At 38.5% G+C, this 72,089-nt stretch overlaps 1 protein-coding gene and 1 long non-coding RNA gene across 12 annotated transcripts; one reads left to right on the top strand and one right to left on the bottom strand.

Moving 5' to 3' along the window:
* Positions 1 to 37,168: 37,168 nt before the first annotated feature.
* Positions 37,169 to 43,630, bottom strand: LOC110865402 (mediator of RNA polymerase II transcription subunit 15a). 2 transcript variants are annotated; one of them, XM_022114646.2, is made up of 10 exons: positions 43,464 to 43,630; positions 41,320 to 41,416; positions 40,868 to 40,952; positions 39,966 to 40,036; positions 39,789 to 39,863; positions 38,879 to 39,706; positions 38,512 to 38,775; positions 38,165 to 38,347; positions 37,797 to 37,885; positions 37,169 to 37,527 (listed from the first exon to the last, which is right to left on the bottom strand). In XM_022114646.2, the coding sequence occupies exons 1-10, from the start codon at positions 43,574 to 43,576 to the stop codon at positions 37,311 to 37,313; spliced, it is 2,022 nt and encodes a 673-aa protein (XP_021970338.1). In that variant the 5' UTR covers positions 43,577 to 43,630; the 3' UTR covers positions 37,169 to 37,310. The 2 variants fall into 2 exon arrangements, with proteins under 2 accessions (XP_021970338.1, XP_021970339.1); XM_022114647.2 differs by having other exon boundaries at positions 40,868 to 40,943.
* Positions 43,631 to 44,768: 1,138 nt separating this feature from the next.
* On the top strand, positions 44,769 to 48,350 carry LOC110865401. 10 transcript variants are annotated; one of them, XR_004860814.1, is made up of 6 exons: positions 44,781 to 45,135; positions 45,221 to 45,439; positions 45,522 to 45,905; positions 46,059 to 46,151; positions 47,630 to 47,717; positions 47,960 to 48,350. It is a non-coding gene; the product is annotated as an uncharacterized LOC110865401 (long non-coding RNA). The 10 variants fall into 10 exon arrangements; XR_002550642.2 differs by lacking the exons at positions 47,630 to 47,717; positions 47,960 to 48,350 and having other exon boundaries at positions 44,798 to 45,135; positions 45,522 to 45,579; positions 45,655 to 45,744; positions 45,816 to 45,905; positions 46,059 to 47,325; XR_004860811.1 differs by lacking the exon at positions 47,630 to 47,717 and having other exon boundaries at positions 44,769 to 45,135; positions 46,059 to 47,169.
* The last annotated feature ends 23,739 nt before the right edge of the window (positions 48,351 to 72,089 follow it).

Genomic DNA, 72,089 nt, shown 5'->3' with positions numbered 1-72,089 from the left:
TTTTGATAAACTTGTTTGTTTATTTCTTTGGCTTCATCATCATTTTTTAGAGTCATAATAAAAACCGAGCTTGTTACAAAAACAAAGGGTTTAAAATGAAAAAGGGTTTTGGTGGGTAAATGGGTTTTTGTTTTGGGTTAAGAAATGAAAAGGTTTAGGCTCAAAGGGGTTAACTAGGGGGATTTTGGGTAGGTGGTAAAAGAAAAAGAAAAATAATGTTGTAGAGATAAAAAGGGTTAGTCCTAATGCCTCCATCATTTACTTACCCGGGTTTAAGTTGGTAAGGAACGGGAATGTATCGTCGTGGCAAGTTCTAGAGTCGTACGAACCAAGCGGCTATTCACACAAGAAACGAAAAATGAGCATTTAGTTTAAAGATATGTATTTGTATGCTCAATAAGGGCTCAAAATTCACTTTTGTGGGAATGGGTTTTTATGTGATCAGGTATATATAATCAAATTTTAACTAAGCTTGTCATGCCGTTTCATAATTTTCTTATGTTGGTTCTTTTTATCACGACGCTATCGGTTGTAAATTTGTAAAAATATAACCTTTTTAGAACTTGAATTTCCCAACTTAAACTTAGACAAGTAAAAAAATGAAAATTTTTGAAAAAAAATTTGGGGTGATTAGCGGTTCCAATAGAGTTTTGTGTAAGGCTTCTATTTAGGACTTGCAAGATTCAAGGTTTTAGCATCCCCCCCACACTTATATTACACATTGTCCTCAATGTGTCCCAAAAATAAGTTTTCAGGTTGATTGAATGTGTAAAAAGGTATGTAAAAGCAAAATTTATGTTACTAGGCGTTCGGACACGGCCCCGTGGTGTCCGGGCACGGCCCCGTGTTTAGATCGCTAGTAACAAAAGTTTGTAAAAAGAAACAGAAGCCTGGGCACGGGGGCGTGTTCAGTGAGCACGCCCCGTGTCCAGTTACCTAACTGGGCATTTTCTGCAGATTGTGCAGCACGGGGCCGTGTTGGGCGGGCACGGCCCGTGCTGAACTTGCTGTAATGAAGAAAATTTTGTCGGATGGCCCTGTTTTGGTGCAGGGGGTGTTGGTGCAAGTTTCCCTTGTTATCCTTCACCATCCCGAATGTGTTTTATTCCTGAAAATTAAAACTAAACTAGAAAACATAAAAAAATTAATCTAAACTAAACTAAGGATAGTTCCGCGGAATGCCTCCATGGTGCGCCACGTTTATAAGGTGTAGGATCGTGAAACGACCTGACGAGTCGATCAGAAGAGTGCTCAGACAGAATCAGAGGCGGATTACATTGATTCTGTCTTTGTTTAGCTTGTATAACACTAGAAATCACTAATTTATCTCAGTTTATTGATCTGATAACATTTTACAAGATGGAGACACTTTAACAGGGCTTCGCCGTCAAATACAACAACTCAACTGTTATATTGATTCCACTCAGACTGACCCTATATATAGACCTTCTGATTCCGCTTGAACATGTTTCAAGCGGAATCTCAACATACATTTCGAGCGGAATCTGTCCTATTACCTCAAGCGGAATCAGAAAGATATGTGGTTTCGCTTGAAATTGACAAGATGTCATTTCAAGCGAATCACAACTAATTCACACTTTCTCGATTTCCGTGCACTATACAATCAGTTCTAATCTAAGACTCGAACGAAGATGAAGTCGACAGACAACTGCACCAACATAAGGGTCTTTGGCTAGACCCAAAGCCTGGTCATATGTTACCCAAGTGGGATGTTTTGCATCCCATGCTACACCGTCAGAGAGCATCATCCAAGCTTGAGACGATGACCTTCATGTAGTTGATCGGGTCTTCGTCTTCTACTCTTTTTCCAACCCCAAACTTCACTTCCTCGTCCCCAAACTTCAGTGTTAGTGTTCTGTCATTCATGTCTGCCACTGCTTGTGCTGTGGCTAGAAATGGCCTCCCTAGGATGAGAGGGACTTCGGCGTCTTCTTCCATGTCTAGTATGACAAAGTCGTCCGGGAAGACGAAATTGTCGACTTTGACAAATTGATGTTCAACGACACCTTGTGGATATTGTGGTAGGCCCCTCTTTTGAAGGTGACGTTACCCTCGGCTAAGTAGTCTGAGTCAGCAGGGATACAGTCCTAAGTAGCCGGGTTAAAGTTTTAATAGTAATTTAACTTATGAGGGGATCAAAGAGTTCGGACCCCCGCCATCCAATACCGGTGGGTATTGAAGGAGGTCCTACTAAATTTGACCCAGGTTCTTTGCAGGATCTATACACTGAACAATGGCAAGACTCTTACCAAACCGTTCCCTTAACCCCCGACCAGGTAGCCAACATATCTCCAGACAGACCGTGGAGATATGAATGGTGAAAATCTTTTATTTTATATAGACCGTAAAATAATACCAAGACACCACAGACAAACGATAAGGAAGAATTACCTTCAACATAAGAAACTAGTTATTAAAGTCATTAATACATAACCAAATAAAAAGTGCGAAAAGATTAAAAATAAAAAGTATTACACTAAACACTTGTCTTCACCAAGTGATGTAAGAGACTTAGGCAAACATGGCCATTGATTGTCAAGAACTCTTACGATCAATCTTAGATCCCGAGACGACTCACACACTCTATGATGGACAATGGATGATGGTGGTGGATGATGGTGTTGTGATGGTGGTGGGTGGTGGGTGAAGTGTGAGAGAGGTGGTTTGCCAAGGGATGGTTTGCAAATGAGCCAAGCACCCCTATTTATAGCCTGAACAGCAGCTCGGGCTCGGCCCCGTGTCCATCCTCGTTCTCTTTATTCATTAATTGCAGTTTGTCTGCATTAGTTGACCACGCCCCCGTGTCCGCTGAGCACGACCCCGTGTGCAGAAGCGTATCTATACTATCAAGATTTCCCTAGATCCTGCGAATCTTAGAGTTGACCACGGCCCCGTGTCCGCTGAGCACGACCCCGTGGTAGGCGATAGAAGCTTCTACAACTTTATCTTTTCTGCTGACACTTGGGCACGCCCCCGTGCTCATTGAGCACGGGGCATGTTCAGCCTTCTGTTTTCTTGTTTTACTTGGGAAGATGCTGTCGGGAGCCGGGCATGCCACGTTTGTCCCTTTTCTTGTATTTATGTTAGATTTGGCTGCCTTTTTGCCTCTTTTGTTTATTTGAGCTCATTTAATCCTGAAAATACAAAAGGAAGACAAAAACACACTTTTTCCAACATTAGTACTAAAAAAGGGTTAGTTTTATGCCACAATTGATGTAATTTATATGTTGCATTTTGTGCACATCAAACTCACCTAAGCTAGTCCATGCCTACTATGACATCGAAACTACCCATTTGCATAGGTTTGAGGTCAATTGAAAACGTATGATCGTTAAGATTTAAAGAACACTTAAGAAGAATAGAATCAACAGAGACGAACTTATCGTTAGCGACTTCGACAGCGAATGGTTTAGGCAACTTAGAACGTCTACACTTAAGTAAAGATTCGAATTCAATGGATACGAAACTTTTATCCTAGCAAGTATCAAATAAACACGAAACATAGACATTTTTAACGAGAAACGTGCCCTTGATAACATCGTTGGCATTCTACGCTTAAGCAGTTGTGATGACGAAAGCTCTGTCACGTGCTTGCTGAGGCTGCTGTTGTTGTTGGTGTTGCGCTGAGGACAAACGTTTGCAAGATGATTCGGATCACCAAACTTGTAACACACCCGACCGGTGTTGGCTTGGGGTTGAGCTTGGTTAGGTACGTGGTTTTGGGCTACCGCAACTGCTTGGTTTTCGTTGACGAGTGGCTTTGGGCCACTGAGACATGGGTTGGCAAAATGCCCGAACCTATTGCAGTTTGTGCATAATCGGCATGGTAAGTGAGCTAGATGATGGTATAGGCATGTGCTACACTTAGGATGCATCCCAGTGCATGCCTTCTTGGTAGGCTCGGGGTGAGTGGGAGCGACTATTTGAAGTGGTTGAGGGTTTTGCGGAGTGACTACCGCACAATTCTGGCTTGAAGCCTTCCGCTTCTTGCCTTTGTTCTTGGATGGCTTGGATGGTGACGGTTCAACGGTGGTAGTATTAGTTGTGGCTTGAGGAGCATTCTTCGATGAAACCTTGTCGGAGGTTCCATGAGAACATAATTGTTGTTGAGTTTGGCTACCAAACGATAGGTGTCTTCAAGGGTTTTGGGGGAAGCGGATTCGAAGAGGTTCATGATTGGAGGTGGGAGACATCGAATATACTTTGCGATAGTCATGTCGACGGTGTCGACTTGGCCAGGACACAAAGCACTAAGTTGCTTAAAGTGGGCTGTGAGGCAAACATTGTCGTTCCCTACTTTTCTCAGATTCCAGAATTCATTTTCTAGTTTCTGAAGTTCACGGGGAGGACAAAACTCGCCCTTCATCAACATTTTCAAATCAGCCTAGGGTAAGGCATGGGCGACTTCATTCCCACAAGCGTTATGCTCAGAGGTCCACCAATCAAGGGATCTTGATTGGAACACACCCGTCGTGTTGAGGGTTCGAAGGTTATCGGGGCAACCGCTTTGAAGAAACGTTAACTCGATGGCATTGAACCATTGGAGTAACGCGGTAGCACCCTCTTCGCCAGTGAAGGTTAGGGGTTTGTAAGCCATGAATTGTTTAAAGGTGAACGTCGACTTAGGTGTTTCCAACTTGGTCAACGGATGTGTTGGGTGATTCGGTGTTGGGTGGTGGTTGGATCTTCCTAACGATATCAGGGATGATCTTAGCCATTTGCTTGTCCATGAACTTCATACAATCCTTTTCGACATAGAGTCACCGGCGTTGCTGTTGGAACCCTTCTTTGAACCAGACTTGGACTTCTTGAGGTTTTTAGAGAGACTGTTGGAAGACATCTAAACATCGAAAGAGGAATAGAGGATGAGACTTGATCATAATATGAAAATAATGTTTTGCATGTATGAGCATTTAAGTATCACGTAACACGTATGATTCACATAGATTTCATAAGTATAACAAGTATCAAGAAAGTATAGTATGAATGCGTAAAGGAGTATAAATTTAGTTTGCTCACGAGAATTATTAATGTTTTTTACTGTGAGAGACGTGCAAATTGTGCATTGGTTTGAAATGAACGAGGTAACAAGTATTAAAACACATAGAAATTGAGATAACATAAAAGAGAGGTAACGTAAAATATGGAATGTCATGGAACGTAACTAAGACTTTTCCAAAGTAAATCGAAGATCCTTTCTAGTTAGGGAAACGTGCTTTGGTCTATTGGTAAAATACTCTCATCGAGAAGCGATTAACGGTATTTTACCCTTCTAGTTACTACACGTCCCTAATCGATTGAAAAAATTGAAACTTTGGCGGGATTGAAAATCGAGGAATGGTACTAGTTGACAAGATGCGGGTTTCACCCCTAACTTGATAACATCGTACCCTAAGTGTGGTTGGTACTCGTCGGATCAAGAAATTTAATTGAGAAACTTTGAAGAGGGTCCACTAGAGTTTGAATTGGAAATTTACCCTCAAGATACGGACTTCACTCCTAACTTGATGGCGTAATTTCGGGCAAAAATCGGACAAGCGGATTGAGAGTCGTTCACCAAATTATGGGTTTCACGCCTATTTTGGTGAAGTCATCTTGTTCGTATGATACGAGTGTCTTCAATGTGTATATTGTGTAAATGTCTTAGGAAAGACATATGTATATGTATTAAGATAAAAGAAGAGATAGAAGCAAATAGGGAGAATTAACATTTTAACAAGAATCAAGAATGGTAAAAGTTTTGGTACTTACTATATACTAGGTCGAACATGGCAATTCTACCTAATTCCCTATAGTTATGGCTCTGATACCAATCTGTCACACCCCAACCGATGGCGGAAACATCGGAGTGAGACAAACAAGATTGATCGAGACATCATAACACTATTTGCGACAATAATTATAACAAAATCTAATTTCATTTCATTTCATAGAACATTGTCAAGTACAACATGGAAATTCAAATTACAACATTTGTTTCAAAGACAATAACTGTAATAACTCTCATTAAAATCAATAATTAGAATGATAATTAGTCAATAAGAAAACCCTAATTGAGACACCCAAGTAATTCTGCACTAACCCTAAAATTTCCAGAACAATCAGAATTAGGATCAGGGCCCCTAAAACTCAGAGGGGGTTAAACCCTATTGATAATTATCTTCAAAATGCGTTGTACAATTTGAAATTCGATTTTTAAATGAGTCAGCCAAGCTAGTCCCGTACCCAGCTAGCCTATATAATTAGATTGCACCCCTTACGGACCGTAAGGGGAAATGCCATATGGTCCGTAAGCATGTCTCAAAAATCACTATAAATAGCAGACCTTGGCAGTAGCTTTCTGAAGTTGAAACGACGCATAAACTCTCTGGGGACGTCGAGATATCATAGTATTATTACAAATAAACACACACTGATCACGAATTGCTGCCGCAAAACAGGGTAATCATTCGATCACTATTACGATTCATTTTCCGACTGATCAATATATCCAATGGATGTTTAAGTGCCGCCCACATTAGGGTGATACTTTGTCGTTCGTCGTTAATTCGATGGATGTTTAAGTATCGCACTTTGTCGTTCGTTGTGAGAATTTGATCTCGTGAGTTATCGTAACTGCTGTATTGATCACTAACCCGGTTTTGTGTGCATTATTATTTAAATTAGGTTAACAAGGCTAAATCATATTCTGCCCGTGTTAAATCTGCAATGTGAGTCATTCTCTTTTTATCAAATGTTTTACAATACTCCAAATTATTTTCAGAATTATAATTACAGTGATTAAGTTTATGTAATCACCAAATTACAGCCAGTATGTGGGGTATTGTGCACATTACTACTGTTTTAATCACATTAGGTGGGCGAACCTAAAATTAAGTGATATACGTCATTCATTGGGGCAGCCAATGGTGATATGACCACAGTCACAGATCCGGTCGAGTGACAAATACTGTGGGTAGTTGGTAGATATCAGAAACATATGTAAAAACTCTTAATACTGTAAATTATAATAAACGAGTCATTTCAGTAAACTGAATGATTCACTCAGTATTTCCCGCTGACAAAACCTTTTTCAAACATGTTTCAGGTGATCTATTGTAATTCAGGAAATGTGCTGGGGAGCATTTCAAGCTTAAGAAAGTGGTTCATTATAAAATAGAGAAATATGTTTTCTAAAAATAAAGATTTATCAGCAAAATTATGTTATTGTAAATTACCGGGATTTTATCCCGAATTGTGAAATAAAATAATCGGGAAAAGTTTTTAGCTTTACAACGATCCTGATGATAAACTTCCGCTGTTAAACTCAATTAAATAAATATCACGGGATTTCTGTCCCGCGGCTCCTGAAACGGGTCAAACCGGGTCGGGGGCCGTGACAGAAATGAGGTGGTATCAGAGCCACTGAGTTAAGCTAATTAAGTATTTAGAGATACTTAATTTTTCCTGATTACTATTATGTGATTATGTGTTTATAAACTGATTATTTGTTAGTTACAGTATGGGTAAGCAAAAGCTGCAAGATATCTATCTTAAATTAGATAGGTCAGTCTATGAAGAGGGAAGTTCATCTTCAAAACTTCCTACAATTCCTGAAGAAGGAATATTTGTGCGAAAAGCACAATATGAGAAACCGCTTTCTCCTAGAAAAAGGAGTATGATTATTAAGAAAAGTAAAGAGCAAATCCGAGAAAAGAGGATTAAAAGAGAAACCCAGGAATTAATCAATAAATCACCTTGGGAAGACAAGCTAGATGAAAAATGGGCAAATTTGTATATGCTAGCTACAGTAGCAGAACATGCAGATCTTTAAAAACCCTAAGTATAGTAATAGCACTTCCCAGTAAATAAATAAATAAATCTGAGTGTGTTCTTTCCTGTTATTTTGTACAAATAGTGTGCAATAAAACTTCAATGTTTATTTGTTAAACTTTGTTCCAAAGTTTTAACTTAGTAATTTTTGTGCATTTTTGCATATATGCTACACAGCATGAATGATATATCTGAAGCCTTTCAGAACCTCGATCTTTACCCGGTGAATGTAGAAGTTTCCAAAGATTTCACTGGATACTTTGCTGATGTGGAACAACCTGTAGAATTCAATGCTCCACCTTTGACAAAGCCAAAACGAAAGAAAAGAAAGAACTATGTATGGGGTAGTCGTATCCGTAGGAAAAAGCCAGCTCCGAAACTTCCTAAAATAAACAACCCTTTAGAAAAAGGAAAAGAAATTGTAATCAAAGAAAGTATTAAACAGCAAGAGATGGAAACTGAAGTTAGGAAAGATTCTAGGCAAATGGAAATACAGTTTGAGGAATATTCTAAAGATATAGAAATGGAAGTAGGACAAGGTTCTAGACCAACTCAGATAGAAATTGGAGAGAGCTCCAACCAAAACCAGGGAATAACTTTTCAGGAGGAAATAGATTTCCTATTGGCAAGCTGTGAGACTATTCAGCCTGTCAATACGAATGTTTTTACGTATCCTAGTGAAAATCCACTCCCTATGAATTTTGAACCAGCAATCCCGGAACCAATAGTCCACTCTCAACCTGTAGAAATGGACGAATGGTGGACGAATGATTGGCAATTTCAAAATATTGTCAACGACCCTTATTCCTTTCTTCCACAATTCGATCCAGAACCCCTACCTAATCCACCAATGAGTAACGAAAATATGGCGGAACTTCGTCATTATGGTGAAGAATTGATGGATGCAGGAAATAGAATCAGGGAGATAGGGGGACAAATTGCTTGGAAGTATGATGAAAGGGAACTTCGTTTTTAGGACAACAAGTGGCGAGAGATAGGAAGGGTGGTAAAACTATAGTTGTGTAATAGTAAAAGTAAATAGTGAAATCAGTCTGTAACATAACTACGAATAAAACTTTGTAAAATATTGGTGTGTATTGATGCATACTATAACCAATATAAAATGAAATCGAGAAATCGATAGTTTTGACTATACGTGTATTGTAAATTGTCTGATTGTTTGTATATAATTGCTATTTATCAGATACTAATAAAAATTATATATATTATCAGATGGCAAATATTGATAATGAACCGGTAAATGAGGTTAATCAGTCAGAGCAACATCCAGGGGATCAATATATGACTAGACAAGATATTGAAATATTGTTGCTCAAGGGATAGCCAATGCTATTCCAGCATTCGTTGCTGCTGTAAAAAGTCCAATCGAACCGCAACATATCATTCCTAGTAAACGTACTTCTGAAGATAACTTCAGTAATAGTATAAACGGGGGCAATAATCATGTTAATCATGATAATGAATCTCAGCACACGCCGCTCCCTAAGAAACTGAAAGCTGCAACACCTGGTTGCACTTTCAAAGAATTCCTTGCTTGTAAACCCACTGAATTTGCAGGCAATGAAGGGGCAACTGCATCACTGCATTGGTTAGAGAAAACCGAAGCAGTAATTGCAATAAGTAAGTGTGCCAAAGATGATCAGGTCATGTACGCATCAAATATATTTAAAGAAGGAGCACTCGAATGGTGGAACACTGTGTTACAAGCTAAAGGAAGAAATAGGGCTTATGCTATGACTTGGGAAGAATTTAAGAATCTTGTAGAAAGAAAATTCTGTCCTGAGTATGAAAAGGAACAAATGGCAAATAAGTTCCTAACTCATCGGATGATAGGTGTGGATTGTCGTGGTTATACTTCGACATTCTTTGAATATGCTAGAGTGGTACCAACACTGGCTTCGCCAGAACCGGTACTCATTTCTCGCTATATTTGGGGATTAATTGGCGAAATTCGCAATATCGTTAAGGCTGCGAGACCTCACACTATTGACGATGCCGTAGAATTAGCTAACACCTTAACTGATGAACTGATACGCACAAGAGATGAAGACTGGAAGAAGGAACTAGCTCAGAAAATTACCCAAGGATTTAGGGTGGGTAATAGTAGTTTCAAGAAAAGAGGAGCAGGGTCTTCAACTTTGCCATTCTGCAAAATTTGCAAAAAGAAACATTTTGGAAAATGTAATAAAATTTGCAATTTTTGCAAAACGATAGGACATCGTGAAGAAAACTGCAGAAAGAAATCCATAATTTGTTACAATTGTGGAGAAGCCGGACATTTCAAAACAGAATGTCCTAAGTTAGTCAAACCAGTAGACAACAAACCCAAGGCGACCGAAGGAGCTACTAAGAAGAATGCCAGAGCATTCCAGCTAACCACTCAAGAAGCAGAGCTCATCCCGGATGTGATAGCCGGTACGTTTTTAGTTCACAACGTTTATGCAAAAGTATTGTTTGACTCTGGTGCAAACCAAAGTTTTATAAATACTTCATTCTGCCAAGCTCTTAAGTTACCCTTAATTACCGTTAGGCAAATTTTTACAGTCGAAACCGCAGATGGGAATTCAGTAAAAATCAATCAGGTTTTGCAAAAAGTAGAAATAGAACTTTCAGGTCATAAATTTGCTGCAAACCTATTACCTATGAAATTAGCTGAATTTGATGTTGTGTTAGGAATGGATTGGTTAATAGCCAACCATGCTCAAATCATTTGTGATAAAAACTCTATAGAAATTCAATCACCTACTGGAGAAGTAATCATGATTACAGGAGATAAACCTCGAAAGCCACTGAAGTTCATATCAGTAATGAAAGTTGCTAATTATGAACGAAAACAAGGAATAGTATATATGATTTCAGTAATCATTAGTACTAAAAGTAAAGAACTTAAGGAAATTCCTGTAGTCTCAGAATACCCAGATATATTCCCGGAAGATTTACCTGGGTTACCACCAGATAGGGAGGTAGAATTTAGGATTCATCTAATTCCAGGAACTACACCGATAACCAAGGCACCCTATCGATTAGCTCCTACCGAAATGCTAGAATTGAAAAAGCAATTAGATGAATTACTAAGCAAAGGATTTATACAACCTAGTTCATCCCCTTGGGGTGCACCAGTGTTGTTTGTGAAAAAGAAAGATGGATCAATGAGAATGTGTATCGATTATAGAGAGCTAAATAAGGTTACAATTAAGAATCGATACCCATTACCTAGGATTGATGATCTTTCGATCAATTACAAGGCGCTAGGTACTTTTCTAAGATAGACTTGCGCTACGGATATCATCAATTAAAGGTTCAAGAAGAAGACATACCTGAAACTGCTTTTAGAACTAGGTATGGACACTATGAGTTTACAGTTATGCCCTTTGGGTTAACTAATGCACCTGCAGCATTCATGGACATGATGAACAGAATCTGTAAACCATAGTTGGATAAATTTGTAATTGTTTTCATAGACGATATATTTATTTATTCAAAAAGTCAGGACGAACATTGTCAGCACTTGCATGCACTCTTAACTTTGTTAAGAAAAGAAAAATTGTATGCCAAATTCTCGAAGTGTGAATTTTGGCTACAAGAAGTGCAATTCTTAGGACACATGGTGAATCATGAAGGTATTCACGTAGATCCTGCTAAGATAGAAGCAATTACAAATTGGAAGGTTCCACAAACCGCAATGGAAATTAGAAGTTTTATAGGTTTAGCCGGATATTATAGACGGTTTATTAAGGATTTTTCCAAGATAGCTGTACCATTAACTAAGCTAACCTGTAAAGCCATTAAGTTTGAATGGGGACCTAAACAAGAAGAAGCCTTTAGAATCTTGAAGCAGAAATTAACCAATGCTCCAATCTTAGCCTTACCAGAAGGAACAGAAGATTTTGAAGTATATTGTGATGCTTCAAAATTAGGATTTGGATGTGTGTTAATGCAACGCAAGAAGGTAATTGCGTATGCTTCCAGACAATTGAAGAAGCACGAGGAAAACTATACGACTCATGATTTAGAATTAGGAGCTATAGTTTTTGCCCTTAAGATATGGAGACATTATATGTATGGAAGTAAGTTTACCGTTTATACAGATCATAAAAGTTTAAGGTATATATTTGGGCAAAAAGAGTTAAATATGAGGCAAAGAAGATGGATGGAAATCCTGAGTGATTACGACTGTGACATTCAATATCACGAAGGAAAGGGAAACGTAGTCGCAGATGCCTTAAGTCGTAAGGATCATGAGAAGCAAAGGCGAGTCCGTGCTCTTAGGATAAATCTACAAGTAGATTTAATGGGACAATTAAAGGAAATTCAGGAAACAGCAATCAAGGATGATGGTGAAGGAATGAAAGGTTACCTAAAAGAATTGGAACAAGGAAATGATGGAATTTGGAAATTCCACAAAAACAGAAGTTCGATACCTAAACAGGGAAATTTAAGATCAAAGATTTTAGAGGAAGCTCATAAATCTAGGTATACTGTACATCCAGGAAACAATAAGATGTACCAAGATTTAAGAAAGAATTTCTGGTGGATAGGAATGAAAAAGGATATAGCCGAATACGTATCTAAGTGTCTAACCTGTCACAAGTTAAAGCCGAACACCAGAAACCTTCAGGACTACTACAACAGTTAGAAATGCCTGTATGGAAATGGGAACTCATAACAATGGACTTTGTTACTAAGTTACCCAAAACCAGAAAAGGTAATGATGCTATTTGGGTAATTGTGGATCGATTAACCAAATCTGCTCATTTTCTACCTATGAAAGAAACCTTTAGCATGTAAAGGTTAGCCAAGTTGTATGTGGATAAAGTAGTATCCTTACATGGAGTCCCACTCTCCATTGTATCGGATAGAGATAGTCGTTTCACTTCCCGTTTCTGGACAAGCTTCCAAGAAGCAATGGGAACCCGACTCAATCTAAGCACTGCATATCATCCACAAACAGACGGGCAAAGTGAAAGGACGATCCAAACTCTAGAAGACATGCTCCGAGCATGTGTAATTGACTTTGGTGGTAATTGGGATAACCATTTACCATTAATCGAATTCTCCTATAACAATAGTTATCACTCAAGCATCGAGGCCGCTCCATTCGAAGCACTGTATGGACGCAAGTGCAGAACTCCCGTATGTTGGGCAGAAATAGGAGAAAGTCAATTATCAGGTCCAGAAATCGTGCAAGAAACCACAGACAAGATAACTCAAATCAAGGAAAGATTGAAAACAGCCAGAGAACGTCAGAAAAGCAATGCAGACAATCGCCGCAAGCCACTAGAATTCCAGATAGGAGACAAAGTACTTTTGAAAGTATCTCCTTGGAAAGGAGTAGTACGATTCGGTAAGAAAGGAAAACTGAGTCCAAGATATGTTGGACCATTCCCAGTGATCCAACGAATAGGACCAGTAGCTTATCGCTTACAACTACCAGAAGAACTAGCTGGAGTACATGATGTATTTCATGTATCCAATCTCAAGAAATGTCTATCAGACGAATCCCTGGTAGTACCTCTTCAAGATGTGGAGGTAAATGAAAAGCTAAAATTCATAGAGAAACCTTTACAAATAGAAGACCGGAAGGTCAAGTTTCTCAAACACAAGCGACTAGTACTGGTAAAAGTCAAATGGAATTCAAAGAGGGGACCAGAATATACTTGGGAACTGGAGTCAGAAATGAAGCGGAAATACCCTCATCTATTTCAGTGAACCTCGAGGACGAGATTTTCTTAAGGTAGGGAGGATGTAATAACTCTCATTAAAATCAATAATTAGAATGATAATTAGTCAATAAGAAAACCCTAATTGAGACACCCAAGTAATTCTGCACTAACCCTAAAATTTCCAGAACAATCGGAATTAGGATCAGGGCCCCTAAAACTCAGAGGGGTTTAAACCCTATTGATAATTATCTTCAAAATGCGTTGTACAATTTGAAATTCGATTTTTAAATGAGTCAGCCAAGCTAGTCCCGTACCCAGCTAGCCTATATAATTAGATTGCACCCCTTACGGACCGTAAGGGGAAATGCCATACGGTCCGTAAGCATGTCTCAAAAATCACTATAAATAGCAGACCTTGGCAGTAGCTTTCTGAAGTTGAAACGACGCATAAACTCTCTGGGGACGTCGAGATATCATAGTATTATTACAAATAAACACACACTGATCACGAATTGCTGCCGCAAAACAGGGTAATCATTCGATCGCTATTACGATTCATTTTCCGACTGATCAATATATCCAATGGATGTTTAAGTGCCGCCCACATTAGGGTGATACTTTATCGTTCGTCGTTAATTCGATGGATGTTTAAGTATCGCACTTTGTCGTTCGTTGTGAGAATTTGATCTCGTGAGTTATCGTAACTGCTGTATTGATCACTAACCCGGTTTTGTGTGCATTATTATTTAAATTAGGTTAACAAGGCTAAATCATATTCTGCCCGTGTTAAATCTGCAATGTGAGTCATTCTCTTTTTATCAAATGTTTTACAATACTCCAAATTATTTTCAGAATTATAATTACAGTGATTAAGTTTGTGTAATCACCAAATTACAGCCAGTATGTGGGGTATTGTGCACATTACTACTGTTTTAATCACATTAGGTGGGCGAACCTAAAATTAAGTGATATACGTCATTCATTGGGGCAGCCAATGGTGATATGACCACAGTCACAGATCCGGTCGAGTGACAAATACTGTGGGTAGTTGGTAGATATCAGAAACATATGTAAAAACTCTTAATACTGTAAATTATAATAAACGAGTCATTTCAGTAAACTGAATGATTCACTCAGTATTTCCCGCTGACAAAACCTTTTTCAAACATGTTTCAGGTGATCTATTGTAATTCAGGAAAAGTGCTGGGGAGCATTTCAAGCTTAAGAAAGTGGCTCATTATAAAATAGAGAAATATGTTTTCTAAAAATAAAGATTTATCAATAAAATTATGTTATTGTAAATTACCGGGATTTTATCCCGAATTGTGAAATAAAATAATCGGGAAAAGTTTTTAGCTTTACAACGATCCTGATGATAAACTTCCGCTGTTAAACTCAATTAAATAAATATCACGGGATTTCTGTCCCGCGGCTCCTGAAACGGGTCAAACCGGGTCGGGGGCCGTGAAAATAACAATACAAGGAACAAACACAACATAACGAGAAACTGATACAACAACATAATCTAATGATTTCTAAGCATGTATCTAGGAAATCCCTACTAAGTTTCATCATCTCAACGTCTTCAACCTGCAATATTTTTAAAATACATGGTTCAATACAAAAGTATTGGTGAGTATACAAGTTTAATACATAGCATAAGTATAAAAGTGTTAAACGAATCCACATGGCAAACTATGTTAACATGATTGACATAAAACTTGCATGCGAATATTCAAGTCAATCCTCTGATTACCGCAAGTATTAAATTTAACATGACCACAAGATTACGAGCGGTGCGTTACTCCTATAGCGCTATACATGTTAAATGGAGGCTCGTACGAAGTTAATGACAAGTTTATCACACAAAAGAACCATCCAAAAACACGAATCAAGTATAACGTATGCATGCATCTATTGGATTGTTTGTGCATTTGATTAAAAGTCTAAGTGTAACTGTGTAAATTTAATAGTGAACATATTGCACCCAAAGTGTAAAACAGAAAAGGGAGTTTGAGTATACACACAGTTTTGCAAATCTTCTTAGTAAAGTCCGCGAGAGTTGAATGGAGTTGTTGACGAGCACAGGAACGCCAAGGTTACCTTACAGGGGGTAAACGAAGGCGTGAGTCGTCGGAGTTTGAATAGAGGATTTGGATTCGGAATTAAAGTACGCAATATAATATAAAAGTATAAATAAACCGAAAATATATTTTGTCCAGGCACTTGCCACGACACTGAGTTTCTGTGATTATACGGGTCCTGAATTGCCCGACACAGTAACAAGGAACGCGAAAACAGAATAATCGGAAACCGAAACACAAACTGTTCGGGCGAAAGAATAGTTCGTACGACAGGAGCCTTTCGCGCGAAAGGGATCGCCCTTTCGTGTGACAGGGACTGTTTGAACCGAACTTCATCTCCGAACGTTTTAACGATTAATTAGTTATGTTTCTGAGTCCAGTTATGTTATAGATATATTATAATAATAGTATAGAGTATCATAGAAGTCATGCATGGAGGTGTAAATATCTTTATAGTTCACCAAAGCACAACTAACAGGTTGGTCATGAATAATAGAAACAGAAATAACAGAGTTTAAATAGCCAAACAACCGAACAAGAATAACCCAGGTGTGCCAACTCAACATAGAAAGAATGTACTAAATGTTGGAGGCTAGACGGGGTTAACTTGTTCTAGGTCTAGGAGATTGTTTGGGTGTTCATTTTACAAGATCAAGTGAGGCGGTGGAACTAGATTGGAAGCCAAGGCTTCCACGGTTCACACACTGTTCATATCAGAATCGTTCATATCAAAAAATGAGGATCTGACGATCATTCAACACTTGAAAATGTCAGACGGGATGAACCAGAACCTTTCATGCGAGAGGGTTGCCTTTCGAGCAACATGCACTGTTTTGAGATGAAATCAGTTCGGTTTTGGTTGAACTGTTTATCTTCTTGGATGGAATCGACTCTAACACTAACCCACAGCTATGAACTTAGCTTGTGAGCTCGGTGAGTCTCTGATTTGGCCAAGTTTAGTAACAAAAAGTTTGTTTTGTAAAAAGGTTTGAAAGAACATCTCCAATCCTTAGCTTGGTCCTCAACGAGCTGAGAGTTAATATCAGATTACCAATGCAAATACGAGAAACCAAATTCAAATGATTGAAGAATATGTAAAAGCTCAGAAAAAGTAGAAGAAGATAGAATAAATAAGAGTGTTAGTGAGTTGCAAACTCACTTAGGAAGTTGCTGGAACAAGCTCAGTTGAAATGCCCGAGTTCAAGTTTTTATAGAGAATTTCAGGGTTGTAGACGTAGTGAAATGAAAAAGTGGGTTGGTATTTATAGGCTGATGAGGAGTTTGGGACAATAGGTTTTCGGACGAGAGGGGCCTCTCGTGCGAGAAGGCCTTTCGCCCAAGAGGGGCTTTCCCATTTTGTTCGAATTTCAAGTTTGTTGGTCTCACACATCTTGTCAGTTTTAAGTGTTTTGAACGAGCAAGTGCAAAGCATAAGTGTAATGTATAAATAAATGAATTTTGCATGTATAAACATGTCTGAATTTGTGTATAAATTGTATCAAGTATGCTCGTATGATGAATGTATAACAGGTATTTACAAATTATGAATAACACGAGTGTATAAACGATCGAGTTTTCATTACAATTCAGGTCTCAGATTACAATGATTGAAATGAAATACGCTTACAAAGAGAATACAAGTTTCTATCAATAGATATACAATCAAACATACGCTCGTTACGGACGGACGACATCGACAAAAAAATAAAGATATTATATATTTTGGAATTGTTACGGTTTGGACGCGTGTTATGGACGTACGCTCGTTACGGACGACATCGACTAAAAAAATAAAGATATTATATATTTTTGACTCGTTACACTTTTGACCCGCGTTACGGACGTACGCTTGTTACGAACGACTTCGAACAAAAAATAAAAATATTTTATATTTTTGACTCGTTACGGTTTCAACGCAGGTTACGGACGTACGCTCATTACGGATGACGTCGTTAAAAAAAATATAAAATATTATATATTTTTGAAAAGATATGGTTTCGACGCGCTTTACGGTCGTACGCTCGTTACAAACGACATCGACTAAAAAATAGAAATAGTATATATTTTGGAATCGTTACGGTTTCGACGCGTGTTACGGACGTACGTTCATTATGGACGACTTCGACTAAATAATATAAATTTTATACATTTTGAACTCGTTACGGTTTTGACGCGCGTTACGAACGTACACTCATTACGTACGACATCGAATAAAAATAAAGATATTATATATTTTTGACGTACGCGCGTTACTGACGTGCGCTCGTTAAATAAACATACAATAATAACAAACGTACCTGCAAAGGGGGTCAACAATAGTCGAAACCCTCCCTTGGAGTTCATGTGGTCCCGAGTCTCCTTATCCGCAATCACAGCCCAAAACCTTAAAAGCGTGGGTTTATCAACCACTACTAACCAGTGTAGTGTTTACACGTATGTTTATTAAACGTTATTAATATTTAGTTTTAAATGTTATATATTAAATTAATGATAATAACAATACAAAAATTAATATTAAACGTATATGCGTATAGAGATCCGTAGCGATCTCAGCTTCCTAGTATAAACCGCACTGTGTCGAAAACTCTAAATGCGACAAAGCACGCGCCTGGTCCACAATCTGGTCTGCCCGACGAGGACGAAACTTGAACGAAAATAAAACCACGACGAGTATCTCCCTATAGGTCGGCATATTTGATAGCTCAAAAAGCCGATCCCATGGTGAACCAGCGAGAATAAACTCTTGCGCCCTATCCTGCTCCATGAGGGTCCGAAGAGAATCTCAACAAACCGCCCAACGTCCACCGACATGAATCTTCTGAAGCTTGACGCAACGGCCAACAGCCTCGGGCTCCGAAGGAAACTCCAAGTATATGGTTGACCTAGAAGTGGATCCGCCGCCTGACCCTGCTGCTGTTTCACCTGCTCGTTCTCCTGCAGCTCGAGCTGGTCATCCATGTCATCGTCCATCATCATCCTAAAAACCAAAAAAATAATATAATTTTAGTCTTTTAATATATATTTTGGACTCGTTACGGATTCGACATGCGTTACGGACCTACGCTCGTTACGGACGACTTCGACTAAAGAATAAAAATACTATATATTTACGGCTCGTTACAGATTCGACGCGCATTATGGACCTATGCTCGGTACAGATGACTTCGACTAAAAAATAGAGTATTATATAATTTGGACTCGTTACGGATTCGACGTGCATTACGGACATACACACATTATGGACGAATTCGACTAAGAAATAAAAATGTTATATATTTACAACTAGCTATGTTTCGACGCTCGATACGGACCTACGCGCGTTACGGACAACATCGACTAAAAAATAAGGAATTATATAATTTGGACTCGTTACGGATTCGACACGACTTACGGATCTACACTCGTTACGGACGACGCGCGTTACGGTCCTACGCTCCGTATGGACGACTTCGACTAAAAATAAAGTATTATATAATTTGCACTCGTTACCAATTCGATGCGAGTTACGGACTTACGCTCGCAACGGACGACTTCACGTAAAAAATAAAAATGTTATACATTTACGGCTTGTTACGTTTTGACGCTCGTTATGGACCTTCGCTCGGTACGGATGACATCGACTAAAAATAAAGTAATTTATAATTTGGACTCATTACGGTTTCAACGGACGTTACGGACATACACGCGTTACGAACGACTTTAACTAAAAATAAAAAAATATTGTATATTTACGACTAGTAACGTTTAGACGCTCGTTACAAACCTACGCGCGTTACCGACTTCAACTAAAAATAAATTAATATATATTTGGACATGTTAGGGATTCGACGCGCGTTATTGACATACGGACGTTACGGACGAATTTGACAAAAAAATAAAAATATTATATAACTACGGTTCGTTACGGATTCGACGCGCCTTACAGACCTTTGCGCGTTATCGACGAATTCGACTAAAAAATAAAGTATTATACAATTTGGACTCGTTACCGATTCGACGCGCGTTATGGACTTATGCTTGCTATGGACGACTTCGCCTAAAAAATAAAATGTTATATATTTACGGCTCGTTATATTTTGACGTTCGTTACGGACCTACGCTTGGTACGGATGACATACACTAAAAAAATAAAGTATTTTATGAATTGGACTTGTTATGGTTTCGATGGACGTTATGGAAATACGCGCGTTACGGACGACTTTGACTAAAAAATAAAAATATTGTATATTTACGACGAGTAATGTTTAAACGCTCATTACGGACCTACACGCATTACCGACGACTTCGACTAAAAAGTAAAGTATTATACATTTGGACATGTTAGGGATTCGACGCGAGTTACGGACATTCGCGCGTTACAGACGACTTCGACTAAAAAATAAAATTATTATATATTTACGACTAGTTAGGTTTAGACGCTCATTACGGATCTACGCGCGTTACCGACGACTTCGATTAAAAAATAAAGTATTATATATTTGGACTCGTTACGGATTCGACGCGCCTTATGGGCCTACGCTCGTTACGGACGACTTCGACAAAATAATAAAAATATTATATATTTAGAACTCGTTAAGGATTCGACGCGCGTTATGTACCTACGCGCATTACGGATGACTTCAACTAAAAAATATAAATATTATATATTTACGACTAGTTACGTTAAGACGCTCGTTACGGACCTACGCGCGTCCGATGACTTCGACTAAAAAATAAAGTATTATATATTTGGACTCGTTACGGATTCGACGCGCCTTACGGACCTACACTCATTATGGACGAGTTCGACTAAACAATAAAAATATTATATATTTAGAACTCGTTAAGGATTCGACATGCGCTACGTAGGACTTCGACTAAAAAATAAAAGCATTACATATTTACGACTAGTTACGTTTAGACGCTCGTTATGGACTTACGCGCGTCATGGATGACTTCAACTAAAAGATAAAAATATAATATATTTACGACTAGTTGCGTTTCGACGCTCGTCACGGACCTACGCGCGTTACAAACTATATGATTACGGTTCGTTACGGATTCGACGCGCGTTACGGACCTACTCTCGTTACACGGAAGAATCGGACGATAATACAAATAGATTATATATTTAGGACTCATTACATTCGACGCGCGTTACAGACTACGCTCGTTACGGACGAATCGAACGATAAAATAAAAATATTATATATTTACGCTCGTTACGGGCTCGACGCTAGTTACGGACCTATGCTCATTACGGACAACTTCGACTAAAACATAAAGTATTATATAATTTGGACTCCTTACGGATTCGCTACATAAACCCACAGGCCATAAACCCTAATCCACGGTTCGTATTCGCTTGGTACACTATATAAATACAAAAAAAAAACTACTAATGCAGATCAACCTAAATCCACAGACCATAAACCCAAACTCCCAAACACAATGATCCTAATCAACCCAAACCCATTCCGTATTTGCTCGATTCATATTCTAAAACCACAAACACAATGTTCCTGATCAACCTAACACCACAGAACATAAACCTTAACCCTCAAATTTTACAATTTTACCTAAAATACAACTAATATATGGATGAAATAGATACACAATTCGAAATTATTGAACAAGGGTTGATGAATTACCTATTGTATGCTTCAAATACACTTCAAATACGGTCCAAATATGTAATTGCCGTACGTTCTCCGCGTATGTATGTGTATTGTTGAGTGGTGTATATTGAACAACATAGGGGAGAGATCTGGGTTATACGAAGGCTTATACGCTGCATATAGCTCTATACGCAACGTATATAAAGGTAAGTAAAAGGTCTATTTTACCCTTGTATCCAACTGCGTATAGACCCCTTACAGGGGTAACATGGTAATTTTTCAAAAAAGTCAAAGATGCTTTGACCTTGGAGAATTACCATTATACCCCTGGAAAGGGTCTATACAAGGCTGGATCCAGGGGTATAATAGTAATTTAAAAGTTCCAAAATTTCAAAGCATAGTTTTGGGGGGAATTTTTCCGCCGCTTATATACGCATCAAACAGACGCCTACGATGCGTATATAAAATATCATTTTACTTATTTGCCCCTCATATGAGGCTATACACAACTTGAGTAAGGGGTAATATTGTCATTCTGGACCATCTATACGCTGCGTCGGGTGCTATACGCAATGTGTATAAAGTGTCAGTTTTGTATTTCTTTATTTGATTATAAAAAGCAATATAATTTATATGGTTAATAATATAAATTATAAATGTGCTTATATTGTCAATAATAATTATATATACATTAATTAATATCAATAATAATAAAAACATTAAAAATTTTTAAAATAATACAACTATAAACAATAATACAAATATTATAAATTACACTAATTCTACAATTAACACAAATATTAACAATAATACAAGTTTTCGTTTAATCTTCGATAACATTTATACTCGGGTCTTTGTCACGGTTCATTATCTTGGTGTAGCGTTGTAACTGCATTTATTGTTCGGCATAACGACCATAGTTGGTTCACTGAAGGCATGTGGTAGTGTAACGCCTCGCTTTTATAACTTTTCTTATTTAGCAAGTTTGTTTATACATTCCATTTATGGAAACTTGTATTATTTTGTAATCATATTTCATTTTAAACGTTGTAATCCGATACTTGAATCATAATGAAAACTCGATATTTGTATACACTTGTGTTATTCATAATACGTAAATACTTGTTAAATATTCGTGATACATGCATACTTGATACAATTTATACGCAAATTCATACTTATTATACATACAAAATTCATTTATACATTCATTTATTTATGCATTACACTTATACACTGCACATATACGTTTAAAACGCTTAAACCGTCAAATTACGCAAGTTAAACTTTCGAGCATAAGGGACTGGTCCCTCTCGCACGAGAGGACCCATTCGTCCTAAATGCCCCTTTCATCCCAAACCTACTTGTCCCAAACCTCACTCTCAGTCTATAAATAACAGCTCATTTCCTTCATTGCAAACCTTCACAACTCTAAACTTTTCTCTTAAAATCTGAATTCGAGCAAATCTTTGGAGCTTGTCTCAGCTACACTCTAAATGAGTTTATAACTCATTAACAACTGATTTCTTCTACTTTCTTCCATTTTTATAAACTTTTACAAGATTCTTCACAAATCCTTCATTTGGTTTCTCAGATTTGCAATGGCAAACTGATACTAACTCTCAATTCATTGAGGACCAAGCTAGAATTAAAGATAAACTTTCAAACATTTGTAAACAAACTTCCTGACTTTGAACTCGGTCGAATCAGAGACTCTCTAAGCTCACAAGCTAAGTCAATAACTGTGGTTTCATGTTAGAGCCAATTCCAGCCGAGAAGGTGATCAGTTCAACCAAAACCGAGTTGATTTCACCTTGAAATAGAAACAATCATCCGAAATGATAGCCCACTCACCTTAGAGGATAACCCTCTCATGCGAGAGGGGACTTCTGTCGTCCGAATGGGACTGTTTCACTACGTTCCGACGTTTCTAAGTGTTGAATGATTATTAAGATCCCTATTTTCGATATAGTCGACTCTGGAACATTAGTGTGTGATTTGTGGAAGCCTTGGCTTCTAACCTAGTTTCACCACCTTACTTAAACTCGTAAGACGAACACCCAAACAATCTCCTAGACCTAGAACAAGTTAACCTCGTCCAACCTCCGACCCTTAGTTAACTCTTTCTGTTTCGTGTTAGGCCACCTGGGTTTTCCTTGTTCGGTTGTATGGTTAACTTTTACATTCTGTTATTTCATCTATGTATTCGTGACCAACCGGTCAATTAACTAAGTTAGTTGATTTGTGCTTTGGTGAACAATAATGAGGTTATTACCTCCATGCATGACTTCTATGAACTCCATGAACTTTCTTGACTGATATTATACTATATCATAACTAAATAACTTGACAGAATTCACGAACATAATTGATTAATAGTTAAAACGTTCAAACGAGAATCGGTTCACTAAACTGTCCCTCTCGCGAAAGGATGGTCCCAGTCGCGTGAAAGGCCTATCGTCCCAACTGTTCTCTCGTTCAAACAGTTTATATTTCGGTTTCCCGTTATTCTGTTTCTGCGTTCCTTGTCGTTGATTCTGTCGGGCAAACTAGGACCCGTAAAATCAAAGAAACTCAGTTTCAGGACAAGTGCACAGACAAAATATACTTTCTGTTTACTTATACTTTCGTGTTATACTATGTACTTTAATTTTGTATCATAATCCTCCATTCCAACTCCAACTCACACCTTCGTTTGCCCTTTAGGGTAACCTTGGTGTTCCTGTACTAAAACAACGATCCTTTTGCTCGCCAGGTAGAGTAACCTTGGCATTCCTGTACTACGTCAATCAACACTACGCACGCGGGGTTAACTAAGAAGACTTAGCAAAACTGTGAGTATACTCGAACACCCTTTTTCCGTTTTACACTTTGGGTGCAATATGTTTACTATTAAACTTACACAGTTACACTTAGACTTTATTCAAATGCACAAACAATCCAATACATGCATGCATACGTTATACTTGATTCGTTAATCTGGGGTTATTCTTTTTGTGCTAAACTTGTCATTAACTTCGTACTAGCCTACCCTTAACATATATAGCGCTATAGGAGTAACACACCGCCCGTTTTCCTGAGGTCATGTTAGGTCTTTAAACATTGCGTTAAACCTTGGGTTGACTTGAATATTCACATGCTAGGTTTACGTTAATCTTGATAACTTAGTTTTGCCATGTGGATTTGTTTAAATCATTTATACTTATGTTATGTATTAAACTTGTATACTCGCCAATACCTTTGTATTGAACAAGTATTTTAAACATATTGCAGGACGATAATGATATTAAAATGGGCATAGCAAGGATGCTTTACATACACACTTAGAAATCATTAGATTATGTTGTTGTATCAATTTTGAACTATGCTGTATTGTAAGTTGTCTTGTTTGTACTTGAACCAATGTTGTATTTGATTTCGTATGATGTATTGTGAGAATCTGTATCACTAAAATGAAATCAGTTTATTTAAATTATTGTCGCTTCTAGTATTATGATGCAATGAGCAATCTCATTTTTGTCTCACTCCGATTTTTCTGCCATATTTTGGTGTAACGCCCCAAAACTCGAATGTTCACATTCGTCATATAAGTAATGCCCCAAAAACTTGAATGATTATAATTGCCATATGTTCCATATGATAAAACATGAAATAAAATGAGTAGGCTATTTAACCTAGTTAAATTATTTAGTCAAAACAAGTAATGAATGAGTTTGGTGGCAATTGTGAAGATGTGACAAGCTAGAGGGGCTAAACTTGGAAAAATTGAGTTTATGTTTTACATAAACTAGAAAACTCAATAGTGTGTGTGTGTGTGTGTTGGAGGTGTATGTCAACACCCACAAAAGAAGAAGGAGAAACCCTCAAATTCAGCCCCTTTAAGTCTAAATTGAAGATGGATTCAAGTTGAGATTGATGCATGAACCTGATTTCTTGATGATCTAGCACTCACAATCATGTGGAAAGTTAAATTTTGTGTTCTAGTGATTGTTGATGAAAAGGGGTTAGAATGAATCCATGAATTGGATTGAAATTGGAATGAATACTTGTTAATGCTATTGTGTTTAAGTTGATTTATGGTTGAATTTTCAGTTATCTTGATGATATAAGATGAAACCCATGTGCATGAGTATGAAGATAATTATGATGAACATGCAGATGTGAAATTGTGATTGTGTTCATGCATAAGATGTTATATGATAATTTTGATAGCTAAACAAGATGTAGAACTCATGACAATATGATTTTGTTTGAATGTAATGGTTCGTGTGATGAATTTGGGAAGAACATGCTTAAACCACTTGTACATTATGCTTAAAAAGTGGTATGCACACCAAGTGTTTGATGAAATGCTTAGGTGGAAATGATAAGTAGAAATTGTATGCAAATAGCAAATGATAATGGGTGAATATGATAATGAGAAATTTGATGATAGATTAGCATGAGGGATGTGTCTTTGAGGGAAGTCTATATGTGAATTTAGTTGAATGTATGTCTTGGGTCAAGTTGATGCATTAGGAGCTTGTATATCGTGCTTGAATGAGTGATGCTCGCCATATGTTCTATTAATTTCCTAATGTGCAATTAAGAAGTGAATGTGCACTAAAGGTATAGCTTGTGGACTTAGTAACAAAGTATGATGTTGAGATTATGTTAATTTACTAGCTTGAATGTGGTTGACGATTGTAGGATCATAAGAGCTTTAGTTTGTATTGATTTGGCTTGGTTGTACTTGTGCATGATGTAACTAGGCGATCATGTGGTTGAATGCGTATTTCATCATGAGTATGAAATGTATATGATGACACTTGCGTAGTCTACTATGATGGCACGGACGTATGAGATTAAGTTGAAGTTTATATGATAAACCGTTGACTTCTGAAAGTCAACTACGCATAAGAAACATGGTGAGACTTGTTTTCACGATTGTAAGATTTTAGAAAGTCATATGGTACGTAGTATATCAATGTGTGTATATGTGACAACGTGATGAACTATTTGAGTTGGAAAGGATATGATTTCGTGTATATGCTTTATGCTTGATAGAATTGACTAATGAAAGTCATATGTGAGATATGCATTTGGTATGATCATCGATATATACAATCATGTATGCTAACAGGAATGTGATTTCGAAGACATGAAAGTATAGGGATCATGTCGAGATGGACTGAAGCACGAGAAGTTAATGTGTCGAAAGGAGCCAAGGAAGCGGATGCGAATGCGAATACGGATGCTTAAGGTAAGTAATTTCTAGAATCACTTCTTATTTTATAAATGAAATTTGATATGTTGAACATAGGAAATCATGTGAGAAATTATGAGGAAAGGTAGGTACTAAAGTAAGTATTGATGAGGTAAGTCATAGGAAGTCATATGTGTTTAGAATTACATGATAGAAGTGAACGGGTTAAGGATATAGAAAGTAACATGGTGTAATGTGGTAGTTAGTTTGTTTATGTGGTTAAACGTTAGAAGGATTTCGGAATTCGTATATGATTATTTTACATATTGGAAGCAAGAAAAACGGAGAAGAAAGAAGTTCGGGGGCCTAACGGTCGTTTATGAAAGTAAAAAGAGAACAAAGGTTAGCTGAACTGGGCTCTACCGTATCTTACGGTTGCCTCCGTAAGCTACGGTACGTACTAATAGCCTGTTTTCTGCCGTAAGACAGCTAATCGTCACCGTAGCCCTTTTCCAATACCACCGTAAGCTACGGTAGCCACCGTAGCTTACGGTGGAGACCAGATAGATGTGTGTGATTTTGGTATGTTATTAAGTTTCGAACTTCCTATCCTCCTAAGACTTATGTTAAGCCCCCGATGAACTTCTGGGAAGTGGTATAACCTACATGAAGATCGTAAGAAGCTTATTATATCTTATGAATTCAGATTATGATTTTCGGGCTCACAAGGGATATGAAATCCATAGGTAAGAATGAATGGTATGAGCATGAATGCAGGTTTGTAGGTATGAGACCTATATATATATATATATATATATATATGGATGTTCGTGTTTAGGATGTTGTAGTATATTCATATGGGAATGTGAGAGGTATATAAGAGTTTGATTATGGATGTATGTATGTATGTATGTATAGACGTAAATATGTATGCATGTATGTATTTAGGTGTATGTGTATAAAAATATGAATGTATGTACGTATGTATGAATTAGAATTGAATGTACATGAAAGAACAAGGCTTGTATATATGTATGCAAAGCTTCAATACATTCGAGGGTTAACATTACTAATCATGTGTCTTGAGAATGTAATCAGAGTGCAGGTACATTATTGTTGACCCACTAAAGATTAGATACCGAGATGAAATGTTGGAATTCTGAAAGATAACTGAATAGAATGTAGACTGGAATGGAATGAGATGAGACCATATAATTATGAATCTTAGACATGTATATACATATATATAATATGTACTAATGAGGCGAATGTATGTGGTGAGTGCAGGTTGTATGAAATCATGGATCGTCATCATGAAGAACAAGTTATTGAAGATCGAGTTAGAGAGAAATGGATTGTATGGAATGGGTGGTTAAACAAATTTTGTATTTATATGTTATATTTGATACACAAATGAAGGATGAATAAAGTAATTCTTTTAAAGAAATTGTTTCTAAATGTCTTTCAAGTATGAAAGGATATTAATAAAGAAAGAAACTTTAAGGTACGTATTTCCGCTGCGTCTTTTTGGTTAAAACATGTTAGGGTGTTACAAGTTGGTATCAGAGCCCTGGTCTGAGAGAATCAAGTACGGGAAGGTAAGTACTTGAACTCACACCCGTGTGCTCTTGTGATAAGGAACCCGTACAATCCATGACTCGTCAAGATCCAAAGGTAGAGACTGAATGAAAGCGTGTACTTATGTATTCATATAAAGAAGCTAACGGTATTGTATACGCAAGGTAAGCTTAAGTGTTTGAAGAGGATGATTCGAGGATGCGGTTTGGGATGAATAGCAAAGCTTGTATTAAACAGATGGACCCCAGGTACACAATATTAAAATATATGGGTACCAATGTTAAAGGAAAAAGGAAGAATCTCCTTGGGAAGGGTAAATATTAAACGAAAGACAATGATATTGTCTTGGTAAGGTTTTAAAGATGTTGCACGAACTGAAACCCACTTCTTCGCACATAAGGTGATGATTTCATGAAGGCACGAAACTAGTATGTGGATTGCGCACATGGCCAGTACGCAAGAAGCATACGACATTCGTGAGATCATGATAATCATCGTAGGTATGTCCGGTAGAATTGGGTAATAGGTGGACGTGTGGGTGAAAGGAGTTGTAAGACTCTCAGGAAATTGAGAGTACTCTATAAGAAAGAAATTAATGAATAAAAAGTTTGAATCGGTAGTTGATGTATGGGTCAAACTTGTAAGAAAGAAAGGCATGAAAGAATAGCATGAATGGTAAGAATGAAATGTTTGACTCCGTAAGTGAGTACGGATCAAACAAGTAAGAATGAATGATACGTTTGAATCCGCGAGACGTATTCAAAACATAAAAGAAATGAAAAGTATGAATAATACGTTGAATCCACGAGACGGGTTCAAAACATAAAAAAAATGAATGAAAAGTATGAAAGAATGGTTTAAACCGTGAGACGGATTCAAAACTTAAAAAGAATGAAATTAACCTACATAAGAATGTGTTGACAGTTTGACCATGATGAAGTCAAACGAGTTATATGAGTAAGTATAAAGTAAATGGCGATAGGATAACAAGAGAATGCTCGCAATTGGCAAGCAAACATAAATTTTTATCGAAATCAAGAATATTAGAAATCAACTCATGAGAGTTGGGGCGAACAACAAGCTAAGGCCCAGATGCATGGCTTAAATATTGGATGAGAAAGTAAGGTCTTGCAAGAATTGCTAAAACAATGGGATAATGTTTTGTAGGCATGTTTGGTTCGGAGGTAAGTACAACCTTATTTATAAATTTTGAAAGTATTACGTAAGGAATGCAATGCATAATGTAGAATACCCATTAGTAAGGGATTTGCAAAAGAACATAGGTGAATTAACACCGAATACAATGAAGAACCGCGTGGAAATAGTATGTTAAAGAATGGTTATCTATTGACTAGTTATGAACGAGTCGAATAAAGGGAAATAATGTGTTAGAGAATGGTCATGTATTGACCCGTTATGAATGGGTCAAACGAACTAATGTTTTAAAAAGAATCTAAAAATGGCTACTATGTAAACAATATGATTTGATAAACGCCATGCTTGAAGGAATGTGAATGAAATGTGCTAATCCTTCATTTTATAGATAAGAGTTGGAAAAAGGATGTGCACGAGCGGAAGCTCATCACATGGATGGATGAAGTCAACTCAGTTCTGGCTTGGACTCATGAACAAGTGGGCCCATTCGGGTCGCGAATCGATGATTTACACAATAAAAGAGAGGTTAGTAAAATGTTTAACTCATGAATGATAAGTATGAATTGGTAGATTGAATACGACATATGAACTAAGGAAATGAATGATAGGATAAATATGGTATGGTGTGGAATGTTTGACTTTTAACAGTCAACATAAAAAGAAATTTATATCGTATAAAGGAAATATCAAAATGCCTTGAGTAAAAAAAATCAGATATTAGTTAAATGCTCGTACGATGAATTTGCACGACGTAATTACTTATGTAGAATAAATAGTGGGTGACAGGGGTGGAGAACAAAGTGACATGAATGAAATGATTTGATGTTAAACCTAAGGGAGTGTATAGTACAAGTAATGACAGCAAACGTAGAATGATGCTTAGTTCTCGCATCTAATACGAACAAGTAAGTATGAAAAGAATACTTTTGTTGTAGTGACAATAGATAAAGGAATGTTTATGGTATGCATAAACGCATAAGCTCACCTATAGTGTGGATATGAAAGTAATTAGTAGGAACATTAGTAATGGAATGTTGTGGTTCGCATAAGGTGAACGAAATAAAATAATAACTACCTAGAGGTAATGACAACCCCGAACGAATTTTGGTAATATGTGTATTTACACGGTTTAAGTTACCATGTGCCAATGAAAGTACTTGGAAAGAATGCCAATCATAGAATACCGAAGTAAACTCATGATAGGTACCCATGTGGCTAACGTTAGGATGAAATATCTTGTATGGGACATGTGTGAGATGGAAATTATTTGATTCACTATGATTGGTGAATGTATGAATGTGTGATTTTTTTTAAGAAGGCAAGAACAAGACCTATACGAATGGTTATGCATGAATATTACCTCTCTAACGAGTCACAAGCGTTTTCATGTTGCAGTAGACATTTTGAATGAACTAATTTAAAAGTAAGAATAGAATTGGTCTTTTAAGAATGAGAAAAGTTTCGGGGACGAAACCTTCTTTAAGGGGGTAGACTTGAAACGCCCCAAAACTCGAATGTTCACATTCATCATATGAGTAATGCCCAAAATCTTGAATGATTATAACTGCCATATGTTCCATATGATAAAACAAGAAATAAAATGACTAGGCTATTTAACCTAGTTAAATTATTTAGTTAAAACAAGTAATGAATGAGTTTGGTGGCAATTGTGAAGATGTGACAAACTAGAGGGGCTAAACTTGAAAAAATTGAGTTTAAGTCTTACATAAACTAGAAAACTCAGTAGTGTGTGTGTGTTGGAGGTGTATGTCGACACCCACGAAAGAAGAAGGAGAAACCCTCAAATTCAGCCCCTTTAAGTCTAAATTGAAAATGGATTCAAGTTGAGATTAATGCATGAACTCGATTTCTTGATGATCTAGCACTCACAATCATGTGGTAAGTTAAATTTTGTGTTCTAGTGATTGTTAATGAAAAGGGGTTAGAATGAATCCGTGAATTGGATTGAAATTGGAATGAATACTTGTTAATGCTATTCTATTTAAGTTGATTTATGGTCGAATTTTGAGTTATCTTGATGATTTAGGATGAAACCCGTGTGCATGAGTATGAAGATGATTATGATGAACATGTAGATGTGAAATTGTGATTGTGTTGATGCATAAGATGTTATATGATAATTTTGATAGTTAAACAAGATGTAGAATTAATGACAATATGATTTTGTTTGAATGTAATGGTTTGTCAGATGAATTTGGGAAGAACATGCTTAAATCACTTGTACATTATGCTTAAAAAGTGGTATGCACACCAAGTGTTTGATGAAATGCTTAGGTGAAAATGATAAATAGAAATTGTATGCAAATAGCAAATGATAATGGGTGAATATGATAATGAGAAATTTGATGATAGATTAGCATGAGGGGTGTGTCTCTGAGGGAAGTCTATATGTGAATTTAGTTGAATGTATGTCTTCGGTCAAGTTTATGCATTAGGGGCTTGTACATTGTGCTTGAATGAATGATGCTCGCAATATGTTCTATTAATTTCCTAATATGCAATTAAGAAGTGAATGTGCACTGTGCAATTAAGAAGTAAATGTGCACTAAAGGTATAGCTTGTGGACTTACTAGCAAAGTATGATGTTGAGATTATGTTAATTTACTAGCTTGAATGCGGTTGACAATTGTAGGATCATAAGAGCTTTAGTTTGTATTGATTTGGCTTGGATGTACTTGTGTATGATGTAACTAGGCGATCATGTGGTTGAATTCTTATTTCATCATGAGTATGAAATGTATATGATGACATTTGTGTAGTCTACTATGATGACACGGATGTATGAGATTAAGTCAAAGTTCATATGATAAACCGTTGACTTTTGAATGTCAACTGCGCATAATAAACATGGTTAGACTTGTTGTCATGATTGTAAGATTTTATAAAGTCATATGGTACATAGTATATCAATGTGTGTATATGTGATAACGTGATGAATTATATGAGTTTGAAAGGATATGATTTCGGGTATATGCTTTATGCTTGTTAGAATTGACTAATGAAAGTCAAATGTGAGATATGCATTTAGTATCATCATTAATATGTACAATCATGTATGCTAACAAGAATGTGATTTCGATGACATGAAATTATAGGGATCATGTCGAGATGGACTCAAGCACGAGAAGTTAACGGGTCGAAAGGAGCCAAGGAAGCGGATGCGAATACGGACGCTTATGGCAAGTGATTTCTGGAATGACTTCTTATTTTATAAATGAAATTTGATTTGTTGAATGTAGGAAATCATGTGAGAAATTATGAGAAAGGGTTGGTACTAAAGTAAGTATTAATGAGGTAAGTCGTAGGATGTCATATATGTTTAGAATTACATGATAGAAGTGAACGGGTCAAGGATATAGAAAGTAACATGGTGTAATGTGGTAGTTAGTTTGATTATGGGGTTAAGCGTTAGAAGGATTTGGGAGTTTGTATATGATTATTTTACATATTGGAAGCATGAAAAACGAAGAAAAAAGAAGTTCAGGGGCCTAATGGCCGTTTACGAAAGTAAAAAGAGAACACATGTTAGCTAAACTTGGCTCTACCGTAGCTTACGGTATCCCTCGTAAGCTACGGTAGGTATGACAGCCTATTTTCTGCCGTAAGACAGTTAATCGTCACCGTAACCCTTTTCCAAGATTAGATACCAAGATGAAATGCTAGAATTCTGAAAGATAACCGAATGGAATGTATACTTCAATGGAATGAGATGAGACCCTATAATTATGAATCTTGGACATGTATATACATATATATATATATATATATATATATATAATGTGTACTAATGAGGCGAATGTATGTGGTGAGTGTAGGTTTATGAAATCATGGATCGTCATCATGAAGAACAACTGGTTGAAGATCGAGTTAGAGAGAAATTGATTGTACGGAATGGATGGTCAAACAAATTTTGTACTTATATTTTATATTTGATACACAAATGAAGGATGAATAATGTAATTCTTTTAAATAAAGAAAGAAATTTTATGGTACGTATTTCCGCTGCGTCTTTTCAGTTAAAATGTGTTAGGGTGTTACAGTTGGGGTGTGACAAGTAGTCTCCTTCCAACTTATCATGTACGAAGTGTCCCCTGTTAAGATGTACGAGTGTTATCGCTTGAGGTCGTGGCTCTTCAGTGGCATCCAATAACGGGAAGAAAGTACAACTCTCTTGAATGCTTAGCACGTGCACGCGATATTATACCTTTGCGCTAGGAGAAGCCCTGCGTGGGGCATTTCCATCTAGTGATTTTTGGGGCAAGCTTTCACTGAATGCTAAGAGATGCTTCTACATATCTAGTTAAATTATCCTTCGCCGCCACCATGCTTCAAATATAGGCCTCTATAGAGATACGTTATGATCAATCTCTAGTACTAAATCCTTTCGAACACGGGGCCACACGTATTCCCCAAAACCTAACCCGACAGCCGCAGACCGAAACCCACAATGACCGTCTAGCGTCACATCTTGTATACACGATATGTAAGGGTGTAACTCCGATGGAATCTATCACTCAAACCTCTTAATGGTTAACACGTTCTCGTCCCCCTTTATTAATGGAAACCCATGATCATCCCGTGTCTCCTTCTTTTTAGAAGTCGTTGGACGACTATGTTGCATTTTAGGTTTTTTAGACTTTACAACCGAACCAGTTCCACGAGAGCCCTGTGATGGTACGTATGAGCTGTGTCGGGGTAAATCGTACCTATGTTGTGGGGAAACTGCATATACGTTGCTTGCCTCACCGAAGGAGTTGTTTCTCGCAGCTTCGTCCACCCTCATAGCTTCTTCTAACCTTTGTTGTACTTTCTTTGATGTAGGCTGATCGCGAGTATCTTGCTCGACAATTGGTGGTTTCTTAGTTGATTTTGTTGGGGTCAAGACCGCTCTTATCTTTGAAATCAAGCTTTTTCTGAGTGGGGGATTGCGACTATAATTGTTGCCGCACAATATTGAGCTCTTCTACAAGATCGACCTCTTCATCTCTCAGTTTACACGGTAGTAAGTCAAGCTTATGCCAGAATAGATCTACGTCTTCGAGTTGTATCTTACGCATTGCACAGTTAAATCAATACATTGTATAACCTTCTAAAATCGTACTAAACAACAAAAGGTTTGTAGGTTTAAGATTTTTTACCTGTACGTCTGTGCTTTTTCTAGCCTACAAGCACACGACAACCCACAACTAAGCCACATATGGCAACCACATGAAGCGTTAAGTTTCTGCAACACCTCTAGCTTCCTTGTTAGCTCTCCCTCCAGCAAATCAAGTGTTGTATGGGAAACCTTTCCACGCAGGTTGTCCAACAGTGGTTGTCTATGGTGGGTCATCGTTTTTTTTATGCTTTAGGTGAAACTTTTTTCTATTTCCCCTATCTGAGTTTCAAATATGTGGCGTGCATTCCCGCACGTGCTGTTGATCGACACGACGTACAAAACAAACATCTACAACATGCCATTTGTCCAGGTTGTGGGTTTGACGTCGACGAGCAAGTCTTTTTGTATCGCACATGCCGTTATTTGCAAAGAAAACATGATGCATGAAAACCAATGGGGATGAACAAAGAAAATCTTTGTTACGACATGAAAACCAATTCATTTATGACAAAGAAAATCTTTGTTATGCTAACGGCATGTGCGATACAGATGTCGTAATCAAATGGGGATGAACAAAGAAAATCTTTGTTACGACATCTGTTTGGGTTCCTGTCGAGTGTCATAAATGAATTGGTTTTCATGCAGCATGTTTTCGGTTAGAGACATGAAACGCTAAAAAAGAGTTACGTTATTAACAATAATAATATTAATAATATTTTAACAATTATACATATTTAACAATTATACAAATATAATATTAACAAAAAAATTAATAATTATAATTTTAACAATAATAATTATAATTTTAACAATAATAATAATAAGAAGAAGAAGAATTCTAACAAAAATACAAATATTAATAATAATAATAATAATATTAATAATATATTAACAATAATACATATTTTAACAATTACACAAATATAATATTAACAAAAATATTAATAATATTTTAACAATAATACAAATTATTATATTAACAACAATAATAATATAAAGAATTCAAACAACAATACAAATACAATTAACAATAATATTTTAACAATAATACAAATATTAATATGATACCTGATTAATTTGAAACGGATTGCCCGGTTAGAGGGTTGATAATCATCATATACAGTGGTGTGTTTGGAGCCTCATCACCGTATCCTCCGTATCTATCCGAATTATCTTGTTGCACGTAAGAAACTTCACAACTGTATCCGTAATCCGGATACGATTGCTATGCCGAGTAATATGGTTCATCAACAGGTGCATTCTCAGCACCTTATCCTATGTATCTATCCGGATTACCTTGTTGCACGTACGGAGATTCACACCCGTATCCGTAATTCAGATAAACTTGATGCACCGGGTAATATGGTTCATCAACAGGTGGAGTCGAAGGCTCGTTCAAGTCTAGCAGCTGTATGTTTTGATCAACAGAGACGCCAGACACAACCTCCTCCTCTTCCTCCTCCTCATTAGCATCATTCACTCCCCACGAGTCGTTAGAATACTCTGTAAAGAAATAATTTCCGTCCCAAAATGATGCCATTTTAGCTCCACGGTCGTGCGACAAATTATAACCGATGAAGTAATTAACTAAGGAAGTGAAGAATGCGATATACTGTTTTGAATTCGTAGGCAGATGGATGTCTAATTAATGTTTTGAATTCACAATTATCAGCCTCGTATAGCTCTATACTCGGCGTATACCTTTATCCACGCGCCTTGAAAACATCGTATCAATGTCAAATCTATCTGACATACGCTACGTATAGCTCTATACACAACGTATAGGGGCCTCGTATACTAGCTCCGTATGGCTCTATACGCAGCGTATATCTGCATGATTTGAAAGTGTACGAGGTTGACTGATTGGTTGTGTACCTACTCGGTACCTACGCTGCGTATATTCCTATACACAACATAGGTACAGGTAGGGTTGGTGTGCAAATAGGCAACTTGGTGTGCAAATATGCACACCCTTAAGAAAATAAAACTAATAATATTATGATGGATGTGTTGGAACTTTCTTATTGGTCATTTCAAAGTGAAGGAGGTGTTTTCATAAACACGCCTGAGCTTTTCTTGGTTGAATCACGCCCCGCGGGGGGGGAGGGGGGGTGTACGTGGCATTATGGGGCGTTATGGGGCAACTTCACGCCCACTTCACCTTCCACTATACATGATCTAATCATCATATGTTTTTATGTAACTGCACGACGGTTATATGTGTATATATATTTAGATCGTGGGATGAAGTCAACATCCCAAACTTAGTGTAACTATTCTTTCTAGAAAGAATTTTTCGGTAACGGCTGCGATTTTTTTATCTCAGGTTGATTATATGGCTAAAATTGGTTATTGTTTCTTTAATGAGAACATAAGAGTATATACTTACAATTTTTTTCATAGTATCCAATTTGACGCGGTCAACTCTTTAGATGCGGTAGTGTACACTCTGGTCGCGGTTCATCCATATTTTGACGTCGACTTCTTATAAGAAGCGATCAGAAACTACGTCTTATGCTCTCTATCACCGTGTCTCATAAAGATTTCTCCACTCAGGGCCGGATCTGAGAATTCGTGTACCCTGTTCGAGCTCGAAAAAATGTGTCCTTAGGCCTTAACAAAATTGGGTATTGGGCTCACTAAAAGTTTAAACCTAATGCCAAATGGGTTAATAACCAATATAAACCATAAGAATAGTTTTGTAAGAGGGTCTATCTTGATGTTTGTATGAGTGTACCCTATTAAAAAATATTTTACCTATACACATCAGGTTTTTTTCATAAAAAAGTGTGCCCCTCAAAATATCGGGCCCTGGCCGGTGGTCCTCCCCGCCCAACCCCAGGGCCGGCCATGTCTCCACTAATGTAATATAGTGACTGCAGAAAGTTATTGTTCCTCAAAGATTATGAAAACATTCAACCTTCTTATAGAAGTAACGCAGGTAACATTAGTTGCATATATATTATTTAAGAGTTTTTTTGCCATACTATAAGCTAACACACCACGACAACCACAGAGAAAAAGTACACACATTTGAACTCCATAACGATTTACAAGTTTTCTTTTGAGGACTAGTTAGTGGTGGAAGAACTTCAGAAAGTTGTCCCAGCTTCCATACTTTTCACTGAAACTTTTTCCACCTTTTTTCTGTAGGAAACTATTAACTACAGCTCGAGCACTAGCATCCCAATTTCTTGCCATATCTCCAAGAGAATGTATCCCAGTAATCCCGCAAAGTGAAACATTAAACTTAATCAGCATTTCGTCATACAGCGTCCCCCAAGGTTCATTGCTACCACATTAGTACAAAAAGATTCACATATATTAATTTCTCTATATCAATACATATTTGTTAATATTAGATATTAGATATTAGATAGAATATATTAATTAGTAAGCGTTAATTGTATTTATGTTTACCAGAAGATATGATTTAAAGAGGATATATTTCTATATATAGTTGATTAATAATACATAATACCTGAGAGGCCGGGTTGTTATTGTTTTATATATGGTCTAGTTAATCCTAACTTTTCTCTTGAATGCTTTATTGTCACTTACTTCAATACATCAAGGCTCGATTTAATCATTTTAGGTGAAGATGCTGGATAATTATCCGGAACAAGAAGCAGTATGACAAACTCCGGCATCTGTATAAAGAAGCAAAGGGAATTTTTTAGTATAGAAGCCACATGTGTACATCAAATGCAGATATAAAATGTATTCTTTCTTATTTATTCTCCTTTTCTTGTATCAAGTATACGAATGGTGTAATTGTGCAGCTGATATTAACCAAGTTTCTCAGTGTAAAATTCGTAGTAACGTGAGTAAATTCCTTCTTATCAAATTCCATAAAATGCTTTGGATATGTGAATTTAAGCTTTGAAAACTGCATTTAGTAACGGATTTCGGGTGCTGCAAAATTTTACCTTTTCAGATGAAGCACCTTTCTGTGGACCGAGTAGGGAACAAACATTCCTGAACAAGCACTTCACTATGGTCCCTTCATGAGCTCCAAGTATGTTATTACCATCTTCAGAAGGGTCTATCTCCATCGATGTCTCAAGTAGCTTGCTGTTAACCTCTTTGATCTCCTCCAATATTGCAGGATTCTTCAATTAGAAGCACATACATTGCAAGGAGATTAACACAAGAAACATGAAGAGAATCAAAATAGTAATAAAAGTAATAAATGCCACCAAGGAGACATCAAGTATAAAAACATGATATGAATCTCCATGAGAAAACTTGCAAGTTATTTATGCAATATAGTTACCTCAATCTTCTTCATCTTGTTCGTTGATGATTCTGTTGAGCATTTATCCCTTCCTTGAGAAACAAACTGATCACTATACGCTAATGGGACACTTGACTTGCGTTTCCTTTTTTTTACTGGCTCATGATCATACTTAACGTTCGTTGCATCTTGTATATGGGTACTAACTAGATTTGGAGGTACACAATGTGGTATGATATCAGTCACCTTTTCAATTGAGCTAATGTCAGTCAAGGAAGAAATCAGTGCAGTTGATGGTTTCACCTGAAATAGGAAAACAGCTATAGCAATCAGCACAAAAGAAATATAATCTTTCAAAGACATAGTTAAAAAGTGTTCTCAGATCATATATTAGAAACAAGTGTACCACTTCGGTCAAATGAAAAGCCTGATCTTTTGAGGTTTCTGGTTCTTGTGAAGGTGGATCCATGGGTGTTTTAGATGGAGCTGATGTATTAGAAGAAAGTAAAAAAGGAGAACTAGCTGTTGAGTGTGGAAGAGAACACTGAGTGGATGTACACTGGTTCCCTAATCCTAAACCCAAAGGAGACATCTCATGGCGCACTTTTGATCCAGTAAGCTCATCCGTTTTGTGCATTGGTGCTTTCATTTTTTCAAAGTTGAAATTCTGATTCGCCACAGGTGGTTGGTGGATAAGTGGTCCAGATGGAAAATTAGTAGAAGTTGTGTTTGAAAACACACTGATTGGATAACTGGACCCGATAACACTACTAGTCATTGGTCCCAAATGTATCTGTTGTCTTGTGCTTGGAACACTTGGATGTGGAACTATTTGGAAAGATGTAATGGTTGCTAAACTTGGCATTCTTGATTGTGATGGTTGCGGGCGTGGTCTTTCCAAAGGAAAATTATGATTAAAATTCCACATGTCGACTTCTAGATTTGTAACCCTATGAGTTGGATTTGGGGATGGATTGTTTTGCAACCTCATGGCTCCAAGGGGCTGCACCTGTGGTCCTTTAAGTGGCTGATGGGCAGGTTCACGGTGCAGAGAATAAAAACCATGGTTGTACATGTGGTAGCTCACATAGTTAACAATCGTATTCATGATATTATAGATCATCTGTTCATTATTGGGAAGCAAATCCGCTCTGGTGATATTCAAAAATGTCATAATCCTTCCCAGATCAGTTATGACGCTTTCGTAGTAATTTGATTCATCCATATTTGTTGCCTGCAAAGGATAATCACGCCTCAATAAAAGAAGAAGTTAGGTGTAAATAAATGGTGTTAAAGATGGTATTATTGAGTTGGACCCAAGTGCGCATCTCCGCGGCTTTGTAGTTCATTTTCAATAGTTCGTTGTGGTATCTATCCTTCAATACTTTGATCTGTAAATATTAAATAACTTTGAATTAAAGATATGATAAAGATGCATCAAATGAACAAATAACACAATATATGAGCAAAAAGCAGGAAATCATGATAGATACCTGTCTTAAGATGTAATGATGATGTGCAGTGGCTGAACGAAATTGTCCATCGGTGGTGAACCCCACTGGATCTGCTGATTAAGATCAAAATTCATTTAGTAATCAGTATGATAACAAGGATTAATTAAAATCACGCGAGTATAACAGGACCAATAATAGACCAATCTAATTCAGTTATGGTTCTTAACCGAACTTGGAGTGAGAACCAAACACAAACTTGGAGTCTTTCAATCTTAAACAACAAACGATGCCGTGTACTAAAATGTTGAATGCAACCAATCCTAGCATGCACTAAAAACTACGCTAGACCCTGTTGGGCGGGCCCATCGGGTCTTGACCGGACGCAAACCATTTTCTTATTTTCTATGTTAAAAACTTATTTTTTTTTATTTGTTTTAAGTTATAAATAATATTAATCGCTAACAAAAAGAATACCTTAAGTATATTTTGTTTTAAGAACAATAAACTAAAATTTAACTACAAATATGGCTTTGATCTACAAGGACTAACGGCAAGGTCTTTGAACATTTCGGCCTTAATCAGGGTTTTGGCCTTAAATCAGTCTAACAGGACAGGTCTTAGGGTCAGGCTCTCCAGAAAAACATTGGGACGATATTTAATTGGACTATGACCATGGGCCTTTTCCAGATTAACAGTCTCGGGCCTAGGACATTTTGTTCATACCTAGTGTATATCATGCAATCTACTGTGTTATTGAAGTTTTCAACGATAGCCGTTCTTTAATTTATGATGTAGCCCACAACATGAACATAAACAACAAGTATCATAACATAACTATATGAAAGAGGTATCAATTTGCATGGTATACCACCAAAAGCAAAGTATGTGCAAAGAATGTTCTGCATATTTACATGTTCTAAGCTAATAGCTTTCTGAGTTACCTGGGAAGTTGAGATTAATATAAGTCTCTTGTTGTCGCCCTCCTCCTGATATCAAGTTACCTGAGCTTCCTGTCACCTGTTGTAACTACAACGGATTTTGGTTAAGGTTTTTTTGGCATTTGTACTCAAGTCATAATATATTTTTCCATAAGAAACTGCTTAAGTTAGCATATAGTACATATTTATTTATGTTTATAAAGCAATCTTTTAAAATGGAAGTTATTTGTTGATAAAGGTCAACTTGATCATATAAAGATCAACAACATTTGTGCTTTCCAATTTGTTAACCATAATAATGGCGTTGTAAAAGAGATTTGTATACTGATACATACAATTATAAGTGATAAACCATCTCTTTCAATAAATCCATGTGACGCAAAAGTATAAACATGAGGCTTGAACAATTAAGACAGTTACAAGCATTAAGTGAATAAATGACTAAATCAGCATACCGCATTTGAAGACTCCCCTCCCAAATTTGTACTGGCAATTATAGATGGCGTGGAGGGCTGACTAGGATTATTTGGATTTATGGTTGTAGCGTCCTCACTAGCCAAGAAAATAAACATAGATCTTACTTACAACATCAGTAACCGAAAAGAAACATTAGTACTTAAACAACAAATGAAAAACATTCAAAATTTAATGCTAACCTATTAACTGATATGTTCACATTCTTTTGCAAATATACAAGAATTGGCAATAAACACCAAACAATTTTACATTTTTTAAAGCCACACCTGGTGTCCTTTGTCCAAATGTAAGAATACTAGGGGCTCACTTTATTGTTGGCAAGCATTGTCCCCTTTTCCATTGGGAACTTACGGGAACTCACGCGGAGACCTAAACACCACATAAATACACACGCACGCAAGCAAAGCGTGTTCCATGATCCAGTGACAGATATATAATGTAGATGACCAGTCATGTTCACAATTAAGATAAATCCAAATTGGTCACATAGATGTGCATAGTAAAAGCATAAGGAAAAAAAATGTGCGTAAGCAGACGACAAGCAAAGTGTATTTCATGATCCAATGACGTATGTTATGCTCGCAATTAAGGATATTCCAAAAGATAATCGGTCACGTGGATGTGCATACTAAAAGCATATGGAAAAAATACGTGCGTAAGCAAGCAACAATAAGGACACACATAGAAGTTATATCTGTTTCTGGTGCAAATAAATGACAAAAGAATGCTGCCATATGACCTATAGGTGACAAACACGTATCGCGTGACGGACTTAATACCCTTCTAGGCCTTATGTACAATTAATCAACTGTATACAAATTAACCTACAAGACTGTCATTTCCTAAGAACTTTCTCAAATGTCCATTGTTGGCTATAACTCTTGTTGTTTAACATTACTAGTGAACGATGTGATTATATACAATATAGTATAGATCACTAATAATGGTGACCTTTTGATGAAAGAAATATATTGAAGCCCTGGCTACAAACCTTATCAAATGTTATAAAGGTCAATAAAGATAAGCTATTACATCTTTTTTAAGTAAATGGTTGCATACAAAGTATTAAAAAAGCAACAGATACTGCCATGCTATAATAACTTCTTTTGTGGTACCTTCTATCTTTTTTATTTGAATTCTTCCCAATATATAAAGAAAATATTCAACTTTTGTTCATCCTAGAATAACCATCAAGGAAAGCCGTCAATGTTTATAAACTACACACTTCTGAACAATCTTAATACCATAGATTAAGCAATCATATATAAGAAGTAAATCTGGCACGAGTAGCGATTGTAAGATAATTAAGTAAAACCTTAGAATAATTTAAACCAATTTATCATAAATGTTGTAACATAACCAAAAAATGACAAATTGACAGCTTCCCACACAACAACAAAAATAACAACAATAAAAATAAAAATAGTAACAACAACAATAACAATAATAATAAAATTAAAATAACCAATGGGGTGGTGATCTATTGGTAAAGGGAAAACCTTTAAACACCTTGAGGGAAGATCTTGGTTTCAAGTCACACAATAGCAGGAATAAAATAAATTTGCCGTTAAAAAAATTAAAATAATAATAATAATAATAATAATAATAATAATAATAATAATAATAATAATAATAATAATAATAATAATAATAATAATAATAATAATAATAATAATAATAATAATAATAATAATAATAATAATAATAATAATAATAATAATAATAATAATAATAATAAAGAAAGCATAGCGAATGTAAAGAGAATGACAAATGAAATTCGGTAAAAGCCTCCATAACAAACCCTTGATAAATTTCTGCAAACAGACGTAAGAATCGATCGGTTCTTAACACACATATATGTGCTAAAAGCAAATGCCTCAATCACATATGCATATATAATCAAATTTTTGTTTAATGACTCACCATTTGGAAAATTTTCTATTCAAAGACAATTCAATAACCTTTTTCAGAAATTAAGATTATTTATTATAATCTAAAAGTACTGGAAAATAATGAAAATTTAATTTAAACAAAACATTCCATTCAGACATTACCACAATCACTCAAACACACAAAAAGTTATATCAAGAAATTTATTGAAATTAAATAATCAATAATTTACCTAGAATTAGTCAAAGCATCAGCCAGTTGGTCTTCAAACAAGCTCTCGAAATCAATACTATCCAAATCAAAGTCCCAATCAAATGCCGGTTCACTGCTGTCGGTATTCATCATGCAAAACCTGCAACTTCAGCCAAACAGAAAAGAAAACAAAGATTAAGTATTCTGAGTACAACCCAATTGAAAAGAACTTGGGTCTGTCAAACCCTAACAATATCAGTCTACTATGATCATTTTATGGTGATGTGACGGACAGCTGATGCTAGCAGAAATTAAGTCTGATTCTACGTGGCATTAGCTACTTACTGCTGTCGGTGTGGTCAATTCTAAATTTAGAAAGGTAGGAGAAATCTGATGCAATCAACGTTACAATTTGGTGAAGCTATATGGAGTTTATATATATATTTTTTTGATGAATTTAAAGTGGTTTTTTGCATTGTGTTTGCCTATGAAAGTTTGCATATATACACAGTGGCGGATCTAAGAACTTTTTTCACTGGGTTTCATTTTTACTAATTCTCACTATTTTTTTTCCAAATCATACGCGGTTCTCACTAATTTTTCTCATTTTTTCTAAACCGAATGGGTTCCTGAAAACCCACAAAAGTGACCTAGATCCGCCCCTATATATACACCTACCCTATTTTTAACGGCAAAACTACGATACTCCTAGTTCTGCATTACACAGGACTTGAATTATTCACCTATAAAATAAATGGATTTAGCTAGGCTCCCACGCTTAAACAAGTATATATATCGTGTAAATACATACAATTAATCTTATTAAGTATAATAAATATGGAGTTACATAACAAGTTTACTATGATAAATATAACTAAATATTATATTACACTACACATGCATAAAAGTTTAACTATAAATAAAAATATAAAAATTGGAGTTAATTGCCCGGATGGTTCCTGTGGTTTCACGTTTTTTCACGTTTAGTACCCACCTTTTGAAAATAGCATGTATGCTCCCTATGGTTTGTCATTTTATTACTCGGATGGTCCCCAAACATTTACTCTGGGTACTATCCGAGTAACAAAATGACAAACCATAGGGAGCATACCTGCTATTTTCAAACTAACTGACATCTACTCAGTGACTATCCGAGTAACAAAATGACAAACCATAGGGAGCATACCTGCTATTTTCAAAAGGTGGGGACTAAACGTGAAAAAACATGAAACCACAGAGACCATCCGAGCAATTAACTCTAAAAATTGTTATATATGTGTGTACAAAATATAAAGACTATATATATCTATACTACTTTAATAAGCATATAGGAAGGGCAAGAATGGTCATTTGCCATTGTACAAACATTTAAAGCACATTGTACAAACATCTTAAGCACAAATGTGTTGAAAATACCTTTTCAACACACCTAGAACTCTGTTGGGCGGGATTTCAAAATTCAAACACCCATTGTCAGATCTATCTTTTCTTCATCTAATCTACACGCCTCTCTCTCCTTTTCTCTTGCTTTTTCCTCTTTTCTCCTAAATCTCACGCTTTTTCCCTCTTTGTGTTGAACACCGATGATGGAAGAAATCCCATTCGTTTCGCAGCTTATAAACACCGATTTGAAGAAATCCCCACCGATTTGCAGGTTTGTTCTCGCACGTGGCACTTTCGGCACCGTCACCTCCTCTCAAATTTCACTTTCGGTACAGTTTCATCCAATTTTGATTCTTTGTTAAGATTAATCTTACAATTTATCACTAGCTTTCTCTTTTTGGTTTTGGTTACAAGGTTGAACAGCGGCAGTGACAATTAGGGTGTTAAGATCTAGGGTTCCGACAAAAACGGAGATGGTTACAGTTGGATTTCATATTCTGGTGGCGATGACTAGATTATTGATGAGGTTTTGGTTGGAATTCGCGACTGCATGCTCAAGTTTAGGAAAACAAGGGTTTGGTAAGTAGAGATTCCGGAGATATATGGCATAAACAAGCTTTCTATAACAACAAGGTAAGAACCAACACCAGTAAATCATTTATTTTCTTCAATTTCAGCTAAAATAGGGGACTTTGGTTGCTGTTTTTTTTTTCAGAAGTAGAAGGCGGAGGTGCTGCTAGGCCCCAACTGTACAAGATTTGATATTTAAAAGTGTAATTAACACCGTTTCTATGGGCAAATGAGTCTGGCCTTGGAAAGTAAGACAATTATGTTTGTTATTTTTACAGGAGATGTTGATAATTTATGGGAGATTGAGAAATTGAGATCAGGATTGATGAAAACTCACACAATTGGTCATGGGTTTATCATGTGCAAAGGTGTTAATCATTCATATCATATTTTGTTTCAGACACGTATTTAATTCATCATTTGTGTTCTTTATTTTTAGGGGTTTCTATAATTTGTCAGAGCTACTGGACATAAATATGGATTCTGCCCAATGACAACGTTTCAGGTTCATGAATATTTTAGGCCTAAGGTGATACACATTGCTACATTAATTCCGTTTTCCCATGATTAATAATACCATAGTTGCACAATGAACTGCTTTACAATACACTGTTCAAACTGTTGTTATTTTCCACTAGCTTTGTGATAAGTATTGACTTAAGTTTATGGCTTGTGGTTTCAGGTTATGTTGAAGTTGGGTGATATACATAAAAACAAATTTCATACAAGATAAAACAAGGGGAAGCTTTGTCTCTTGTGTCCTGCCTAAAAAGAGGTAGAATCTCATATCTAAATAGCATATGTTACTGTAAAAGGAGGTTTTTCTAGAGAGTTTAATTAATGTGTTGCATGACTGGCTTGAATTAATAGAGGTTTCAGTTAAAAAGAAGCAGGTAGAATGCCTTTTCACTTAAAAAGAAGCGGGTCGAATACTTTTTCGCTTAAAAAGAAACGGGTCGAATGCTTTACCGCTAAAAAAGAAGCGGGTAGAAACCTTTTTTGCTTAAAAAGAAACGGGTCGAATGATTTTTTCGCTTAAGAAGAAGCGGGTCAAATGCTTTCTTGCTTAAAAAGAAACAGGTCGAATGCCATTTCGCTTATAAAGAAGCGGGTCGAATACTTTTTCGCTTAAAAAGAAACGGGTCGAATGCTTTACCGCTAAAAAAGAAGCGGGTAGAAACCTTTTTTGCTTAAAAAGAAACGGGTTGAATGATTTTTTCGCTTAAGAAGAAGCGGGTCAAATGCTTTCTTGCTTAAAAAGAAACAGGTCGAATGCCATTTCGCTTATAAAGAAGCGGGTCGAATGCTTTTTCGCTTAAAAAGAAGCGGGTCAAATGCTTTTTTGATTAAAAAGATACGGGTCGATTGCTTTTTCAATTAAAAAGATATGGGTCGAATGCTTTTTCACTTAATATGAATCAAGGTGATCCATCTGGCAGAGGTTTGGGATTTAGTTACGTTCGCACGGCTCCAAAGGCACCGGTTTCCAAGCCGACAGTCTATGCAAAACATGGAAATGGTGCTTATATTATCATCATATGTCTTTATGTTGATGATATGATCTATACCAGTTCTTCTACAAAAATTTTGCTTGAATTAAAACAAAAAATGGTCACTGAGTTCGAAATGACAGACATTGGGAAGCTAACATACTTTATGGGACTAGAAGTACAGCAAAGATCAGATGGCATTTACTTGTCTCAAAAGCAATATGCTAAGGATATATTGAACAGGTTTGGAATGGCTTCATGCAAGTGTAGCCGTTACAATCCCGCGCAGAGTCAGTCAAATAAGTTAGTGAATCTTTTGTGGTCATTTTGGATAACACGGATTGTTAGTAGAAGGTTGTTAGGAGTGTTTGTTTGTTTGAGTCTTTGAGTCTGCTGTAACCTGCACTATATAAGCTGGTTCTCGGTTATTAATAAAATACTTTGCAATTACCTCGATTACCTCTCTTTTACCAACAACTCCTAATATGAATCAAGGTGATGTTTTTATAATTTATATCCATTCTATCTAAATCTATTTCAATATAGAGCTTATATGCATGCTTGCATTCCCTTTAGGTCTCATAATATGCTTTCATTCGGTTTAGAACTTCTAAAATGCTTTCATTTTTTGGTAAATGAGGTAAAAAAATTCATGTGATAGTATAGATGCATATGCCATATAATAGAATTAGTATTTAAATGGAAACTAATAGTATCAATTACGGTGATGCTTTTTAATTTGTTTACATTTTTCTGAATGTAGTACATTGCCAGTCTTATGCATGCATTAACATACTGTCATGAGAAGCATGTTATCCATCGTGATATCGTTTGAAACTCTTAAACTTTCTGTGAGTTACGCAACATGAAACTTGTCTCTTCTGTAGTTTTATAAATCAAATTAATGAAAAGATGAAAAGAAAAAAAACCCTTAATTTTAAAATTTGAGATCTGATGGCTGGGTCGATTGAAAATAACGGATTTTGGGTGGTTTGTTTAGTCAAAAAACAAGAGACACACAATGTGTGGAACTTTAGTTATGGTGGATCTGAAGGCAAGGGTTTTTATTTCAATATCCTATTGAGATTTTCAGGTTATTCGATGACAACGGACACAGAAATTATGGTGGATCTGAAGGCAGCAGAGGTGGATATGAAAATCAACGGCCGTGATGCAATAGGATTCCGGCAGGTATTTGGGTGACCAGAGTATGACGTTCTAGCTTTTCCCAATGATATATATAACTTCTGTTCAGATTTTACCTTATTTGAAATCTTGGGGCTTCCATTTTAAGTTTTTCCTAATTTTATAATTTTGGAGGATACGTAACTTGCATTTTGTAGGGTGGATTTTGGATCAGACTTTGTTTGGTTCAAAAACTGAATTGTTTTGTTTGTATCTGTGTTAATTGTTTGGTGCTTAAAACCTACTGGATTTGTATCAGTTGAGTTTTGACTTTTAAGTCATGAAAGAGTTTTTGAACATACTGGATTTGTTGTTTGGGTTGAGACGTTGAAATCGAGATTGGGTGAATTTCCTTTGTTTACTCCAACCAATAAAAACTCAATATTATAATTGAAGGTCAAGGTCTATTTGTTCAGTATGATATTCTTAGTTCCTTTTACTCCACTTTCTTTGCGGCTGCAAAGGTAGCATTGGTTAGGTTGACCATATTTGGGCATGTCTCATGTGGCAATTTCAACCTATTTGTTTATGTGTAGATTAATTTATTATGTTTACTGCCAATTGTTTCCTCAGATCTCCCCCTTAAAGAAATGGGATTTCCTAAGTCTTTACAAGTTTATAATTGGTTAAATGAGTGCCGCTAAATATTTAGGTAAGTATTTTATTCATTGGTTGAAACGCGTGTTTAAGTCCGACTTTTTAGTTGTCCAGCTTTAAACATGAGTCTTTAATCCTTTTGACCCGTTTCCCTTTCAATCTACTTTTATTAGTTGTAAGTGGTGACCCGTTAGAGATAATATATAACCTGAAATGACCCATTCGTAAGTATTGAACCAAATTGCTATTTAAGTTGTTAATCTACAGTTGTCTGAATGGACTTATATGCGTTACCACTTGCATACACTGGTGTACGTAGCTTTTAAGCTCAAGGCATCATTTTTACCCCAGTTACTACTAAATGTCTGAACGGTTTGATTTGGATTCGGTTTCATGTCAAACGGGTCAAATAACTGAAATATAGCTAAAACGGGTCTCTGTCATATGGATTAGAAAACGGCCAAAGTCTGTTTATAATGCGTTCAACCTTCCAAGTTGTTTTTATTGAGTGTTCTGTAATCACATATATAATACACTAATTATTTACATAAGATTTCACAAGGAAGTGTTTTGCGGGTCCACTAACCGACCTACAATATATATCCTGCTGAAACCTGGGCACATTACTACATAGTTAAACCACCTTAGTTGACACATAATTTTATGATGGTTAGCCACATATTCAAAATCAAAAGAATTTCATACGTTAGTCATGTGTAACCCAACTAAACCACACATTTGAAAACAAGGAACGTTACAATCTTTGTATTGTCTTCCCATTTAGTATTGTTTTAAATTAAATTAAATATATTTAATTAGAATCAACGGAAAATGACACTATCGAAAATCTAACAGAAAACGAGTACAATGATGTAATATGTCCACTCTGCCAATGACACTTATACGTTTAGTAACTTGGTCAACAATTGTTTTTGGTTTTGATGATAACTGGATGAGTGTTTGGGGAATGGTTTAGGCTGATATGTAGATGTACATAACAATTTTAATAATAAATTAATTAAAAATACAAAACTCTAAATCTAATAATATAAGTTGGAGATAGAAGAAAATCATATACATAGAGAAAATGATTCATGGAACTGTGATAAGTGGGTTGAAGACGGTATGGATGAGCTCGATACCAATCAGTACCAAAATTCACAAAAAACGGGTACCGAAATTTTGGCATACACGAGAAGTAAAAAAATTACTCACAGATGTGTTTGTATAGAATTTATTTTATATCATTAAATCATAGATGCGTTTGTACAAGATTTTGTTTGTTTCCTATATAGAAGAGCTATACAGTATCATGGCCGAAACTTCAATGGGGAAAGGGGTGTCCCCTTTTCTCTTTGTAGTATTTATTTTACCGAAATTTTAAAAATTTTATTTTGTAGTGTAACATATTGGATTACGAGAGTACCTTAACCGAAAATTTAGAATTTAGTTATGACCCACCTAAACTGAACCTTCTCATGCACACCCTTAGAATTACTAACAAGTGTTGTGTTTTCCGTTGTATCGCGAATTTGGTTTTGGTTATGGCTCAAAACCGAACCGCCCCGTACATAGCCCTAAACTTACCAACCTAAGTGATGTTTCCCGCCGCATCGCGCGGGTAAACGACTAGTATATATATATATATATAGGTAGAAGATCCTGTAAAAAGTGCTCAAAGTGTAAGAAGTGTGAGAAGTGTATTATAACACTATATATAATACTATATAACACCATATAAACACCGTATAACAATATGTAACACTATATAATACCATATAACACTATGTAACACTATATATCATTATATAACAAATATAACACTATAGGTTGTCTGATAGCATGTCTATGATAGATGTATAGTGTTATATTTGTTATATAATGATATATAGTGTTACATAGTGTTATATGGTATTATATGGTGTTACATATTGTTATACGGTGTTTATATGGTGTTATATAGTATTATATATAGTGTTATAATACACTTCTTACACTTCTCACACTTTAGGCCCTTTTTACACTATCCTTACCCTATATATATATATATATATATATATATATATATATATTAAATAATAAGTTTATTTAACTCAAGTTTGATCCACGAGCCAAACTCAAAACCTTTTAAATGAGTTAGGCTTCAGCTTAGATGAGCACGGGCTTGACTAAACTAGTTAACACAACTTGCATAGAGTATAAACATAAGGGTGGAGGGTATAGAGGTCGGAGAGTTGTGCGGGGAGGGTATGACATCGATCGGTGACTATACCGTGGGTTTGGGGGAAACCGATGAGGAGGAGAGAGGTTGCCATTTTCGGTGGGTGTTCACCGATGTGTTTGAGAGGAGAGGAGAGAGGAGAGACCAATCAAGGTTTTTTTTTTTTTTTTTTTCTTTAATTAAGAGGTGTTTGACTATACCTAGTGATTGAGTATAAAATGGGGAGTAGAATGGGGAATTGATAATTTAGGGGTGTTCAAAACCGGATATCCGAAAATTCGGATATCCGAATTCGGATATCCAAAATTTTCGGATACCAGATTTCACTATCAGCATCCGAAATTTCGGATATCCGAAATTTCGGATATCCATAGTGAATCGGATATTTAAAAATCCAACCTTTTATTTAATTTTTTTTTCATATTCGGAAACGGATATTTTGGATAGTTTCGGATATCCGAATATAAGTTTTCGGATATTTTCGGATATTTTTCGGATATTTTCAGATATTTTCGGATATTCGGATATCCGAAAAAAATAAAAATTAAACTTTCGGATATTTCGTATATCCGAAATATCCGAAAATTTTGAAAATCACTATCCGAATCCGAAAAATTCGGATATCCGAATTTCGGATATCCGATTTTTCGGATATTTCGGATTCGGATATCGGAAATTTCGGATCGGATTTTCGGATACGGATAGTTTTAAACACCCCTAGTTGACATAGCATAATATTATTTGGTAGGATTTCACTCAAACACCCTAAGTTGTTTGACTATACCCTCCAGCCTAAGTAAAAGAGCAAAACGCTCTATGCTTTAAGTTAATTGGGATCTGATGAGTATATGTATAAAGTTGAAGGTATTTTTTGAAAGTTATGAAGAAGATTTTTTTACTAACAATTATTAGATTTTTTTAGAATAAATGTATCACAACCTATGTACTACAAGTTTAATTTTTTTTTTTTTTTTCGGTTGTGAAGCAACCCACTTCAACTCGAGAATAGTAAAGAGGTAAACCAAATTGATATTACTTCTAAAATGTGTTAATGTAATAGTTGACTTTGTATATAAAGACAAATGTGTATAACAAACTTTTGTTTTTTTTATGTTTAATTAGTTAAATTAGGGATGGTTTTTCTTTTTCCAACTACGAGTATTCATACATGTATTTGTATCGATTTTAGGTATTTAGTACATGTATCGGTACCTAATTTTATTGATTTTGGTATTCGTTACATTTGGTATTGGTACGAGCTGAGTACGGGCACGGGTAAAAATGGGTACTGGTACCGAATTTTATATAGAACTTTAAATTTTTTTATATTATGTTTTATTTCGTACCACCCTCACACCAAGTGAATACATGTGTGTGTATGTGTGTGCGCACACGCATGTGGGGGGGGGGGGTGTCTGTGCATGCGCGTATTGAAGATCATCATAGAATACTAAATTTATCTGAGAATTAAAAAAAAAAGAAACCTAAATTGTTTAATTCATTGATCAATGATTCATATTCATATTTTATAAATTTAGTACTTCTTAGATATATACAAATGCATATGTATATGTATTTCTTAATTTGTTCGTATGTTTTCACAACAATTTAACACATGGATATTGATAACATAACCTATATAACATAAAAGATTATTAGAGAATACCAAATTGCTTAGACCGAATGTAGTGGGGCGTTTTTTGCCCCGAAAACGCCCTCACCTTCGCCCCCGTGGGCGTGTTTGGCCAATTTTTTTGTCTAGCGTGTTTTAAATAACACTATAGGGGCAAGGTTTTGACCAATCAGATTCATTTCCATTTTTGTAAAACCAATCAAATTTTTTTTTATGTTTTTTTTATTTAATTTTATTACAAACATAATGCCCCACAATGTCCACATCTTCATTACACCCATTTTAGAAAACACCCAATAATGCTCCATTGCTGACTGGACTGCCACATAGCGCAAAACGCCCAAAGATGAATCATGCCCACTATGCATGGTCTTACTGGAAGAAAAAAAAAAAAAAAAAAAAGCAAACCTACATTCTATAAACTCATGATTATGAAAAAGAATTAACTCATTGATAATGGAGAGAGGTAAGCCATATTTGAATTAGTTCTAAAATGTTGTGTAACAATTGACTTTGTATAAATAATAATACAAAATTGGAAATTGTCAATAACATTTTTGTTTATTTTTTAATGTTTAAGAATATAATTTTGATATATTTGTTGCAAAAAGAATTTATAGATTTAAAAAAATTGTTGACGCACTTTTGTGTGGATGTGGCTCAGTTCAGTTCAGGTTGGTTCAAGACCGACGTTGCAAGAAGAAGCCTTTAGAATTCTTAAGCAAAGACTAACCCATGCACCCATACTAGCGTTACCAGAAGGAACTGAAGACTTTGTAGTCTTTTATGACGCTTCTAAGTTAGGTTACGGATGTGTATTAATGCAACGTCAAAAGGTTATAGCTTACGCATCCAGACAGCTTAAGAATCATGAAGAAAATTATTCAACCCATGATCTAGAATTAGGAGCTATAATTTTTGCCTTTAAGATTTGGAGACATTACCTGTATGGTAGTAAGTTTACCATATTCACAGATCATAAAAGTTTAAGGTATGTTTTTGGGCAAAAAGAGCTGAATATGAGACAAAGACGCTGGATGAAGATACTTAGTGATTATGATTGTTATATCCAGTATCATGCAGGGAAAGCCAATGTAGTGGCGGATGCTTTAAGTCGAAAGTATCACGAATAGCCAAAAAAGGTACGTTCTCTTAAATTAAATCTACAAGTAGATTTAAACGATCAGATTAGAAAAGCACAAGAATCAGTAATCAAGAAAGATACTGAAAAATTAAAAGGTATGATTAAGGAATTAGAACAAGGAACAGATGGAATTTGGAGATTCCATAAGAAGAGAATATGGATACCTAAATTAGGAGACCTACGCCACCGTATATTAGAAGAAGCCCATAAGTCTAAGTATACGATGCATCCAGGAAGTGATAAAATGTACCAGGATTTAAGGAAAAATTTCTGGTGGATAGGAATGAAAAAGGATATAGCAACCTATGTTTCTAAATGTTTAACCTGTTCGCAAGTTAAAGCTGAACATCAGAAACCCACAGGATTGTTGCAACAGCTAGAAATGCCAGTTTGGAAATGGGAATTGATAATAATGGATTTTGTTACCAAATTACCCAAAACAAGAAAAGGTAATGATACAATCTGGGTGATTGTAGACAGGCTAACCAAGTCAGCTCATTTCCTACCTATGAAGGAAACTTTCAGTATGGAACAGTTAGCTAAATTGTATGTAAATGAAATTGTTTCATTACATGGAATTCCTTTATCAATTGTTTCTGATAGGGATAGCCGTTTTACCTCTCATTTTTTTTCAAGTTTCCAAAAAGCAATGGGAACCAAACTAAATCTAAGCACCGCTTATCATCCTCAAACGGACGGACAAAGCGAAAGGACAATTCAGACAATGGAGGACATGCTTAGAGCTTGTGTAATTGATTTCGGAGGTAATTGGGATGATCACTTGCCTTTAATAGAATTTTCTTATAATAACAGTTATCACATAAGTATCAATGCTGCACCATTCGAAGCACATTATGGACGAAAGTGCTGAACCCCAGTCTATTGGGCAGAAATTAGGGAAAAGCAACTATCTGGACCTGAGATAGTACAGGAAACAACCGATAAGATCACTCAAGTCAAGGAACGACTGAAAGTAGCACGTGATCGACAGAAGAGCTACGCTGATAACAGACGTAAGTCGTTAGAATTCCAAGTAGGTGACAAGGTATTATTAAAAGTCTCTCCTTGGAAAGGAGTGGTAAGATTCATCAAACGGGGAAAGCTAAGTCCCAGGTATGTTGGACCTTTTGAGATTATTAAAAAAATAGGACCTATAGCCTATCAGCTACAACTGCCAGAGGAAATGGCAGGAATACATGATGTATTTCATGTATCTAATCTCAAGAAATGCTTAGCTGATGAATCACTCGTAGTGCCTCTTAAGGATATAGAGGTAAATGAACAACTCAAATTTGTAGAAAGGCCTCTACAAATTGAAGATAGGAAAATCAAGAATCTCAAGCATAAGAGATTAGTTCTGGTCAAAGTGAAGTGGGACTCCAAAAGAGGACCTGAGTATACATGGGAGCTTGAATCAGAAATGCAAAGGAAATATCCACACTTGTTCCAGTAGAGCTCGAGGACGAGCTCTAATACAAGCTGGGGAGGATATAACAACCTGAAACCGACACCCTCGTAATAATTTCCGACACCATAAAAATATTTAAAATGTCCCAATATGTCCTAAAATACACCCCATATGTGAAAACAGGCCCCGAATACTTTAAATATTATCAAAAATAATTAAAAAATGAAATTTGGTGCGCTCGCGGGCCGCGTAGCCCTTTAGCTACACCTACGCGGGCCGCGTCAACTTAAGAATCAAGCTAGCCCCGGTGTTGACACGTGTCGTAACGCGTGTTGAACCTATTGATGACCCGGATCACCTACAGCCCTATTCCCCTACTACGCGGGCCGTGTAAGCCTATGCTTACATTTACGCGGGCCGCGTGAAAGTCGAAAATCAGCCCTATAAGTAGAGGGCATCGGATCTTTAGTCTGCTCGTTCATTTTCATTCTAAAATCTCAAATTTCTGATAGTAGGCATAATATACGGGTATTATACCCCCCTAAATAGCGAGGTTCTACTCCGATGTAAGTATCATAGCCCCTGGAGACGTATTAGATACTCTGCCCAATTGATCTAGGGTTCCGTAACGGCTGTCGTGGTTCTGCCCGACATAGTCGTTGGAATGCCGTCTCGGGGAGGGTATTACTAATGTTAAATTGGGTTATTATACTAGCACGCGTGCATTTGTGTAATTTATAGATTGTCATCAGGAAACCCTTACGGATAATCTAAGACAGCAATGTGAGTAATCTCCTTTTTGCAAATTGTTTTTACAAAACCTCACTTAATTAATTATACATTAAGCAGTTATTGAGTATTTGTAAGGATACAATTACAGTCGGTAAATTTGGGGTTTTGTATACAAAATTTGTTACTACCTTGCGAGGAGTAACATGACTATAAGTCGAAACGACAGTACCGTGTGGTGGTAATTGATATGACTTGGAAACAAATGTAATTGCGGATGCACCCTCAATACTGTACTATGGTTTTTATTAAAAACTTGATTAAACTGGGATTCACTCACCAGTATTTCCCACTGATAAAATATTTTTAAAACGCGTTTCAGGTAACAATATGTGAAAGCCAAATAGACGCCAGCTGGACAACACTAAAGGCTTGGAAAAGTGGCAATAGAGTTATCTAAAAGAAATAGATGTTTTTTCTTAAATAAAAATAGGGTGGATCCCTATAAAAAAATGTGTGTACTGAAAACTTGGGTTTTACCCATGTGTTTAATGTTATGAAAATGTGGTATTTTACTCTGATAAAATATTTCCTAACTACGGTCCTGATGAAAAATTCTGCTGCCAAATTAGACAATAACAGGATACCACCGAAACTGGATAACGGCCGCCCGCTTCCGGGATAGGGGTCGGGGGTTGTGACAGCGGACCCGTTAACAAAAGGCTTAAGCACAGATAAGTTGTATAGGTTGTCAAGAGGAATGGGACTAAAGCCCATAGATGAAGGGAATATGAGGGAAACCTAACCTTGTTGACTGGAGATCCCAAGATCTAGGTTCAATAGGCAAACTTAATCATAAACCCAAAGGGAGTCACTGTGGGGGATGCCCCAAAATCAATGAAGGGAGTTGTATACTTCCTAGTCCATTCCAATCAGTGACGTGAATGAAAGGTTAAGCATGTTGAGGTTAAGGATTTAGAGGAAATCCAAGATTAACCATGATGCTTTTAATGATTCAGAGGAATCACCTATGTTTGAGAGAAGTGGGGTCGCTTCGAATGGATTTGTGGGGAGGCGCAAATCCTAGAGCTCTCGCAGAACCAGGAACGTGTTCCATGACCATAAACGGACACAACCATGAGGACTTGACTCGACTAGGGAGAGTATTGTGTGAATGTATATTGTCACCTACATAAATGGGGGATTGTTCAAAGACACCGCGTCTACAAGACCCTAGGAGGCTAAGTATGCTTCACAAAAGTAGGTTCAAAGGTTACACCTACCTGTCTTGCAATACTCAACTGTTGAACGTGTATCGTTGAAACTTGATAGATCGATTTATATTCATGTGGGGGATTGTTGGAAATTTGTGGAAATAGCATTTTTCACAAATATAGGAAAATGATTTTTTCCTATTTTGGACTAGAAATAAATATAATAAAATGAGTGGGTTTTATATATTTATTTGTGGGTTTGTGTTCTACGTTGGAAGAGCTTCGCAACGAACTAAACCACGTCCAAAATGGAGCTAAGATGAATGAGATATCGATGCTCAAATTTTGGTGTTTGAAACTTGAATGCTGAAAAAAGTGGGAAAGTGGCATCTTGTCCCACAATGGAGGATAGATGAAACTTAAAGGGGTATTTAAGTGGGAGCTCTCCATCCTTATTATTTCATGGAAGCACTCACTAAGTGTACTCGCGAAGGGTGCAGAGCACCCTAACTCGCACTCGCACACGCGCACGCGCGTGGCATGGGCGATGAGGTGCAATGTGGCGCTTTGATGGCGCACTTTGCACTTCGCACGCTCACATCGCCGCGAGCCGCTTGAGCCGCCTTTGTATTTTTGACCGCGTGCGCGTGGTGGAGCACAAGGGTTGCAAGGACCAAGTGGTTGGTGACATGGCATGCAGGTGCATGGCCCTGGTGGGTCCGCGCGCGAGTACACATGGTATGGAGGCGCGCGGTTGCGCATGGTGCATGGGGCCTGATGTGATGTGCGCGGCGCACCAGAGTGAGCCAATACGGCGCGACTGTGTGGCGTGCTCGTATAGGTTCACAGATGGCGTGGCACACGCGCGCAGGCGCGCATGGACCTGAGTCAGTGTGGCCCACGCGCGCATGGTAGTGAGCCAAAAGGACGCACCGCGCATGAGCGTGTAGACCTGCACGCGCGCACCAGTGTTTCTTGTGCGCACGCATGCAGAAGCTTCCAGCAGCAGTTAATGCCAGTGCAGTTACGTTTCAGCATTCGAAACTGACGAAGTTAATGCGTTTGACTGAGAATTTAATGACGAATTAAAGTGCATTGAAGACGTTTAATGCATTTTAATTCTCCCATTAAATTCGTTTTTCAGTTTCTTCAAGACCTGTTGTACAAATAGGAGGCTCCTTCTGCAGATTCAAAACACCGAAATTCACCAACAGCAATACAATCTTCTCTGAGAATTCTCTCTTCTTTCGAGCTTCAAGGTATACCTTCGGGTTGGAGTCAAGGTCGGTAGTGCAACTGCTTGCGGCTGTTGTATCCTGGAAACAAACGAGTTCTCCTGGGAGACTCGAAATTTGTTTTAAGGGACCCGTGTCTAACACGATCCTCAGCCAAGAACAGTTTTTCTGTTCAGAATTTTTCCTGTTTTCGTTGTTTTATTTCAGTTGTAATCGTATTCTTTCAGTTGTAATTCTGTTCTGTATTTGTAATTCAAGTTAATAAAATTTTTATTTAATTTTTACACGAACGGATTCCTACAGTCAGTTGGTAGTTGAATGAGAGTTGGTCTCATGTGTGTCGTCTGTTTATATTGTTTAAAGTCAATCCTTAGTGAGACTTTCATCTGAAAAATTCTCTAAGATTGGTTAAATACATAGCGGTGGTTCTCATTACGCGTTTAGCTATGTTGTGTATGCAGATGTCACATTCGAACCAGCTAAAGGCAAAGTGAACATGACAGATGACAAGTTGTGGAATGACAACACGACATGGATGCAATCAGAGGATCAAGATGATCAAGCTGCAGTTGACCATTCATCAACACCACAAGGATCCAAAGCTTTTAAGATCAAAGATTCACGAGCAACATCTAAGAGGGAATTTGTTGATACACCTCCTGATTGTGACACGTGAAGACTTTCGAAGATCCTGCAACGTGAAGAACGAACCATCACCAGCAACATCCAAGGGGGAGTTTGTTGATGCATATTTGTGTGAATGTGTCTCGTTTCGATTTAGTTCGGCTCAAGACTGACGTCGCAACATTCCTCCGCCATGCGACCTGGAGAACGACCTCTACGTATGACAAAGACACGAGAACAAGAAAGTTAGTTAATTGATGACATCATCATGATGATCTCATCATGTGAATACAAATTCATTCCCATATCGATATGTTATAAAATGCTTATATCGATATTATATATATGTAGGCTAGAAGTTGGTTACAAAGTCCAAATTTACTAAAAAGTGTAAAAGTTATAAAACACCAAAATATCAACCATAAAGCACACCTATAACCCACAAATAGCAAAATGAAGATTACTAAAACATGATATATGTGGGTTGTGTTTTGTGTTTTGGATGATAAAGCTCGGACTATTGAATGACAAACATTATTGTGTTTTATGTTGATTAGCATGTTGTGTTTTATATTCATAGATCTACGATTGTGTGTTTGAAGTTTTTATGGACTATTATGGTTTGAATATGGTGTTTTAGCAGTCTTCACTCTGTTATTTGTGGGTTTTAGGTATGTTTTATGGCTGAAATTATAGTTTATGAATTTTTACAATTTTTAGAAAATTTAGACTTTGTAGCCGAACCCCACCCTATATATGTATATCGATATTCAAGTATATATATCGATATTGATATAATGTCTATTGTTCTGTATATCGATTTAATATGTCTTATGTCGACGTAAGTGCTGGTTTGGATATAAATACCAACATACATATCTATTTTTATAGTGAGAGCAGGTTTAGATAGTTTAGGGCAATATTGTAAATCTTGTAATGTTACTCTGCTGAAATTAATACTTGAGCATTGAGTGTTATATATTTCTTGTATTGATCATGTTCTTGCTTCGATTTGCATACAAACTTTGATTCCACACTTGTTTGTGTGTTCACCAACAATGAATAGGTTTCTCTAAGATCCTCATTAGGGACCTTTTTTTTTTGAACGGCCAACGAATCCTCCAAATGGGCTACTGGCGAAATTCACCACATCGGGATACACCCGTCTCCGAACTGGGGAAAACCCTCACCTAGGGCAGAAGCCTGTGAACACTCGCCCAAAGGCACGACAGTGCGGTGAGGTAAAACCCATTCAGTTCAAGGATCGAACTAGCGATCGCCGCCTACTCGCCTAGTCTCCCATCATCACCAGTGCCGCTGAAAACTAATGGGGAGAAGCAGGAATTGAACTTGAGTCTCATAGAAACACAAGTCTCTCCCTTACCACTCTACCACAAGCTCATTGGCCCTCATTAGGGACCTACAAAAATTAATATAAACTTTACATTTTATTTGTTAGTTTAAGGGAAAATGTCACAAAAATGTAACCAAGTTTATTAAACGTTCCAATTAAGTCATCCAAACTTTTCTTGTCTCTTTAAATAACTAACGTTTAGTTTTATGTTCGAATACTGTGTAATTACTAGGTCACTATGTTATCATTTTCTTATTTTTTTATCTTTTATTTTTAATACTTATAATGAATATTATTTATATGAGGTATGGATTTTATAAAATTAAAACACTTTAATCTTTGAGGTTTCGTCCTCCAAAACCTGGACGACGACATGAGCGGCAAGACGATAAACCTTCAGCCTTCGGGACAAACCTTCAATGAATGACAAGAAATGACAACCAAATGGTTTTGACGACCTCTAGAATGCGAACAGGTATGGTTGCCTTGTTTATTTTTGTTTCAGACCAGTGATATGGGGTTTCGACAACGAAAAGGGGACGATCAATAAGGTTTCGTTTTTGTGTCAGAACGGTGATGCGTGGATGAATTTTCTATTTGTTTCCGAACACAATTAAGTGGACCCGGTTTGTTTATGTATACTCGCATGTTTTGTTTTAAATTATCCCAGACTCAATTTAGTCAAAACTCAATGGGTGAAATAATTTATACGACTAAACCAGAATATACGCTACTAAGTTTTTGAATTTTGTTGTTTGTTTATACACTAAAAGTATATTTTTAGGATTGAGAAAATAAAAAAATAACTTAAAACTGATTATCATATAAAATTTAGAGCAAAAATGTGATTTAAAAAATAATTTAAAAATCTATATCATTATTTTTGTGTTTTCTACATTAATTACTAAAGCTAAGAAAAATGAATGAAACCTGACACATCATCATTGGTAACCTAGTAAGACTATGTGTAGTGGTTAAGAAAAATGAATGAAACCTGATTAGGAACATCCCAAATGGACTAAGTTGGGAGATATGGAGATGATAGTACTCCAACACCTCCGCAACAAACACGGTCACCGGCAACCGAAGGTTGCCTTCGGTGAAAAAATCTGCCCACATTGTAATATAACCGGCCGGAGCATCGGCACCGGTGTCCCCCTCTTGTGGGTAAGTAGCCTTCCAGTCGTCGGCCATATGAATAGTGGTCATCATGTTTCTAAAACCACTCTTTGACCACTTCAACACCGGTAGCCCACCACCGGCAGCATCAGCGTCATCATCTTCATCTTCATCAGCCGCCACTACCGGCTGTTCAGGGTTCTCACCCTCCACATTGTGTGGATTCGATGGTTCAGCCATCACAAATACAGAAAATGAGTTCGAAAAACCCAAAAAACCTCACCGGAAACTTCAAACAATTGATCGGAGAAGACAAAGTAACTTTCTTTCTCTCACCGGCAAATTTTTGAAATTTCGAATAAGTGAGGGGAAACCATGAACGGTTTTCCCTTATATACCCATCGCAATTAATGCGGAGGGAGAAAACGAATCATCACGTTCAAAAAGAACGAATTACGCGACACCACGTGTCAAGCGCCGTTTCCGCTGAAGGTTATCACGCGCGCGTGGCCGCCCACGTGCCTGACAAGAGAGACCTTTACACTCCTTGCTACAGTGCATTTAATGCCTCGGGCAGTGCAAATGTCCTTTCATTTCAGCACATGCCAGAATGATCTCACCAACTTCCACCAACTCACACGTGAGATCAGCCACGTATGCAACAAAAAGGGACTACATTATCCAATTATAAGCGGCATGCGGTTTCTCTGGTATACCGCACCATAACCCATACCGCATGTCGTTTTTTTACATACCCCTAAAAATAGGCAAAAATATATATCTTCACACTATAAGGGGGTATGATACCTATCCGCACTACCCACGAGCACACGTGGAATATGCGGAAATGACACACACGAGCCCGTTCAGGTGTGTCAGATACTCAGAACCAGCGTTGTTCTTTGGATTGAACCGCATCTCAGAAACAGGTAAACCGCATTGCCTTCATTCTCTTCAAGCTTCAAATCCCTCCTATCCGATTCACAACCACAGAGGGTGCATAAACCACTTCTTCAGCGAGAAGAAGGAAGGGAATATACGTGAACGCGCATCAGCAACCCTGGCTCCTGATCCTTCAAGGGCCACATCCGAGCAACAAACCCGTTTCATGCGAATATGGTGTGACAAAACCGCAGACACTCACGAGTCGCTGCGGACATAACCATAGCTTCCGCAAACGGTTGCTACGGAAGAGAAACCACAACTAACTTCACATCAAGGAACGAAACTACTTCAAGGAAAACTCCTCGGTATTAGAGCGTGAAGGAAGGTGCCTAAGGAAGAGATGCGGACGAGATCCCCAATTATCATACGAGCCCTTGTCGAACAACAAGCGATCGAACAAGCGGTAACAAGTCTGCTTATGACTTTGTTACCCTACTTGTAAGATGGGTAGAATAAACAATGGTGGGCATTACCGTGCCTATGACCATGTTTATTTGACCATTATCCAGAATCACATTGTTCGACCAAACATGGCCAACAATGACGCAAGTACTCAACGTTGTTTCCACAACCGTGGCCAACAATGTCAAGCAACGAGGTAACCGCAAAGGACGTGGGGTTACTAGAGAGCTAATTGGAAGAACATGAACACCCCACAAAAGGGATCTTCATTTGATGTCCAATCATGACATCAGAAAACTCTCTTCTTTATTCACCATTTCAAAGGTTGGTTCGAAGTTTGTGCACACCTTCAACCACCATCTCAAAGATTGGTTCGAAGTTTGTGCATACGCCCAGCAAGGTCTCAGGTTGGTTCGACACACCAACAGGTGGCACCTAACCCGAGGCTGAGAATTTCGCATCAGACAAATCATTCTCACCGTTACGGAAGAGGCATCAAAGGACTCTTCCAGACCTCCAGCTTGATTTACAAAGAGCAAAGACCATCCACTTGGTCTAGGATCTTCTCCAGAGTCCAAACTACCTTCTAGACACCATAGTCCAGTACTCCTCCCACATGCAACTTGCATATGGCAGCAACACTAGACTGGGGGGACTTGAAGGGGTATGGTCCCAGATCTCGCGTCAGCATCGACCGCGAGTGACCATTACCCTTATCAAAACCCCCACTAGCTAAACAACCTACTTATGTCCGTGCGGGAACGCGTCGACACAGTGGTTGAATCCAATCTGTCCAGTGATGGAGGAGGACTTACCTGGAATATGAGAACGATAGGGCGATGCGGCATAGCATCACATCTGGTGTATGAAAACGGAAGCATTCACAGCGATGCGGCCTGGCACCGCGTCCAGTGAACACTTCTATCAATACAAGGAAGCTGCGACAGTCACCACAGGCGACGATGCGGCTGGCACCGCGTCTCGCGTATTTCTTGATCACAAGCAAGGGTCGCGGTAACATCAGATGTTACCGCAGGCAGCGATGCGGCTCGCACCGCATCCAATACGCCCAACAAGTGGGACTGACACCACAGTGCAAGTAGCACCGATGACAGTCATCTGTCAGGGCTACGTAAGTAACAGACTGACGTGGCATAACCTCCACACCCGACAAGCCTGACACACCTGCAAAGGTGCAGCACGTCGTCAGTCTGTACATCATCCTCCTCCTTCACTCCTCGGCTATAAATACCAACCCCAAACCAGGTTTGAGGTATCTCTTCACAACTCTCTCACTAGTACTACTATCATACTTTGCTTCCCAAGCAGATTACTGATTCTTACGCCGGAGAGTGGTAACAAGGAGCACCCCCCACCCCATCCTCCTTGTTACGAGTCACGGTTTGTTTCCTTGTGCAGGAGATCAACCCACCGGTGATCCAGTCAACGATCCTCGGGAGGAAGGGATTAACCCTTCTTGACGAGATCAGTGAGTTAACCCTGCCCGGTTAACCATTGTTTCATCATTGGTGCCCACCGCTACTCTTAGCACTTTTTTAACCATCCTTTTCCCTCTCACAAGATCATGACTGATCACCAAAATAACACTGGGGATAACCAAAATCCCACAAACCTAGGTCCGGTAGGGGTCAATCCCTCAACCTCGCAACCCGGACACATCGGCACGTCGACGCAAAGGGGCCCATCCCTCACGTTCGGATATGACTTATCACAGTACGCATCCGTGATCCCACCAGGCATGGACCTTCATATCTGGTACGACCAGCAGGCAACCCTGCTGAATGCAACATACAACCGCGCTTGTGCGGAAGCGCAAATACAAGCTGGGCCTACCCCAGCACCGCACACCCCTGCTGACCGTATTCTACAATACGAAGGGAGGGTACATTCACGTCCAGCTTCGAGAAGCAGACGTGAAGACCGCGGATCATCTTACTGCTCGATCCACACAATCAACGAGGACGATTCCTCGTATGGGTCCCACACCAGGGGACCAGTGCATACTCGCCTAGGTCCTCACGTTGAGGACAGGCGACGGTCCGCATCCCGACATGGCTCTGGAATTCAGAGCCGGTTGGGCCCGCAACCGTATACCGAAGGGTATGGTCGTACCGACCCGGACGACCTTACATATATCGGGGATTCGCATGACACCAACAGCAGACCGGGAGGACGCAATTATGTCCCTCCCACTTATCCCTGCAACACATACCTCAGGGCCTCAAAACGCCTTGAGAACCACCCATACAGGCCGAAAGCTACGGCCGAAAACTCCAAATACGCCCCGCGAATTGCCCACGCCCATGTTACCACAACAAAATTCCCTTTCAACGTCGGGAAATACAACGGTTCGTCCAACCCGGACAACCACATGAACGTTTTCATGGGCGCAGGGTGCAACGGCCTGTGGGACGAATCCACCTGGTGCATTTTTTCCCCCAGACCCTCACGGGCCTGGCCAGGGCATGGTTCGATTCTTTGCCAGTGGGATCACTGGCCTCATTCGAGGACTTGCACGCAAAGTTCCTCGCTCATTTCAGCCAGCAACGACGTCACGTACGCGACTCGTTGGACGTCATGAATATCTGGCGCAGGGACGACGAATCTTTAGAAGCATTCGTCGTCCGGTATAGTAAAGAGTGCCTATAGATAGGTGACGTGCAAGACCAAATGGCACGGAACCATTTCATCAAGGCTGTCAGGGACAGGCTGATGGTTATGACCATCTCCGGCAAGGAGGGCTTGCCTAAAAAATGGGAAGATGTCATGGCTGCAGTCAAGACATACGCCCAGACACAGCGGTCTCTTGAACCGCACGTGGAAAAGGCACAGCCCTAAGCCGAAACCTCCCACCAAGGGTCCAAGCGTAGCAATAAACGCAACCGGGACGTTGGAAATCGCGATATTTCCAAACCATACTTCCCGCGGACCAACCCGTTTGACCCAAAGAACTACAACCCCCAACGGGACAACCGGGCACCAAGGAAGGATTCTCGGGACCGCAACTGGACCGAGATCACTGTGTCGCCAAGCGAAGTCCTTCTTACGGACGCACAGTTCTTGTGACCGGCCCAACCAATGAAGTCCAAGAAAAATCAGGATCTCACACTCTATTGTGAGTACCACAAGGACTCGGGCCACACCACAAACAACTGCATCAGTCTCCGGCTGGAGATTGAGCGAGCCTTAAAAGAGGGGAATCTGCAACATCTTTTGCCAGGTGGACAAAAACCCACCAAGCGCATCACCCCTCATGGCGAAGGCACCTCCTCCGGGAAGAAAACCATGTACGTGGCCTCCACGCACATGATCAACGGAGGTAAAGGTAGGCCGCACAAAGCGGCGAGAAGGTCGGACAATGACTGGAAAGACGAGCAAGTCGTCTTTCCAAAAGTCTGAGGCGGACCGCGCGACAGGCGCGCCTTCGTAATTACAGGCCAACTGGCACATTACTACACCGAGCGTCTATTCATCGACCCGGGCAGTACTTCTGATATAATCTACGAACAATGCTTCAACCAGTCCGACTAGGAGGATAAAGATCGGTTGCAAGCAGTAGATTACCCGTTAGCCGGGTTCGCAGGGGAAACTGTCTTTCCCCTGGGCCAGATTACTTTTCCTGTGCGTCTTACCAGCGGAAGGCACACAAGAACAGAAGAGGTAAACTTTATGGTTTTACCTCACACCTCCAGATATGACGTACTCTTGGGAGGGAATCCCAAGGCGATTTCAATATGATTACGTCCGTCCCCCATTCTGCTGTCGGTTTCCCAACCGAATCGGGGGTCGCGATAATCTACGCATGAAGAGACGTCATGATGTCGGACGAAATACGTCCGAACAAGGTCGCAAGGCCCACCCCCAACAACCAACCAGAAAAATGGGTTCTCAACGCGAGATACCCAGAACAAAAGGTTACATTGGGTCACGCCTTGTCCCCGACCACCAAAGCGCACCTGAAGCAACTTCTCTTCAGGAACCAAGACATTTTCGCGTGGACACCCGCAGACATGACAGGGGTCCCGCGTGATATTACGCAACATCACTTGAATACCTTGCCAGGTATCAAGCCAGTGATCCAAGGCCAACGCCACCTTGGATCCGCTAAAAACCAGGCGATGCAAGAGCAGGTGGAAGAACTACTCTCCGCAGGCATCCTGCGGGAAGTTAAATACCAGACTTGGTTATCCAACCCAGTCATGGTAGAAAAACCATCCGGGCACTGGCGCATGTGCGTCGATTACAAGGACCTCAACAAAGCCTGCCCCAAGGATTGTTACGCACTCCCAGAAATCGATGAAAAAGTCGATAATCTGGCACCATTCAGATGGAAGTGCTTCCTTGATTGCTACAAAGGTTATCACCAGGTACAAATAGCAATCGAGGATGAAGACAAAACGGCATTCCGCACTCCTACCGGGAATTACTGTTATACAAAAATGCCGTTTGGATTGCGCAACGCGGGCGCAACCTACCAAAAACTGATGAACGACACTTTCCGCGGTCAAATAAGCAAAAGTGTCGAAATCTACATGGACGACCTAGTCGTCATGAGCATGGAGGAAGATACCATGCTCACAGACATCGAAAGAACATTCCAGTGGACCGCAGAGGCGGAAAATGCTTTCCGGGAAATGAAGGAGTGTTTGATAACACTCCCAAACTTGCATCCACCAGCTTCCAACACCTGGCAAAGGAGATCCGTATCGAAATTCTACAAAATCCTTCAGTACCCCTGCGCCAGGTCAACGTCATCCAATACGGGACAACATCGTGGATGACACCAATTATTGCATATTTGCAATCAGGTGTGACTCCCGAAAGCAAGTCAGAGGCACGCAAGCTACAATACAAAGCGTGCCATTATCAAATGGGAGACGGTATCTTATACCGCAAATCATACCTAGGGCCACTCCTACGATGCGTCAACCCCCAGGATGCCACATACCTCATCAGAGAGATACACGAGGGTGTGTGCGGCATACACGCAGGACCACGCATGATAGTGGCCAAAATCATGAATGCTGGGTATTACTGGCCCAGCATGCACCTGGACGCCATCAAAGAGCTGCGCAAATGTATCAACTGTCAGCGACATGCTCCAAAAACTTTGCGCCCCAAAAACAACCTGGTCCTGGTCACCACCGCATGGCCCTTCCAGAAATGGGCAATCGACGTTGTGGGACCTTTCCCTGACGCACCAGGTGCAGTCAAATTTATCATAGTAGCGGTTAATTACTTCATAAAATGGGTAGAGGCAAAACCGCTCGCCTCGACCACTGCTATGATAACAAGAAAACTCATATGGGAACACATCATTTGCCGTTTCGGTCTACCAATATGCATCGTCACCGATAACGGCACCAACTTTGCTGCCGACGAATTCCAAAAATGGCTAGAAGAACTGCATATCGAGCACATATTCTCATCAGTGGCACACCCGCAAGGGAATGGCCAAGTCGAGAGTATTAATAAAAGTCTAGTGGAAGGCATCAAAGCACGGTTGGGAACAGCCAGACGTGGTTGGGTCGATGAACTCCCAAGTATCCTATGGGCTCACCGTACAAGCCCAAAAACAAGCAATGGGGAAACACCCTTCAGCCTAGTCTATGGTTCAGAAGCGGTGATCCCCGCGGAAGTAGGCATCCCTTCTCCCAGAATGTTGGCTATTGAAAAAATAGACAACAGTATGGAACGCAGGATTGACTTAGACCTCTTGGAAGAGAGGCGTGAAAACGCTGCCATCAATGAGGCTAAGTACAAATCCAAACTAGAAAAGTACTACAACTCGCGTGTCCGCGTTTGTACTTTCAACCCGGGAGACTACGTCCTCCGTGACAATGAAGCATCTAATGCTGAACGCCCAGGAAAACTTGCCCCCAAGTGGGAAGGACCCTACCTCATCAATGAGGTCTAGGGAAAAGGCGCGTACAAATTGCAAACGTTAGAAGGCGAACCTATCGCACGTACATGGAATGCACAACAGCTTAGACGCTGTTACATGTAAGCCATGTTTTTACATTTTCATGTAACCTATCGGGCCGCAGGCCATTTGCAATTAAATAAACGAGCAATTCAATGCAATATTGTTTGTTACTACTATTACAAATGCGTGTTCCACTTTGCGGTATCCGCAAAAACAGATTGGCAAGATCTTCATTCGCGATACCCACACAAAGTGCCAACCACACACAAATATTGTAATAGGCCAGCAAAAGGCAGAATATTAAGTATATATCCGGCCGGATAGACAAGTTTTTACAAAACTTACACTATTCCTAAACCCTAAAAAGGTAAACAATGGAATTGACGCATACGCATACGACAAAATTATGGAGTATACTTGACCCCATTCACAAATGGGTAGAGTTCCGGATATACAAGTTTTTACAAAACTTACACAATTCTAAACCCTTACAGGGCAAATGACGGAGTTGACGCGTACTCATACGACAAAGGTATGGAGTATACTTGACCCCATTCACAAATGGGTAGAGTTCCGCATACATACGTTCAAACATGTAAGAAGTAAAAACACTTGTACAAATTGAACAACAAACTTTATATTCAAAAAATTTAAGCACCCACGCGGTGCTTAATGGATTTACATAGAGTTTCCAACATTTACAAAAGGAAAACAAAAAAGGGGGCACACTAGCCAACCTAAACCCTATTTTGTACCACTGGTACCCGCGCCATCTTGGCCGCCACCAGCGGGATTTTCCTCTCCTGTATCGGCATACAGCATCCGCAACCGGTCAACGTAATCCGCAGCCTCTAAACATTCGTCCAACTTCTCCACGCAAGAGAGGGACATATCATAAAAGGAGGCAACAACCGCGTTAAGGCGCGCTTCGGTGTCCACATCACGAAACCCGGATCGCTCTTCAGTGAAACCGCCTTCAGACATGACGTTTATGTGACCGATACAGCGGCTGTAACCAGCTTTAAAACCGGCATCGCGGGCACGTTCCTTGACCAAGTCCAAACCAGTTGCGGTTTCAGGAGCATCCATGATGGCCTGAACGATCTGCAACAAAAGGATAATAAGGTTATCATATGGTCAACCTTTAATACAAAGTCACAAAATACTTACATGTGCAATGCCTTGACTCCGCATCCACTCACGATCAGCCTCCAGTTGTTGGAGCGAAGAAGTCAGAGCATCTCTAGCTTCAACGACAACATTAGCCCGCTCTTCCGCAACACTCACGCGGGCTGTGAGGTCTGTAACCGCGACCTCCCGGGCCTGAACTTCAGTCTTTCAAAGAAGTAAAAAACAGTTTACTCAAAATCAGTAAACATTCTCAAAAGGCGGAAAGAAAAATTCAAACAGAAATAACGAACCATACCTGAAGGCTGACAACAACTTGATCCAAACGGGTGAGCTCAGCATTCGCCACCTCAAGAGCCTTAGAAGAGCAACTCTCACTCTCTTTGGCCTCCTCAAGGGCCTTTCTAGCATGAGCCCTCGCTTGCTTGGCCTCTTCAAGCGCCTTTACAGCCCGGGCCTCTGCCTGCTGTGCTTTAACCGCAACCGCCTCAGCTGCAGCCTTCTCTTTGACCAAAGCAGCGTTCGCTGCCTTGGCATTCGTCAACTCCTGACGAGCACGAAACAGATTGTCATTCTACTTAGCCCAAGATTCTTTCCACTTCTTGCGCTCATTGGAAAACTTTTCGTTCCAACTCTTGCGTTCATCAGAAAGTAATTTGGCAAGAGTACGAACCTGTTTCAGCTCAGCAGTAGCAGCCCACTCTGCGGTCTGTTTCTGCTTCTCAAAAGCAGCTCTATCTCTTTCAAGCTGCTCCGCACCCGCACAAGCAGCCCTTACCAACTCTTCCGCTTCGGCCCGCAAACGAGCAGCTTCTTCTTCCCTGCGGCCTAGCACCTTATAATCTTCCAATATGGCATTCGCCACAATGGAACTTCCTACTAACATTGTAGAAAGTTGGTTGATGCGCAGCTCACGGGGTGCGGCACGGGCACGCTCAGTTTCAAAGGGGGTGCCCAGACCACCCAGAATCTCTTTGCACGTGGAGGGATCGTTCGAAATATCATCCCCGTGCATAACAGTCCAGGGGGGTCGATGATAAGCTGTACTTCGATCCTGCGTGTAGGTGCGGTAATAGTACTCCAGTTCAGACTCCCTAGGCTGAATAGGAGGCCCATCATAACCCGCACCACCGGAAGAAGAACCGGTAACCTTCTCACCAGCAGAAGATTTATGCGGCTCAGCACCAGTCTGCCGCAGCTCACCATCCGACTTCTGTTTCCCAGCATCTGAAAACCTCAAGTCTAATCCATCACCCTCATTGGGAGAGATCAGATTATTGGAGGAATCCACAGTATCAAAAATCTGGGAAACAGTCTTCTCCACCGTCTTCTCCACCTGCACGGTAGGATCAGGAGTCACCTCAAAAGGTGCCGCAGGCTTCTTTGCCACCTCAGGATCCTTTGGCACCCCCGCAGGAAAATCAAAGAACGAAAAACCTGCATCTTGTGGTTCTGCAATACAAAGAGCAATAACTATTAATCCAACACATTGTGTATGCAAAACAATGAAAAAAGTTATACTCACCAGCAGCAACCGCAGGTTTCTTTTGCGACGGACCAGCCCTTTTAGACTGCAGTCTCTGACGCTTTGTTTCACCACCACCAGCAGCTTTCTACTCTGACTCTCTTTTCTCACCAACAACGGGGGGACCCGCAGCGGTTCCACCCGCAGCCGCACCACTACCTAGAACACCCAAACCCTCAAGGGTATCAGATACTACCACGTAATCGGTATATCTGCGATAACAAGATCGATAGGTACCTGCGGCCCGAGACACCGGAAGAGGGGCAACTGAGCCCTCAGCTTTCTCCTTACCACGACCCCGCGTGGTTTTCTTCACCTGCTTTTTCTCCACATGCTTCTTGGGGATGCGCTTTTCAAACTTCCCCAAATCCCCAAGGATAGCTGCATGGGAGAAATCAAGCAAACAGATTACGAGGGTAAACTTGGAAAACAAGTACAACTTGGAAAATACCTTTTTCGCCTTCCGGAACGGGTGCCTGCAACACATCACGTTTGGGTACGCGGAAGTTGCCAACAATTTCCAGATTAAAACCTTCCCGTAGCTCAACCGGAATCAGCTCAACTTTGCCCTTGAAATCGGGCTCAAACATCCTCCACAGACCAACCGCAGGCTCTGACACAACATATGCATGCATATTACTACAAGGATAATGAAGGAAGGAAAACAATAAAGAGTAACAGGCTTACCACCACTCTTTTCCCGCACAACGGGCCTTGCCTTCCTGTTCGGCCTAGTAAGCATCATCCGCAACACCCACAGCTGGTTGTTGTCTAACTTCTTGAGTTTAATAGGCCGCAGCCTAGAGAACCAGT

This window comes from Helianthus annuus, chromosome 6 (genome assembly GCF_002127325.2).
Source record: "Helianthus annuus cultivar XRQ/B chromosome 6, HanXRQr2.0-SUNRISE, whole genome shotgun sequence".
NCBI classification, from domain to species: Eukaryota; Viridiplantae; Streptophyta; class Magnoliopsida; order Asterales; family Asteraceae; genus Helianthus; species Helianthus annuus.
Note: the sequence above shows the minus strand (reverse complement) of the source record. Positions and strands in the feature narration are given on the sequence as shown.

Bases quoted from the DNA above. Each gene is read 5' to 3' on its own strand.
- LOC110865402 (XM_022114646.2), bottom strand. From the start codon at position 43,576: ATGATGAATACCGACAGCAGTGAACCGGCATTTGATTGGGACTTTGAT. The intron at 38,348-38,511 runs GTAACTATATTG...TTCTAATTGAAG, and splicing joins ACAAGATGAAGAAGATTGAG to AATCCTGCAATATTGGAGGA. The intron at 37,528-37,796 runs GTAAGTGACAAT...CTAATGTGGTAG, and splicing joins TCGAGCCTTGATGTATTGAA to CAATGAACCTTGGGGGACGC.